At 45.6% G+C, this 70819-nt stretch overlaps 2 protein-coding genes and 1 pseudogene across 7 annotated transcripts in view; all 3 read right to left on the bottom strand.

Annotated features, from left to right (window-relative positions):
* Dnajb5 (DnaJ heat shock protein family (Hsp40) member B5) overlaps window positions 1–4554 on the bottom strand; it is a 12670-nt gene extending 8116 nt beyond the window's left edge. Inside the window, exons 1-3 of one of the 5 annotated variants that reach the window (XM_045141792.1) lie at window positions 4453–4548; window positions 3486–3630; window positions 935–1179 (exon numbers count right to left, since the gene is read on the bottom strand). In XM_045141792.1, coding sequence (XP_044997727.1) covers window positions 935–1179; window positions 3486–3553 — 313 coding nt within the window. In that variant the 5' untranslated portion in view covers window positions 3554–3630; window positions 4453–4548. Of the gene's footprint in view, window positions 1–934; window positions 1180–3485; window positions 4375–4452 lie in introns of those variants that run through there. The other 4 variants (XM_045141793.1, XM_012948768.2, XM_012948767.2 and 1 more) reach the window with 4 other exon arrangements.
* A 12442-nt stretch (window positions 4555–16996) lies between these two features.
* On the bottom strand, window positions 16997–47760 carry Phf24 (PHD finger protein 24). Of its 2 annotated transcripts, none has more exons than XM_045141680.1 (8): window positions 47672–47760; window positions 25115–25496; window positions 23715–23900; window positions 19551–19629; window positions 19041–19246; window positions 18553–18713; window positions 18156–18251; window positions 16997–17848 (listed from the first exon to the last, which is right to left on the bottom strand). In XM_045141680.1, the coding sequence occupies exons 2-8, from the start codon at window positions 25490–25492 to the stop codon at window positions 17752–17754; spliced, it is 1203 nt and encodes a 400-aa protein (XP_044997615.1). In that variant the 5' UTR covers window positions 25493–25496; window positions 47672–47760; the 3' UTR covers window positions 16997–17751. The 2 variants fall into 2 exon arrangements, with proteins under 2 accessions (XP_044997615.1, XP_004658409.1); XM_004658352.2 differs by lacking the exon at window positions 47672–47760 and adding an exon at window positions 41522–41676.
* Window positions 47761–68787: 21027 nt separating this feature from the next.
* LOC101613687 overlaps window positions 68788–70819 on the bottom strand; it is a 2972-nt pseudogene continuing 940 nt past the window's right edge.

Genomic DNA, 70819 nt, shown 5'->3' with positions numbered 1-70819 from the left:
GAGGAGAACGGAGCACAGAGCAAGGGAAGGAGGGAAGGAAATAACCCCTGCCAGAGCCTTTGCTTGGAATCAAGTACAGTATATGTCACCAACCTATTGCATTTGGAGGATGGGCTGGGGAGGGGGAAGAGGAGGAGAATGTAACAGAAAAGTGGATGTCGTTGGGAGGAAGGACAGCTCTTCCCAGGAAGGAGAGTCCTCAGCTGTGACAATGTCTCTTAATATAGCCTGACAGGTGCCTGTGGCTGGCGGGTGGCAGGCGGGCCCTGAGGGGCAGGCCCAGAATTAGCAGCTACATCATGCCCGTGGGATGTGCTGGGAGGGGCCACTCTCTTAGAGGCTTTATTTGGGCCTTTCCTGCCACCTGCCCTGTGCATGGCCACCAGTGGCCCTGGGGAGGGGCTAAGATGTCAGCACCAGTTCCCCTTCCACCCTTGGATCCTTGCCACTTCCTCCGGGAGGCAAAGTCCCACTTCTGTTCTGCTGGCCTGAAGTGGGCAGGGATGGGGGGAGGGCAGGGGACAACCATTTCTACTCAGAACTGTAGTAGTTAATTTTTCTGGCTGCTTAAGGGCCAGACTTTTGCTGATGAATGTAAATGCTCTGTCCTCCGAGAGCCACATTCTCCCTTTCCCCAACCTTTCCCATCAGCCAATGAAGCAGCAGGGACTTCAGGCAGGACTAATAAGGCTGAGAAGGAAAGAAGGGGAAGGCGTCTGGCTCAGAATCCTTCCAGGCCTCTAAGGCCTGAACTGGAGGAGAGAGGAGGGACAAGAGAGGCAAGGAGAACTTCAGTAAACTGAGGCTAGGTATCCAGTGGTCTACTCAAACTTGCTTCCCTTCCTTCTCAACATCATTGCTATGAGAACTGGTTTACCCAAGGCTCCAAACAGTCACAAAGGATCAAGATCAGGCTGTACTGCTGTCCTCTTACCTTCCTCTCCATACTGGTCATACAGACTCCGTTTCTTAGGGTCACTCAGCACGTCATAGGCCTCTGCAATCTCCTTAAACTTCTCCTCTGCATTGGGTTCTTTGTTCTTGTCTGGGTGGTACTTCAGAGCCATCTTCCGATAGGCTTTCTTGATCTCATCCTCATTGGCCCCTGACGGGATTCCAAGAATCTTGTAATAATCTTTTCCCATTACAGCCACTGGACCGGTGCTGGGCTCCTTGTTTCTGAAAGAGACCCAGGCCAAATTTTGGTGCTCCTATTCTCGACTGCTCAAGCCTGTTCCCAGTGTTCTTGCAATCCCTAAGTGACTCCCTGTGTGACCTTCAGCAGTTCATGCCTGCTCTGTGGGTCTCTCTCTCCATCTGTAAAATGAATTTTGGGCTAGACGATGTCTTCCAGTTCTGACATCCTAGGATTTTGTGATTCCTTCCTTAGCTTCTGGCTGAAGGTTGTGGCCCACTTCTTAGGTCTAAGCTGAGACCCAGGCCCCTGGGCCCCACTGAGGACCCCGGACAGGCCCTTCGGAGTGAGGTGACGCCGTGGACTGACAGACTCACATGCAGAAACTGGCGAAGGTCAGTGTACAGGGTGAGGTCACCTGAGCTTTGTGATCTCCTACGCCACACCTCAGGCATGGTGCCCGGACTGAGGACAGCTGGAGCAGTAGCCTAAGACTGGGAATAGTCCTGGATCTTTAGCCAACTGTCTTGGCATGCCAGGCTGAGTCAGGGTAGGAGTGCCTGGAGTCTTTTCTGCCATTGAAGACCCCAGGCCTTCATGTTCCTGGCCCCCCACCCCCCACTATGCTAAGTCTCACATGTGACTCAGATCACAGGGTGACTCACAGCCTTTGTAAACTGCTGTTTCTAATGCCCTCGTTAGCAAAGGGTGATACTGTCTTCCCCCCAACCAGGGCAACAGTTGCTTTCAGTCATTTTCCAGTATCTACATGCTAAAGTGTATGTGAATACTTTTCTGTGCTGTCTAAGCACCTGTTTAGTGAACAAAAGCATCTGGGGATAAGACCTTCTTAAACCTTAGTGCAAAGAGACAGTTGGACACCAATCACCATTTCCTAAATACCTTCCCTACAAGTCTCTCCCTCTACCTGATCCTGCAATTTAGGATGTGACTTAGTGGTACACCCACAATCCTGAAAACCCCTTTTAAGTGGGGCTCAGGGACATCTGTTACATGAAGGAAAAACACAGGACTCTGATCTTTCACTCTAATCTCCCCCCATCAACGCATCTGTGAAGGATACAGAGGGAAGGGGAGTTTCCTATATCTAGAGCTATTCAAAGCAATGGCCAGATGCCACCCTTTAGCCCTTCTGAGATGTCGCCAACCTTTGTCAAAGCAGGGGGAGTCAGAGTCTTTCTAGCAATGTCCTGGCAGCCACAGCTGAAGCCTACTTTTCTATCTGTGCTTCAAAGCACCGAGGTGTACATGGGGTCCTGGCAGGACTAAGGGCTGTGGCTTTTAAGGGGGAGGTCTCCGAGGCCTCAGGTGGGCAGGGAGATGGCCTTAGCTTCTGCCCCCACAGGGCCTGCTGCAGGTGGCTGGGTTGACTCACGATGCTGGGAGTTACCTCATTCTGACTAGGAGAAGGCACCATAAAGGCGGGTACTCCCCCATCTCCCCACACCAGTATGTCACGCCTGTGGGGGAGACTGGAATTGGGGGAGGCGGAGAAGAAAGAGCATCTGGGGGAGGGCAGCCATTTTCGGAAGCAGCAGTAAAAGCAGTCTGAGAGGGAATTGGGGTGGTCTGCCATCTCTGCCTCAGCCCACACTTTCTTTCCCCCAGAACTGGAAGGGACCCTGGCATACCAACAGGCTGCCCAGAGAGAGGAAGGACTCTAGCAGCTTCTAGGCCGAGGGCAAGCTGCAGAGCTCACTAGTCCACCCACTTTTTGCTGTCCCTACATTACCTCTTCACCAAGCCCGCTTCCTCCCCGGCACCCACTGGCTAGATATCCTAGACCCATAATTCTCTTGCCTCCACAAACGCAGGGAACGCTCTTTCAGGGCCTGCCTCCTTTTCAACCTTCTCCCTTCCACCCGCCTTTCCTCCCCCTTCCCACAAGCCACGTGGTGGAATGACAAAGGAGCCCCATGGCATGGCTCTGCCTTTGATGGAGAAGAATGAGGACAATGTTAGGGTAGAGGCAGGAATGAAAAAAATGGGGGGGGGGGATGGCAAGAGGGACTGTGGAAGTACAGAGTGGAGGGTTGACACTGATGGAGAGGGGAGATGAGAGATGACAGTGGAAATGACTGAAGTGAAAGACACCATACTGATGGGTGGAGAGGGAGAACTGCCCAGCCGAAGCACTGGAAATGCTTGTGGAGATGAGTTGATGAGGGGTGCAATTCATTCAAACGTCTGGGTGAGGTAAAGGGGGTTCTCGCATAGAACCGGGGATGACACGAGGACGAGGGGGAACAGGAGGCGATGCAGAGCATGGCAGATGCGGAGACTCTGACTTGGGATGGGTATATGAGTGCCCTTCTCAGGAGGGACTTACCGAAACTTTACAAACCCATTCAGCGTCCACGCTCGAAGTTTTAAGGGCTCCAGCTGAATTTTAAACATCAAGCTGGCTAAGAAGTCTTCTCCCCAGAAGTGTGGGAAGCTCCGGAAAGCTCCTCGAGCCTGTAGTGGGGGTTCTGCTGGGGGTGGGCAGGAGAGCACTGTGCGCTTAAACATGCCCAGCCAAGCCCCTCACCTCTGATCGCTCCACCGGAGCCTGCTTGGGACGCTGAAGCTCTGGAAGCCACCTCCTCAGATTCTCAGAGGTCCTTGCCCACCAGCAAGGCCTGTCCGGCGCCTGATCCCCGGGTGCGGAGAGGGAAGGGAGAGGGTCCAGCGGCCAGCTGCTCTCGGGCACAGCAGCGTCTGGCTGGCTGCGAGTGGCTGAATGGCAGCGCGGCAGTGTGTGCGTGCTTGTGAGCGAGTGGCAGCGTGTGTACCTGTGGCAGGTGTGCCAGCGAGGGCCCGAGAGGCAGGGAGCTCTACTCGCCTCTGTGTGGGGAGGACCCAGGCCCAATCCCGAAGAACCTACTCAATGAAGTCACTGACGGGGAGTCTCCTCCCCCGCAGATAGGCGGGGCACAGCCAAGCCTGGCCGGGACAAAAGGCGCGGCGGGGAAAGGCAGAGGAGGGGGGTCTGCGCAGGGGCGGAGGGGGGGTGTCGGTGATGTCACCCCGAGCTGGCTGGACAGCTCAGCAACGCCCCGGCCCCGGGGAAACCCAATCCGACGGGACCCAACCCGACCTGACAACCTCGCGGGGCTCGGACGCGGGCTGTCCTCTAAGACAGCCAGGCCCGGGTCGCGGACCCCGGGCTTCCCATCCCCGCATCCCTCCAGCAGATGAAAGCTATGCGCCCTCCGCATCCCAACCCCCGACCACGGCTAGGACCTGGCTTCGCGATGCCCACCCGCTCCATCCCTCCCTCCCGGCACCCTCGAGTCCTCGCTCAGCGCCCTCACCGGTGAGGAGCTGCGGGCGCCGCCGCGGTCCGTGACACAGCCGCTCCCCCTCCCCCGGCTCCGGGCTCCGCCGCCTCCACTCGGGACAGGAGTCGCCTGCCCGCCGGCCGCAGACAGCGGGGACCCGGAGCCCGCCCCCACGGCTCCACCTCTGCGCCGCCCATTGCGCCGGCTGCCCGTCACTCAGCTCACCCTCGGCTGTGATTGGACACCTCTCAACGAGCAGCGCGGTGATGGCCGTCCCTCTCCCACCCTCCCGCCCCCCCCCCCCACCGTCACCCGGCCACACGCGCACACATTCCGGGCAGTGATTGGTGTGGGTGTGATTGGTGCCCTCTGGGATCCATCTACCACACCTCTTCTCCATCTCGCCGTGTCATTGGTGAACACGACAGAGGGCGGCAACTCCACGCGCCCTTTGATTTTATTGGTTCGTCGCTTCGACTCCGACCCCGAGCCAGTAGGACAACTAGAATAGTCCAGTCTTCGGTTTGAGAAGGTGGGGTGTGCTGACCACCGCTTGAATCCCAGGAGAACCTTCTCAACCATGTCAAAGACAACCCAATGGTCAAGGACATCCCGTAGGTGGTCGTGACATGGGGCATGCTTTCCTTTCTCCATTAGGATAGGATATAGGATAGGATAAAATATAGGATAGGGGCTGGAGAGATGGCTTAGCGGTTAAGGCATTTGCCTACAAAGCCAAAGGATCCCGGTTTGACTCTCCAGGACCCACGTAACCCTGATGCATAAGGTGGCACATGCATCTGGAGTATGTTTGCAGTGGCTGGAGGCCCTGGTGTGCCCATTCTCTCCATCTTGCTCTCTCTCAAATAAATAAATAAAATATTAAGATAATAATTAATAAGAAATAAATAAAATATTAAAAAATAGGATAGGATAAAATAGGAAAGAGAATATTGCACTCTGGAAAGTGTAGTCCCTGGACGAGGGCAAAGGTCACCCTTTCTTAACTTGTCTACCAGACCTGATTTACCTTTACCATCCCTTAACCTGGGGTTGACCTGATATGGCCCTAACTGTGACTGTGGCCCTAACTGTGACTCAAAACAGACCCGGACAGACTTGAGAGAGTAAGTGCCCGCGTGACCTCTCATTTGCAGGAGATAACCTGGCAGCTCTCCCCAGGAGTGACAACTCGGTGATTCTCTTTAGTCACTTCCATCTTCTGTTCAGTCCCTGCACGCTGACTCCCTCACAGGCAGACCCTTCTCTGCAACTCCCACACTGCCTACTTCAGACCTCCTTATAGCCAACCTTTCATCTTCCTCTTTGAGTCTCTGCCCCAGCCAGCGGGGAGTTAAATAAGGACCCGAGGGGAAATTAACCTGGATGAGAGACAAGACAGACACAAAGAAGGAGACTAAGTCTAGAGTCTGATCAAGGCCTCAAATTTATTCAGGCAAGCACACACTTATATTACAGAAAATAAAACTTTCTCAAAACAGTGCTTTCTGAAGTCTGCTCCACCAAGGCCGTCAATGCCTCTGTGTCTGAAGTCAGCTTTACCAAGGCCGTAAGATAAGGCCTCTGTGCCCGGAGATCCAAGACCAGCTGCCGTTCCCACGGTCAAAGAGCAGCTACAGCTCCCGACAAATCTCTCTTCTTGTCCCTATGATCTCCCTCGCCCCTGCCATCTTCTATCTTGTCCTATTTCTTCTTACCTTTTTTTCCTTTCGTTTTATCCTATTTTTAATCATTTCTCTACATCTGTGGTCTGCTGTATCACAGTTAATGATTCCCCTTTTAACCCTTCGCCCTAGCTCCCCACAATCCCTTCTGAACACCCTTATATTCTCATCTCATTCCCCCCCCCCCCATTAAGTCATTAAATCTCAGCCCCAGTGTCCCTGATACTCAGAGCAGGCGGGGCTGCGGAGGCGGTCGCCAGCGGAAGCCGCCGCTCCAGCAGACATAGAGCTTGGCGCCCACATTACTGTCTCCCAGGCCCATCTGTGCTGGAGGGAGCGGGGGTGGGGATGGGGGTAATCTGGGGGTGAGAAGGGGGAGGGGGCTCTTGGAAGGCTTGGTGACAAAAAAAAAAAAAGGCCTGAGAAGATGCTCTCAATAAATAAACTCTTTCTTTGCCAGGTCCCAGAGATAGGATTTAGACACCCCCAGAGGTCATGCAAACTGGGCAGAGCTGGCTCGGAGCACCAGGCCATGGAGTAGAGCAGGTGAGGTGTCTAGGGGTGCTGGGGTCTTCCTATTCTTCATTACCTGCCTCTTTCCAGTGCTCACCATGGCACTCTTAAGTGTAAAGGGGTACGAGTTTAAAGAAAGGGAATTAGGGTGACAGAAGGATGAGGAGGGAGGGCATAGGGAGTGATCAGTATGGATGATGAGGGAGATGGGGTGGGAAATGGGGGACCGGAGAGGAGATACATGGGAGGCAAGGCTAAATGAAGAGGTGAGGGGAAGACGAGGTAAGCTGGGTGAGGAGATGGCAGGAGCAGCAAAACGATGGGACAGAGCAAGTGAGTGAGGAAGAATGAAGAGGAAGGGACAAGGAGAGCGGCTAGGGAATGGGATAGTGTCACTTGGGCATGGGCACGATAGCAGGAAAGAGACCTCTGATTTGAGGGCTCTCCTGCTCCTCCTAACTCACGGGGGTGCTGGTTGCTTCTTCCTGTGCCACCTCTGCCCCTCACCTCTTCTAGCCTTGCCAGTGCACAGGCAGTGTCTAGTGACCAGCCTTACCTAGCCCCTGCTAACGCTGAAATGTAGGCTTGGCCTTTTGGAGCTCCGTGGCTGTGTCCCTAGGAGAGCTGGCCCAAGCTCCACTGTCTGCCTCGATCACTGTAACTTGACCGCTTTCTGCCTCTGTCCTGGCCGCCCAGTGTGCGTGAAGAACTGGGATCCATGGAGCAGTATGCATTGTAAGAATGTGGATCCCAGAGTCACACCGTTGACCTTGTGAGGTCACTTGCCACATCTGTGTTTCATTTTGTTCTTTGGCACATGGGAGCAGCAGAGGACCTCACAGGGTTGTTGAGAGGGTTAATTAAGGTAACATATGCAGTATACTTAGCTCTGAGCATGGCCTGTGGATAACACCCAGGTTAACTCTTACTCTGTTCACAGATATCTGGGTGTGTGAGCACAATTGCAGCTGTGTGTCTGATTGGGGATGATTTTTACTGTTGTATTCATGATTCGGTTTGTGAGCGTGTAAATGTAGGATTATTTTCGTGTGGTAGTTTGCCTGATTCTGCGTTATTTGCTATAGGTAGGTGATTTTGTGTCAGGGTACAGGTGTGATCAAATAGCTGTGTAAAAAAGTGACATGATAAAGAATGAGCGAAGTATGTGGCAGTTGAAATGTTGGCACCATGTCTGCCAGCGTATGTACGTATCTGTGACCTTGTCAGCTCCAGACATCCCTGCTTGCCCTTCCTCCCCATGGAAACGTCATAGCCCAAGGTGTCCCTCATTTCCTTACCCTGAGGGAACCGGAAGCTGTGGGCAGGGGGACGGGGGTGGGTTCCAGTGAAGAGGTGTTTAGACAGGAGCACATGTTCCCTCCCAGACTGTGTATGGGAGGGGGGAGCCCACTATCTTGCACACATCCCAAAGCATACAGAGGAAGTGCTCCCGGTTCCTGTCTGTTCTCAGTTCCCTGTCTTGTCACCATGGCAGCAGTTGCCAGGGGCTCCCATGGTTGCTAAGGTTTGGGTGTGGGAGGCTGCCAGGCCCTGTTGCCAGTAGAAACAGGATCCTGGAGGCAAGGAAAACTACCCACACAGCTGCCCGCTCTGTGCAGTGATAGGACTGGCTCTTGGCTCCCTCCTTTCCCTAGATTGTATCTGTGGACTCTATGTGGCAGTACAATGTGCACGGGGCTCTAATGTGAAGCTGCGATACTTGCAACACGGAGACCCAATGTCTTAGGAGAAAGGGGGCCTCTTGGTCTCCCCATCACCATCTTTAAAGTTAGCAGTGCCTGAGAAGCTAGTGACTGCTCCATTCTGTCGCTCATTGCTCCTACTTGTCTCCTTGGCAGAATCCCTGCTTGGGTTCTGCAGTGACTGGGTGCTCATAACCTGATGCCTTCACTTGCACAGAGGGATGCTACATTGACCCATCGTTACCTTGAATGTAGACTGACTCCTCCGTGCAGTCAGACTCTTAACATCTCATCTGATACATCATGCTTACATATAAGCTTAGGGTTTGGCCACATACTAAGCCATACATGTCAAGTTTGGTTATCAGCTTGAGATACTGCTGTTGGTTATAATCCTGCCCCCCGCCAAAAAAATCCTGAATTTATCCTCAGCCTAAGTCCCTTTCCTAAACATAGTTGACCCCTAATTTTGACACAAGATACTTGAAATCATCCTCATATTCAGTCTGATCTTGACCACTGACTGAAAATTGACCAGGGATCTAACTCCCTGGTACTTGCTAGCATCTTGTTTCACCCCTTCTGAACCTACACTTGTGAGAACTATAAGCGGGTCATTTCTTGCTTTGGGATGAAGCAGTAGTTCTGAGGATGTCCAGCAGAGGGTGTGTAGCATCAAGTTTTAGAGGCAAATTCAGTGAGCCCTACCAGTGAACTGAAGAACTCCCCTACCTGCAATGTTTTTAAAATATATTTTATTTTTATTTATTTATTTGACAGCGAAAGAGGGAGATAAATAGAGATTGATAGAGAGAATGGGCACTCCAGGGCCTCCAGCCACTGCAAACAAACTCCAGATGGGTACACCCCTTGTGCATCTGGCTAACATGATCCTGGGGAATTGAACCTGGGTCCTTTGGCTTTGCAGTCAAACACCTTAACCTCTAAGCCATCCATCCACCTCCCCTTTTTTTGATGCCCAAACGTTAAGGTCCTGTGGTTGCTTGGCCTTACAGAGCTTCTTCCTACAGCTTAGTTTGGAATAAGGTCAGGAACATATTGACTGGCATTGAGGCCTCTACCTGGTAAGATATCTCACTCCCAAGCTCATATTTTTGTTATATGCTCAAATAGCTTTGCTGCCCTCTCTGGTATTCAGTTAGCCTTTCATTTTTTCAAAATATATTTTATTAATTTATTTGAAAGAGAGAAAGAGGGAGGGAGAGAGAGAGAGAGAGAGAGCAAGAGAGAGAGAGAGAATGAGAGGGAGAGAATGGGTGCGCCAGGGCCTCCAGCCACTGCAAATGAACTCCAGATGCATGTGCCCCCTTGTGCATCTGGCTTATGTGGGTCCTGGAGAATCAGACCGGGATCCTTTGGCTTTGGAGGCAGATGCCTTAACCACTAAGCCATCTCTCCAGCTTAACCTTTCATTTAAAAAATATTTTTATTTATTTATTTGAGGGGGGAGGGACATAGAGAAAGAGGCAGGCAGAATGAGTATAGGTGCACTATGGCTTCTCGCCACTGCAAACAAATCCCAGACACATGTGCCACTTAGTGCATCTGGCTCTATGTGGGAACTGGGGAATCAAAGCTGGACCATCACCCTTTGCAAGCAAATACCTTTAACTGCTGAGCCATCTTTCCAGCTCTATCTTTTCATTTTATTGAGCTTCCCGCAGCATCCACCCCTCATTTTAGCTCTGTCCTTGAGATTACATCAACTTCATGGACCCCATATTCCAGATGTCATGGTGCCCCACTCATTGACTTGTTCCTGGAGTGCTGATGCAGGTATGAACAAGCTGCCTGCCTTTGAACTTCGTTCCATGAAGCCTCATTACATCAATTCATTTTTTGGTAACTACCTCATAGAGCTCACTCATACCAAGTTGAGACTGCAAGTTTTCTTTTTTTGTTTTTTTTTTTCAGGTAGGAACTCCAGTCCAGGTTGACCTGCAATTCACTATGTAGTCTCAGGGTGGCCTTGAGCTCTTGGCGATCCTCCTACCTCTCTTTGCCTCGAGTGCTGGGATTAAAGGCGTGTGCCACCACACCCAGCTAAGACTGGAAGCTTTTTTTTTTTTTTTTTTTAATCCCTGAGCTATTGATTCAATCTCTTGTCCTGTTATAATTTTGAAAACCAAAGATACTTGAAATAAATAGAATTCTGGTGACATTTCCTGAATTTTAGGACAATCTTTGAACTTGGTAATCGCTGCAGTTGATGTTTTCTTAAAAGGGAAACAGAGGACTGATGGTCCCCAGCTGGCTTGGCTGTGACTTCAGCACTGTGGACAGAGGCCATGGATGGAACCTCCGGTGCGTGGGACTGGAAGAGAGTGGAAGATGACATTGTCGCAGCTTCAGAAGGAGCAGAAATCCTTGCTGCTCATTCAGTACCTTGTGGTGTATAAAGCTCTCCTGCGGTTGCAGAGATGGCTTAGTGGTTAAGGTGCATGCCTGCGAAGCCTAAGGACCCAGTTTTGATTCTCTAGGTCCCACATAAGCACACACGGTGGCACATGCGTGTGGGGTTTGCGGTGGCTAGAGGCCCAGGCTTGCCCATTCTCTCCCTAATAAATAAATCTTAAAAAAAAAAAGAATGCTCTCCCAGTCTCATTTTGTCTTCATTCATCTCTCTCAGGAGATGGACAGGAGAGAGACTGTTCTCCAGATCTTTTTGTTTTGACTTAGTGTCTCATTCTAGCCTAGGCTGACCCAGAACTCATTCTGTAGTCCCAATCTGGGCTCAAAGTCAGCGATCCTCCTACCTATATCTCCTAAATGCTGGGCTTAAAAGGCATACATGCAAGAGCTGGGCGTGGTGGCGCATGCCTTTAATCCCAGCACTCGGGAGGCAGAGGTAGGAGGATCGCCGTGAGTTCTAGACCACCCTGAGACTCCATAGTGAATTCCAGGTCAGCCTGGGCTAGAGTGAGACCCTACCTCGAAAAATTAAAGAAAAAAAAAGGCATACATGCAAGGAGAGAGGTCCATCGAGGTCAAACTCTAAAGAACTCTTGGAAAGGTGGAGTGGGAAAGAGAATGTTGATGGTCACTCCATGCTTAGCAAATTCAGCAGTCACTGTTTCCTTTGTGGAATGTACTGATTTGGAGACAAAGGGAATGAACTTGCACCAGAGTAAAGGGCATGGCAGTTTGTGTGGGGAGGTTCTAGCCAGGCCTGGGAGCAAGAGGCAGCCGGAACACTGGTCTAAGGAGGTCTAAGTCTCCAGCCAGAATCTCGGAACTGAGGGATGGGAAACCTTGTTCTGGTCCTTATAGATTCACTTTTCATGCTTCTTTTTCTGCCCCAATGTTCCACTTCACTCAGCCTAGAGACAAGAAGGGGCTCACGTGATGTCATGAGGCTGCCTCTGAGTGTGATGGAGACCCCACAGCCCATGGGAAACTCCAGGTGGTGAGACATCTGTGACATGGTTGCAGGCTTGGATCCCTGCCTGGGTCTATTTCTAGGCGTGGAGGAGAGGCGCTAGACTGCACTGCAGTATGCGCCTTCAGGTACACTGACAGGCAGCTCACACACAGAGGCTTAAAGCCAGGTGTGGTGGCGCACGCCTTTAATCCCAGCACTCGGGAGGCAGAGGTAGGAGGATCACTGTGAGTTCAAGGCCACCCTGAGACTAGAGTGAATTCCAGGTCAGCCTGAGCTAGAGTGAGACCCTACCTCAAAAAACTGAAATAAAAAAAAAAAGAGGCTTAAGAACATGGCCACTGAAGACAGATGACCTTAGCTGTTTCTCTCCCTTCCTGTATGACTATGTAACCTTGAGAAATATGACTTCTGTTCCTCACTTTTCTCACGTGCAATAGAAATCTCAGTAGTTTTTTTGTTTTTGTAGTGCTGGGGGTTGAGCCTGAGGCCTTGTGCAGGTCGGGCAATTGCTCTACCAGCAACCAGCAAACTACGTCCTCCACCACCAGCCCCTGTACAGAGTTGTTGGAGTTTGTGTCAGCATCTAATCTGTAGCCTAGAGTTTTCCCTCCTAATAGGAACTTGTTTTCTTCAGGCAAATGAACCTCCAACTTCCTTTCTAGACTTGAGTTTTCCCCAGCCCTATGACATCACAGTAAAATAATTTGTAAAAACCAAGAGGGAACTCTCACACCAGGAAGATGCCAGAAGAGAGCTAACCATTCTACTTTATGACCCAGCAGGAAGTGGACATCTCTACAAGTGACCTTTGGTGACGAGGAAGGTGGTAGTTAGCGTTATAGGCTGGGAGACCTCGTTACTTCTTCAGAGGGGTCTTCCCTTCAGGGCCTCCATTTCCCTCCCGTAGCTGGAGTGGATGTGGGATAGCTTTGTCTCTGTACTTGGAGGTGTGGGAATCCTCTACTACACTTATCGTTTGACTCTAGTAAAGGTCAGGGCCAGAAAAGCTCTAGAAAGAGGGCTGGAGAAATGGCTTAGTGGTTAAGGTGCTTGCCTGCAAAGCCTAATGACCCAGGTTCAATTCCCCAGTGCCCACAAACATGCACAAAGTGGCGCATGTATTTGGCGTTTGTTCACAGTGGCTAGAGGCCTGGTGTGCCCATTCTATCTCTCTCCTCTCTCCTTGCAAATAAGTAAATTAATTTAAAAATGTTCTAGAAAGAGCACTAAAGTGCGCTCTGCTCTTGGTGGCCACAATGTCCTGTCTTGTCCACAGATAGAGGAGTTGGTCACTGATGGGAAACCCTAGAGAAATAGGTGGTTCCCCAAACAACAGGAAGCAGAAACAGCATCACAATCTCTTTATTATGATTTTTGCGGTGCCCAGCCTCTGGGAGCTCCTTCTGGGAGTGCTGTGAAGGCTGAGTCACAGGGAGGAGCATGCAGCTATAGACAGACAGGAAGACAGGGTGGGGATGTTCCCCTCTGTTCACTGTCAAGTTACCTGCAGCAGAGAAGTGCATGGGAAAGGCATGAGGGACCAGAGGGCATTAGATCCTCCACCGCTAATCGAGTGCTCACAGAGACTCCCTCACAGCCTGTGTTTGGCTGGGAGACAGATCGGGGTCATACTTTCATGGCTGGAGGCTACACTTGAAGGCCTTGTTCACCATTGATAGGAAAAGGCCATCTCTTTTCCAGTCCAAACTGAAATGTGATTGGATTTCTTACTCATTGGACCAGATGACACCTGACCTACTTCTCCATGCTCTGGGTCATTGAGGCATGTGGCCCAGACGGAAGCAGCTTTTTCTCAAGTGTTGGCGTAATAGGAATTCTGTAACCTGTTCATATTCTTTTCCTTTTAAGGTTGCCAAAAATAGTGGCAGGAGGCAAGCATCGGCAGGAAGAATGCCCAGCCCCACCCTATTCGGGGCTGAGCTGTGCAAACAGGCATGATGCACCACCGATCCTGCCCACTCAAGGAGATCTCTGTTGTCTGGGCTCCAGTTAGGTGCCCAGAAAAACATTTCAAGAAAATTCAAACTAAGTGGCAAGACGAGAATAGCAATTTTATTCCACTGTAAATAGTGGGTTAAAAAGGGACTATATGGTTACAGGTGCTGCCAACATGCCCTGAAATTCTGACATCGTTTGTTACGCCTTTTAGTGCCAACAACAGAACAGTTATGTGCCACATAGGACATTTTGACCAACAACAATGCATCACATGTATGATGGTGGTCCTATAGAAGATTATATTGCCTAGTCACATCACAGCTGTCTTGGTTTGTGTACGCTATGAAGAAATTCCGTAATGGCAGTTCTTAGAATTTATCCCCAGTGTTAAGAAATACATGAGCGTCCACATTTGTCTTTCTTTGCTCCGCTGGTTTGAAGGGGACGTGCTTGCGGGAATGCTAGAGTGTGCTGTCAGTTCAATCTTTGTGCCTAGAGTTACTCTTGGCTCTGCAGTGGTCGTGGCGGCTCCAGGCCCTGACAGCAAACTTCCCACTCTTGCTGAAGCCGTGATACCTGTTGCAGTTGTGCTTTGAGTTGAAGCTTGGGCACGACTCTAGAGCTCACTCCCCATTGAAGTGCCCTCTTCCTAGGCAGTTTAATTCTGTGCTTCCCATACTGATGGTAGGAATGGGGGAGCCCCAAGACTTGGCCACTTAAATGAAGCCCATGTGACACCTCAGATGGGGCGCCAGGGCCAGAAAGGCAGGTGTCTGCCCTGCCAGCCCATTGCTTGGGCTGAGGGTAGAAAGAGGCAATTTATTCATGGCTTCTGCTGCTGACCTCAAAGGAAGGGCACTTGAGAGAGAGAGTGCTGGATCTGTATCTGGGCAGGAGTAAACTGCTTCATCCCCGGGGTACCAAAGGCTCAAATGTTCTGCTGGGGAAATGTGGCTTTGGGAGAGCTAAGGAGCAGACCCAGAGGGGTGATGTGGCTAAGCCACTCTCTCAGGGACTGTCCCTGAAGCCCTGCTTTGTCATCCAGATGCCTCTTATTTTAATGCGAGCATGGAGGAGAGGACTTCTAGGTGAAAGCCAGGCTTAGGTCAGTGGTCACTGGAGGAGCACGTGTTTAACCCAAGCCTCTCTTGGTTGGAGGTTAGGGTGGGTGGTGTTTGGGAAAAGCACTGAGCTCAATTTTTGGCAGCCAAGAGGAAAAGACTGAAACATTTTCTCATATCTCCATCAGAGCCAGCCACTAATTTGTAGACTTGGAAGAATTTCAGACAGTCACAGTGATGGAAAGGCTTGAAAAGGGAATGTGTCTCACTAAGTTGATGGAAGTGTGAATCTCTCTATACATACTGCAGAGGGCTCCAGTGATCAGCACATTGCAAAGGAAGGTTCTGGGCAGAGGAGTTGGGATGGGGCTTCTGCAACTCTATACTGGGGAGCAGTGGGCCCCCCCCCTTTGGTCCAAAGCCAGATGCTTATGAGAAGCTGTTGCTCCTCCTGTGTGATTTCTGCTTCCCAGGACTGTGGGACTGGAACCTCCATCCTTAGCTGAGGGTGGTATCCTCAGACCCTCTGCAGCAGCCATGCCTTGTCCCCCTACCCCCAAGGAAGCTTAAAGTCCTGGGACAGGGAGAGAGGTGATTCCAGTGGGCCTGCTCCCACTGTAGACAAACTGTGGGACTGGCGCTGAAGGCCTTGGGAACCAGCTGATCTGGTGTGACCCCTAATCTCTCACCACTCACCCACAGAGAGCAAGCAAGAGTAACTCCAAAGCAGTAGGCATCATCGTGTCTGTGAAGGATCAGGGAGCAAGAAGGTGAACTTCCAATCCCTGTGACTAATGAGGAGGCAGGAGGGGAAAACAAAACAAAACAAAACAAAACAAAACAAAACCACACAACTGTTCAGCTCTCAAAGCCCAGAGCTTATCTCTCTACTCGAAATGTCTTGTCTATGAAATTCAGCAGCCCATAGCCACTGGCATTGAGGGTGACTTGAGAAGAGAGGAAAAGCAAGAGCTCTTGTGTTTAATGCACTTTAATCTTCCTCCTCCCTGACTGGATTTAATAATGATACCTCTTATTGACCAGTCAGAAGTATGGCTGAGGAATTTGAAAAAGCCCTGGGTTTCAAAATGTTCAGTGCCATACATATGAACTTACTTTTTGTCTCTCCTATTTGCTTTATTTCATTTCTGAATAATCCATCTCAATGGTTCAGTGGTTAAAGACGCTTGCTTGCAAAGCCTGACAGCCCAGGACTGATTTCCTAGTATCCACATAAAGCCAGATGCACAAAGTAGCACATATGTTTGGAGTTTGTTTGTAGTGGCTAGAGGCCCTGATGTGCCCATACTCTCTGTCTCTGTTTTTCTCTTAAATAAATAAATAAATAAATATTACTAAAAATAATCCATCTGAAGCAGTTGACCACCCTGCTTGTAGGTCAGAGCATTCCTACAGGAAGAGCCTAGACAGGGCTCTTACCAAGCCCCACTTTCCTTTGAGAACTTTCATGCCGAGTGGTATGCTCTCTCTTTGGTAAGCATCCAATTTAATACAAGTGCCTCGAGCAAAGGAATAATACAAGCTTCTGCGTGGCTTAGCTCAACTCCTTCTCGAATAACTCTTGGTAGTTAGATCCGGCTACATCTAAACCATGTGGGTGGAAACAGAAATCTGGAACCTGGATCCCTAGGGCCAGGGCTGACCCTCTCCATGCACTGACTTCAGAACTTGATGAGAACTGGGTTGTGGGCTGGGGCAAGTCTTGCAAGCCAGGCTGGGTGCACTTGTGGCACTCTGTGCTTGGCCACGAAGTTCTCCCAGGCCACGCCCCGGCCTCAGCATGGAGGGGAACGCCACGCAGTAAACAGTTGAGAGAAGCAGCAATGGAGGCCACAGCTCAGCAACGAGCTTCGTGAGGCTTCACGGGGGGTCTCCGCTGAGAGTTGAGATACAAATCTTCCAAGCCTGTTTTTGTCCAGCCATTCTGTCAGGACGGCTGTAAGGAGTCCCTTTAGGGTTTCTGCAGAACCGTTCTCCCTTGTGCAGTGGAAGAGGCTGGTTCTGGTCTCCACATAATGGCACATTATTTTTTTTCAGGTCTACGGTTGAGTTGAGCTGGAAAACTGGAAACGCATGAGCCTTCTCCTCTCCTCTCATGCAGATGGTGTCCTTACTGATCTCTGTAGCAGCTGACTTGAAGCATCTAACAGACTCTTGTCAGTGTACTTGCTCTGCTCAGGTCCCTTGAGCTTTGGGCCATAAGCTGCAATTAGAAAAACAGGAGCCAGGAGGTTCATGTTGGTTTTGCTTTTTTTGTTAAAGACTTTTGGACTTATATGATCTGGTTGAGGTCCCCAGAATTCTGAGACTCTGGAAGAGGCTTCCTCCCCCCTTTCCAGGATTCCACAAGCTAGTTGCCTTGTGTGTCATGAAGAATTAGAGTTTAAGTATAAACTTCAGGGGTGATTTTCAACTGTTCTTACACCCCATCAAGGAATATAGACACTTCCTAGTAATAGTGGCCCACCACAGAAAGGGGTCTCAGTGTGGATAGAGGAGCCCCTCACTTCTCCTGGAGGGATGGGAGTCTGATATGCCCTCTTATTCCTACTGGAAATCAGAACTGACTGATAGAAGGAGTGAGTATAGACCCCCTCATCTATACTAGGGGTTTCACAAAGGGACTTAGGTTCTTTTTCAACTGAAAAAAGTACATGTTTGAAGGTATGGACATCTAGGCATGTATGTGAATGTGTGTGTGCACGTACACACATGTATGCATGTGGTGGCAAGGTACAGTTTTATGATGTGAGGGCAGGAGGTGGGTTCAGTCATGGATGATGCCACAGCTCCCTGGGTTTCTCCTTGTGGCAATGCCTCTGTTGTGAGGGGAATGGTGATTTCAGTGCCATAAAACTTAATGACAAATTAAGATGCTGGCAGTGCCCCATTCCCATGAGTCTCAGTGCCAGAGGTTGGTAGAGGAAAGAAAAAGGAAAAGAAGGAGAGGATGCCACCATCCCCGAACCGAGCTTCTCTGCCCCACACTATCCTGGGGGTTTTAGGTGAATGGCTGCGCTGTTTGGGCGAGCGGCCAAGATATAGATGACATTCTCTCTCAGGAAGGTGGGCCAGTCCACAGATCTGCAGAGGGGAAAAAAAAACAACAGAGCCTGAACATCCATGAAACCCAATCCTAGAGGCAGTATGGCTTGGGCTGGATGACACTCAGGGAAGCTTGGCCTGTGCCTGACATGGGTACAGCTAGCTATGCCAGCAAGCTAGCAGATCAGCTGGCTAGCCCTGGAGTCCAGGTCAAATGTGCCCTCTTGGTTTTTAGGGTGGACACTTTTGCTATTTTGGAGTGGTAGTGATGACACCTCCCCTCGCTTGTATGTCTGTGCTGCGACAGTGGTGGATACAGACAGTCGGATGAGGAAGTTCGGCTCACCTGGACTCCTGTTCCGCAGGTGGCAGGGCCTTATCCTGACTCTTGCTGCGGCTGCTGTCTGGGCTGCTGTCTGCTATGGGGCCCACGTGGCTGATGCTGCTGGGCACAGGGACAGGTGGTTAGGAATGGTGCAGTGAGAGGCCTGTCCCCTCTCCAACTCTGGGGAACCCATGGCTTTGGACATGTCTGTCCAGACTTTCCTGCCAGGGGGCAGCACAGAGTTGAGGGCAGGGGTGGGCCTATGTGCTGTCCGCAGAGTCGCTGTCCTCTACCTAAGGCACAGGGGGACCTTCCGGATGCTGGCAGGAGAAAGAAGGAAGCAGTGGCAACACCAAGGGCTCCCAGCGTGCAGAATGGAGGAGGGGGCCAGGTGGGGCAGGGGCAGGGAGGAGCGGACCTGACGCTGCAGGAAGAGGCCTCTGCTAGCTGTTTGCAGAACCAGGAGTGTTGGGCACGGTGGCACTCCGCCTCACTGATGGTGCTCCCACTGCCCCGTGCCAAGAAGGTGGCGCGGGCTCGTTCCCGCTCCTTGACTGTCAGAAGCCTCAGCAGAGAATTCTGGAGAAGAAGAGGTAAGTTAAGTCTTGATGGTGAAAAAGTCTTGTGAACTCTCGAAGTATAGAGGCTTCTGCTTCTATTACACAACCTCTGCCACCTCCCTTCGAAGTTCCCGGAGCCTTTCTCATAGCCCACCATTTATTTTCAAGGGAGGCCAGTGCCAACCAACTTTCACCGGGCAGCTTCCCCTGCCTGGGTACTCATCTCCTGTCAGTGAACGGAGCTGGAACTCCTGATAGTACCCCGTGCTGACCCGACCTTCCCAGCATGCTTCTTGGGCCTCTGTCACCCCGTATCCCATGGTCATTCAGCCCAGCTACCCCTTACCTGGGGACGCAACTGCTGCAGAAGTAGGAGGGACTCATGGGACAAGAAGTCAGGCCACTCTATGTGGCCTCGGTGTTCAGGGTCCAGAGCTGCAAACTGGCGGGCTGCCCGCTCTTCTTGCTCATCACTCAGGGCCCTGTTACTGTCCCCCCGCTTTGCTGCTTGGTGGCGGTAGCGCAGAAAGTCTTCCAGTGTCAGGGAGCAATCTGTGGGAGGCACCCCTTGTTGGCCATGTCCACCCTTCCTCAGCCTTGGGTACCTTCCAGGCCACCCTTTGCCTCCACAGCCCGAGGCTTGTCAAGCCTTTGCCTCTTATGGCCAGAAATGCCTAGGGGAGCTGTGGTGGGGGCGGGGGCTTCTGCTGGTTACCAGCTCAGGACAAGTATCAAGTATCCATTTACCCCCCAACTTCCCAAATTCCAAAATATTTCCTTAACAGTCCATTCCTAGAAAGGATGGAAGGGGAGTCTGCTGACCCCTCTTCCCCCCAGCTGCACTGGCCAGCCTTACCAGGAATGACTTTGCACTGCTGAAAGTTCTCCGTGAGGCTGTACATCTCCTCTTCGGTAAGCAGCAAGTTGAGGTTGTCCTGAAAAAGGTGAGAAGTCGAGTCAGTGGCCACACACACTACTCACAAAGAAAAGCCAGGGCGCTGGAAGGATGGAGGCAGCGTTTCAACTGGAAGGAGACATCAACAAGCCTCCCACCCTCAGTCAAGGGGTACTAAGGCATGAGAAGGGAGAATGACTTGCTCACAGCTTAGCCTGCTTCTTTCTCAATCTCTTTGTTAAATTATTATTGGGTTTCAAATTATCCTTTCAGTTGACCTAAGGAGTCACTATGTAGTTTCAGGGTGGCCTCGAACTCTCGGCAATCCTCCTACTTCTGCCTCCTGAGTGCTGTGATCAAAGGTGTGCACCACCATGCCCAGAGATTTTTATTTTTAATAGCATTTTAATTATAGCTCTGCATCTAGTGGGTTATACCACTTTAAATGTGCCCAGAATAGTTTTGAGAGATGTCACCATAACAAGGTTTCTAAAACCAAATGACTTTTTCTGTGATGCCACAGAAGTTTTAATTACAAAAAAGCATTGATATCTTGTTTTGTTAGTAGTGCTATGCAGTCTTTATACTAGCAAATATTCTATGTAATAGTTGGTTCACTTTCCCCCTAAAATACCAGCAAAGAGCAGAAGTTATATTTCATGACAATTCACTTCACAAAGAACTCAAACTATTCTTTCATGAAACATGGGCCGCACAACCAGCAGGCGCTGAGCACAATGGTGCGCGCCCAGCACTGAGACCCTCAGTGTGACGGCTGCGTGTGAGTGTGGGCGTAGGAAGAAGAGTGAGATCAGGCATCATGAAGCTCCTGAAATGCCCGTGATTGAATCCCTTAACTTAGACCTTTATGCTAAGAGAAAAGGGGAGGCATAGAAAGGTCTTTAAATAGAGGGTGCTGGAGTCAGATATCTAACTGTGGCCGAAAAATGGATTACAGAGTCTGGAAGCATGGAGAAAAGTGAGCTGGCTGTTACAGAGAAGCAAAAAAAAATGAGTGGTGAAACTCATGAGAAAAGGGGAGCGTGGAGGGATGTGAAAGATATCAGAGACATGCACACGGCTGAGTGACTTAAAGTATGTGAGAGATGAGGATGAGGAAAGAGCTGGGACTGGGAAACTGGGGGATGATCATACTATTCACAGAGATAAGGAATGGAGGAAGAGAAGGTGTAAGGAGAAAGGTGACTTCATTCAGGGACTTTCTGATGAGCATGAAGTGCCAGCGAGACATCAAGATGGATAAGCGTACGAGATAGGAAATTTAAGCCTGGAAACATAGATGCAGGAGTCATTAGGGTTTTGATGGTGGGTATAGGATGGAATCACTCGAAGAAAGAAAGAATGCACTGTGACAAAAAGTGTTAGCCACAGAACCCTAGGAATACCAGGGTTTAGAAGGGAGACCCCCAAAAAGAGCATTTGGACTGAGGATCTAGTTTAGTGGATAGAGTGCTTCCCTAGCACGCAAAGCCTCCTTTCAGTTCTCAGAACTGCATAAAACCTGGGGTGGTGGTACTGGGGAGGTGGAGGCAAGAAGATCAGAAGTTCAAAGTCAGCCTCAGCTACATAGTAAGTTCAAGGCCAGCCTGGGCTACATGATACCCTGCCTCTAAAAACAAACAAACAAACTTAACCTAAGGACATTGAAAAATCAAAGTGGGGCATGGTGACTCACACCTTTAATCCCAGTACTTGGGGGGGGGGCAGAGGTAGGAGGCTTGCCACAAGTTTGAGGCCACCCTGAGATTACATGGTGAATTCCAGGTCAGCCTAGGCTGCAGCAAGACTTAGGCTTGAAAAACAAAAAAAACAAAAACAAAGAGACACTGAAAAACGGAGAAAGAATAGTCAGAAAGAAGGCTGTAAGAAAATCACTAGAAAAGAGGGTGCTGGGTACCAAGAAGAGGCTGATGCACAATGTGTGCTCCCAGTGGCCATGCAAGTGTGGTGGGATTTTATTTCTCCAGTTTTCATATTTCGTAATAAATTCCATAAATACTCAAATTCTAAGAAAAAGGGGAGAATGTAAAGAAGTGCTAGGCACTTTATTTAGAAAGGTTAAATAAGAAGGTGCCTGGGAAAAGGTCACTGAACTTGATAATTCCATCATTGGTGACTTTAGTAAGAGGCAGTTTACAGGGACGATGACTCCAGAAGTCAGACTATAGGTGATTGACAAGCCCTAAGGAAGCGATGGAATTCTTTTGGTGAGTCTCATGGTGAAAGGAAGGAAGAGAAAGGAATGAAGCTTTTGTGAAAAGCCTGGTGGAGGGTGGTGGTAATGGTGGTAGAACCGCCAGGAAGCAGGAAGCTGGGCATTCCTAGAAGATGGGAAAGAGACACCTGCAACCTGGTCCCATGCTGGCAGCACACAGGTGACAAGAGCTGCTGTAAGTGAAAAGGGTGACAGCTCTGCAGTGGTGCTAACGTGTATGTGTATGGGACCGTGTGTGTGTGTGTGTGTGTGTGTGTGTGTGTGCGCGTGCGTGCGCACGTGCACACGTGTCTACCTTGTACTAGAGAAGATCACAGAGCAGGGTAACTGATACACTCTGGGGGAAGGCATTTAAGTAGCTAAAAATGACTGTCCTATACTCCATTTTATGGATGAGCCACAGAGTTGGAAAGCGACAGTAGGAAGAAGAGGCCAGTCATCTGATACACTTTACGCTGAAGTCAGAGACAGCAGAGGAGCAAAGATCTCAGTTTTGTTTAGGTATGGTGATAAATGGCTATGAATCTGGCTTTCAGTGGAAACTTTTAGATTCTTCCTTTCATGAAAAGTCAGAAAGAATTTATATATGATTTGCAAAGTTTGTTTAAAATGTTTTATTTTATTTATGAGAGAGAGAACAAGTGAGTGAGAGCAATTAGAATGAATATGGACATACCAGGGCCTCTTGACACTGCAATGAACTCCAGATGCATGTGGGGAACTGAACTTTGGCCCAAAGACTTTACAAGCAATTGCCTTTATACTGAGCCATGTCCCCAGACCAAATTTGCAAAGTTCTGTACCAATACAGGGTTGCTATTACGGTCACATAATGATCACTTCTGAGATGAATAAATGCTTCTACTAGTCAGACAGCAGGTCGCAGGAGGATCAGAGAACTAAGTAGTTTTTCTGTGATGGAATCCACTTCAACTTGAGGTAAGGTAATTAGGATCTCTAGATAAGTATAATGAATGATAACTACAAACTCTTACAGAAAGCACTGCTCTAAGCAGAATTACTTTAGAAATTATTTATTTGCATGCAGAGAGAGAGAGGAGAGAGACAGACAGAGAGAATGGGCACACTTGGGCCTCCAGCCACTGTAAACAAATTCCAGATGCAAGCACCTCTTTGTACATCTGGCTTTATGTGGGTACTGGGGAATTGAACCTGGGCTGTCAAGCTTTTCAGGCAAGCACCTTAACTGCTGAGCTATCTCTCCAGCATCAGAATTACTTTTTATCAACATTTCTTTTGGTTTATTTTTATTTATTTATTTGAGAGTGACAGAGAGAGAGAGAATGGGTGCATCAGGGCCTCCAGCCACTGCAAATGAACTCCAGATGCATGTGCCACCTTGTGCATCTGGCTTACGTGGGTACTGGGGAATCGAGCCTTGAACCAGGGTCCTTAGGCTTCACAGGCTAGTGCTTAACTGTTAAGCCATCTCTCCAGCCCCAGAATTACTTTTTTTAAAAAAATATTTTTATTCATTTGAGAGACAGAGGCAGATTATATATATATGGGGGGGGGGGAGAGAATGGGCACACCAGGGCCTTCAACTACTGCAAACGAACTCCAGATGCATGTACCACTTTGTGCATCTGACTTATGTGGGTCCTGGGAAATCAAACCTGGATCCTTTGGCTTTGCAGGCAAGCACCTTAACCACTAAGCCATCTCTACAGCCCCCAGAATTAGTTTTATTTTTGTTATTTTAGGCATGGTTTCATTCTAACCCAAGCTGACCTGGAACTTACTTTGTAGCACAGGCTAGCCTTAAACTCATGGCAATCTTCCTCCCTCAGCCTCTTGAGTGCGGGATTTCAGAAACAATGTTGTTTTCTACTGAGCAGCAATTCCCTGACCATGCCGTCCAGACTCACACAGTAGTGGCAGCTCCAGCCTGTCTCTGTGTGGGCTGTCTCGGTCACCTCTGCTGCACTATCCCCTTGAAGGTAGCCCATGCGGCGCAGGCAGCCATCATGGAAAACCCTGGTGCAGACTCTGCATGGGAAGAGGCTCTCAGCTGTCCACACCTCACAGATATCACACATCTCATCGTTGACAACCTGGTGAAAGATTGCAGGATTGAACAAGGATTTGAAAGTACCAACAGCAAAATTTTATGGCTCCCGTATGGGACCGGGTATCTCACAAGCCTATGACAAAGGTTCCAGAGCTTGCTTTCTGGTGGGTGAGAACCAGCTGTCTCTTCTAGGTACTCAAGCCTTTGTGACTACTTTCTGAGAAGGGTACTGCTAGCATTTTAATAGAGGAGCATCTGTTGTTGAAGGATTGTCCCAAGCACTGTATGATATTTAACATTCCTGGTTTCTTGGCACAAGTATTAGTAGGAATCACGAATAATTGTGATTTTCCTCAAGTCCCTCTCCCCAAATTTCCTAATGCTTCCTTACAGGAGTCAACACTATCCATGGTTGAGAACCCACAGGTGAGAGGGTCAGTGCAAGGCCAACCATGGTATCATTTCTTATCACTCACTAGGCCAAGTCTTTCATTATGGCTAACTCAAGATACAGCTTATATTAAAAAAAAAAAAAAAACAACCAAAAAAAAACACAATACTTTTTTTAAGCCAGGTATGGTGGCACACGTCTTTAATCCCAGCACTTGGGAGGCAGAGGTAAGGGGATTGCCGTGAGTTTGAGGCCACCCTGAGACTCCATAGTGAATTCCAGGTCAGCCTGGGCTAGAGTGAGACCCTACCTTGAAAAAACAAATCCTAAAAACTCCTCGCCCCAAAAAAACTTAAAAAAAAATTTATTTGAGGGAGGAAGGGAGAGAGAGAAAGACAGAGAGAGAGAGAATGAATGAATGAATATGGGCACACCAGGGCCTTAAGCCATTGCAAATGAACTCCAGACGCATGTGCCACCTTGTACATCTGGCTTATGTGGGTCCTGGGAAATTGAACCTGGGTCCTTTGGCTTTGCAGGCAAATGCCTTATCCACTAAGCAATCCCTCTAGCCCCCACAAGTTATATTTTTATTCTTGAAGGAATTTTTCCTTTTGTGGTGCTGGGAATGGAACACAGGGCCTTGCTCATGCTAGCCAAGCATTCTACCACTGAGACACACACTCTAGTCCTCTGTGGAGAAAAAAGCAAAAACAAACAACAAAATCAAGACCTCTTCTGGACTCAATTCTATCTTCCTGGTTCCGAGTCTCATCTCAAGGTCTACTCAAGACCTACTCAGGTCTTCCTGTCCCACTCCTTGCGTCTTAGAAAGGCTGGGGCTCCTGCTCCGATGGCACACTCACGGTTTCTCGGGGATCCAGGCAGATATCTGGAGGTTTGTCATCATCTAGCTTCCTGGTGGGGCGGATGAAGGCAGGGGGCGTGAACCGACTGGTCCTGTCAAACTCCTCGGGCTCCACGCCGCGGCCATCTCGGAGCCGCTCCCAGGCTGCGCGGTGGACACTGCTGTCTTCCTGCACCACTGGGGTGCCCGACTCGGCTTCTTTCTCCTCCTGCACCTCCTGCACCGAGCCCTCCACGGTGCCACGGCGGGACCCCGGCAGGTCACCTGAGCGTCGGATGGAGGGTCTGTCTCGCAGCCCGTCCTTGAAGGCAGACACAGCCAGGCTCACCTTCTGCACCTGCTCTACTGTCTGCCGCTTGGACATCAACACCCCCATGGCTCTGTAGACAAAATCAGTTTCAGCCATTCACGGAAGAGGCAAGCACTATGAAACAGCCCCCTTCTAGAACTCAGGGGTGTAGCATAGCCACGCCAAGTAATATGCTACGGAGTCAGAAGACCTTGGTTCTGCTTCTGAAATAGGCCATGTGACTTTGGTTTTCCCATCTGTGGGATGAGGGATACCCACTCAGCCTATTTCCCCAGGATGGCATGAGAACGGCATAAGAAAATGAGCTTGGGCTGGGGAGACATTTCAGTAGTAGAGAGCTTTTTCGGTGCATATAGAGCTCTACATCTGATTTCTCTCTCTCTTACACACGCACACACACATGCACGCACGCACGCATACACCCCTTATGTAGGAAAGAAAAGAAACAGGGCTTGCCAGTGAAAGTGGAAGGCACTCTGCCTATGTCAAATGGTGTGTTTGTCTTCCTTACTGTCCTAAAGATAACTTGGTCCAGGAGCCCCAGGTCTCTGTTACTTTGAGGTCCTGGGACTTTGGACCTCCCGATTTCCTCTCCTCTACAAGAAGATTCAGCATGTTTCAGCCTCCTGGTTGAAGTGAGAATCTTCGATACAATACATGTACAGTCTACCCAAGGCTAATCCTCATCAAATGCTGGCTAATTGCTAAGCCAGTGTGAATGAACCATTTCTAGGCAATCCCCGAATCAGGTAGTCAAGAAACCCTGAATTCTTGTGTAGGTAGTAAAGGTCACAAACACCCCCCCCCCACCGCCCCCCGCATGCCTCTTTCTGGGTCTTTTGTCACAGAAGGCTGGCCTTTTACGAGCTCTGTGGTAAGTACTTTTGAGTCTTTTACAACTTTGGCAAAGTCACTCCTACATTTTTCAGCTTTGGTTTTCTGCACAGTTCCAGAAAGGTCCCACATAGGTTAAAAAAGAAACGTTACCCTTGTCTTTCTCTGTAGGACCACAGAACAGCACTGGAAAGTATGGACATGACGCGACACATCACAAAGCTGGTCTGCTACTTCCTAGTCTGAGGAACCTTCCGGGAAGTTATCTGAAGAATGCTTGTTCTAAGCAGAGCACAACCCATTTTAACCTTGTCCAAATCCATTCTGATCAAGGGGTACTGAACAGTATCATGTGCAAAGCACTACCTACCCATCACAGGAAACAGAAGACAGAATAGCACCTGATCACTCAAGTTTTCAAATCTTAGCATTCCAAGAAATCAAACAAAAGCCAAGAACTACCTAAAGGAGGACAAGACTGGGTAAACAAATGTCACTTGTAGAATATTCTCTACCACAAAAGTGAAGAACTGGGCTGGAGAGATGGCTTAGTGGTTAAGGTGCTTGCCTGTGAAGCCCAAGGACCCATGTTTGACTCTCCAGGTCCCATGTAAGCCAGATGCCCAGGGACGCAAGTGAACAATGCTGCCGGTGCTCATAAGGGGGTGCACGTGTCTGGAGTTTGACTGCAGTGGTTGGAGGCCCCAGCACGCCAATTCTCTCTCTCTTTCTCTCTCTCTCTCTCTCTCTGTGCCTCTCATAAAAAAGGCTAGACTGTTGGGCTTACCTAAAAAAAAAGCAAAGAGCTTATATATGCTTTACAGGGATGTCTTGAAAGGAGATATTCATGTAAGAGCACAAGTTCTATGACTCCAGTTATGTGAAATGTTCAGCATAAGCACATGTAGGGACAGAAACGGATGGCTGCTTCCCTAGGGCAAGGGAAGGCTGTAATGAAGTGTGCCTGGTAATGGGCAGAGGTTTTATTTGACTGGTGATGAGGTGTTCTAATATCAGAATTGCGGTGATGGTTGTACAATGTTAAGTCATTTTCTTCTACACTTCAAATGGGCAAATTTTATGTTACTTATACAGAATGAGGGCTGGATGTGGAGGCATAGGCTTTTAGTCCCAGCACTCAGGAGGCAGAGGTAGGAGGATCACAGTGAATTTGAGGCCACTCTGAGACTACAGAGTAAATTCCAGGTGAGCGTGGGCTAGGGTGAGACCCTACCTCAACATACCCCTCCCCCCAAAAGCAAGAGACCATACTACTGGGCACAGTGGATCTTAAGGGATGGGTGTGAAGCTATATTCAGTTGGCTGGGGCGGGGGTGGAAAGGTGACAGTAGATAAAGGGAAAGACAGAGACAAATGGAAGGCTATTGCAATAGCGCAGGCAAAAAAGTAGAAGCTTTAAAAAAGAAGGTATTTAAAAACATTAAAAAAAAATTTTATTAACAACTTCCATGATTGTAAAAAATACCCCATGGTGATACCCTTCCTCCCCTCACTTACCCTTTTGAAACTCCACTCTCCATCATATCCTTTCTCCATCTCAATCAGTCTGCACAAAATGATACATGCATCTGGAGTTTGTTTGCAGCAGTTGGAGTCCCTGGAACACCTATTCTGTCTGTCTTCTCTCAATCTCTCTGCTTGCAAATAAATTAAAAAAATACCTTTTTATAAAGAGAGAGACTGATTGAGATGTGCATCTATTTCAGCATCGTATTTCAACTGGATTTATTTATTTATCTATTTTGGTTTTCTGAGGTAGGGACTCACTCTGGCCTAGGCTGACCTGGAATTCACTAAGTAGTCTCAGGGTGGCCTTGAACTCATGGTGATCCTCCTATCGCTGCCTCCCAAGTGCTAGGATTAAAGGCGTGCGCTACCACACCTGGTTTTCAACTGGAAGTTTTTTCAATGGCTTCATACAACTTTTTGGAAGCTGCAAGCCTCCACACCTGTCCCTTTAACCAGAGCCTACAAGACTTTGTATAGTCTGACCTCCCTTTTTGTCCCCGTGTTCTGACTTCATTAGCTCTGCTTCAGTCTTTTTTTTTTTTTTAAAGGAATTTTTTTTTTAAATTTTCATTTATTTATTTATTTGAGAGCGACAGACACAGAGAGAAAGACAGATAGAGGGAGAGAGAGAGAATGGGCGCGCCAGGGCTTCCAGCCTCTGCAAACGAACTCCAGACGCGTGCGACCCCTTGTGCATCTGGCTAACGTGGGACCTGGGGAACCGAGCCTCGAACCGGGGTCCTTAGGCTTCACAGGCAAGCGCTTAACTGCTAAGCCATCTCTCCAGCCCTGCTTCAGTCTTTTCTTAAAAAAAAACTATTTTATTATTTATTTATTTGACAGAGAGAAAGGAGGAGGGGAAGGGCCTCCAGCCGCTGCAAATGAACTCCAGACACATGTGCCACCTTATACAGCTGGCTTACATGGGTCCTGGGGAACTGAACCTGGGTCCTTTGGCTTTGCAGGCAAATGCCTTAACCGCCGAGCCATCTCTCCAGCCCCCTGATTCAGTTTTTATTTGGCATGCTCCCTCTAGTTCCCATTAGTGGCTATTCATCTTTCCGGAGTGCTCACGTATTGCTTTCTTGGGGAAGTCACTGCTGACTTCAGTCCAGAATGGAGTGCTTACAGAATCATGCTCTTTGGAGACCTCATCTTCCTCATCATATATTCAACAGGGTGATTATCTGATCAATGTCACCTCCCTCTGCTTGTTTTGCCTCTCACAACATCTACCTCTAGCTTAGCAAGTTGTATGGAACAGAATGGATACTTAATATTTTTAAGGCCATACATGGTGGCTCATACTTGTAACTGCTGTTGAGTTCAAGGCCCCCATGTATTGCATACTAAGCTTTAGGCCAGTGTGGGCTATAAAAGACAACTTGTCAAAAAAACCCCAAAACAAAACACTTTTCAATTACTTGTCAAGAAGCCATGCTTTTTCAAAAAAGCCCAAAACTTTAATATATATCACATTTGATATGAGCCACATATTCTTTTCAGAAATATTGCTTGTATGTACCACAGTGGTACATATTTCTACCCTGCCATGTATGATTACCAAGGAACCCCATCTTCTTGATAAAAAGGAAGCTGGTAAGGAAAGACATGCCTCTTCCATTTTTAAATTTGTTTTGAAATTGAAATATAAATCTAAGGAACATTTCCTTTAATCAGTAACTTTTTTACAGGGTTTTAGAAAAGGTTTATTGAGATGATTTAGGAAATCATGCTTCAGTGAATAATTAAAATAAATTGTGATTTAAAAATCCCTTTGCCAGGCATGGTGGTGCACACCTTTAATCCCAGCACTCAGAAGGCAGAGGTAGGAGGATCACTATGTCAGTCTGAAGCTACCCTGAGATGGCAATAGTGAATTCTAGGTCAGCCTGGGTTAGAGCAAAACCCTACCTTGAAAAAAATAAAAAAAATCCTTTCTCCTCTCAATTAGAAATAAATTTGGATAGTGTGGGAATAGTTAAGTGGTAAAACAAGGGAAGATTAAGTATATAACATTGAGTTGTAATAATATATATATGGCTGGAGAGGTGGCTTAGTGATTAAGGTGTGTGCCTGCAAAGCCAAAGGACCTCAGTTCAACTCTCCAGGGCCCACATTAGCCAGATGCACAAGGTGGCACATGCATCTGGAGTTCGTTTGCAGTGATTGGAGGCCCTGGTGCACCCATTCTCTCTCTCCTTCAAATAAGTAAATAAATAAAATTAAAAGAAAAAATATAATTCCAGGTCAGCTTGGGCTATATCAAGACCCTACCTAGAAAAAAACAAAACACACACACACACACACACACACACACATATTTGTTTTTCAAGAAGACAGGGAGAGAATGAGAGAGAAGATATGGGAGGACAGGACCTCTTGCAAACAAACTCCAGATACATGCACCTCTTTGTGTATATGGCTCCATGCAGGTACTGGGGAATTTAACCCAGGTTACCTGCTGAGCCATCTTTCCAACCCACATTGGGTTATAATTATTGATGTGGAAAGATGTTCAAAATATGCACACATACTAATGAAAAAAGCAAGCTATAAATATGTCGTCATGATGTAAATTTTATTTTTATTTTAAAGAGAGAATGGGTGGGCTAGGACCTTCAGCCTGCTACGAATGAACTCAAGACGCGTGCGCCCACTTGTGGCACATATGCGACATTGCGTGCTTGCATCACTGTGTCTGGGTACTTGGGGGCCTAGAGATTTTGCTATAAATTCTTAGGCTTCGCAGGCAGGCACCTTAACCGCTAAGCCATCTCTCCAGCCCTTTATCTTTATTTATTCATTTATTTGACAGAGAAAGAGGGAGAGTGAGACAGAGAGAATGGGCGCGCCAGGGCCTCCAACCACTGCAAACGAACTCTAGACGCATGTACCCCCTTGTGCATCTGGCTAACGTGGGTCCTGGGGAATCCAAACTGGGTCTTTTGGCTTTGCAGGCAAATGCCTTAAACGCTAAGCCATCCCTGCAGCTCAGCCCTTTATTTTTATTTAAATATTTCTATTTATTTATTTCAACACAGGGATAGACCTAAGAGCAGCTTGTGGGAAAAAGGTTTATTTTGACTTACAGACTTGAAGGGAAGCGCCACGATGGCAGGGTAAACAAGGCCATGAGCAGAAGGTGGACATCAGTCAATGGCCCACATAAGGTGGACAACAGGAACAAGACTGTGTGCCAAACACTGGCAAGGGGAAGCTGGCTATAATACTCATAAGCCTGCCCCCAACAACACACAGCCTCCAGGAGGCATTAATTCCCAAATCTCCATCAGCTGGGAACCTAGCAGTCAGAACGCCTAACTTTAATGGGGGTCACCTGAATCAAACCACCACAGTATATATGTGAAAGCAGGGGAAAAATCCAGTGTGTTTGGATAATGGGGGCTGGAGATTTAGCTTAGGGAAGAGTGGGTGTCTAGCAAGCTCAAAGCCTGGGTTTGGTTCTCAGCATAGAAAAATAACAAAATCACAAAATCATGTGATTGGATAATAGTGCATGTTTAATTCAATGTACAGTTGGCCTTTCGTGAGTTTTGCATTTGAAAACTCAATCAAATATCACCTGATTTTTTTAATTTGTTTTTGGTTTTTCGAGGTAGGGTCTCACTCTAGCCCAGGCTGACCTGGAATTCACTCTGTAGTCTCAGGGTGGCCTCAAACGCACAGCGATCCTCCTACCTCTGCTTCCCAAGTGCTGGGATTAAAGGCGTGCACCATCGCGCCCTGCTGACCTGATTTTTAAAAAATACATATACGGGTTGGAGAGATGTCTCAGTGGTTAAGGCACTTGCTGGTAAGGCCTAAGGACCTGAGTTTGATTCACTAGTACCCATGTAAAGCCAGATGCACAAGACAGTGCATGCACCTGGAGTTCACTTGCAGCATCTAGAGGCCCTGGAATGCTCATCATCTTCTTCTTCTCTCTCTCTTTCTTAAATAAAATGTAAAAAATATTTAAAATCTTTTGCTACTCTGTATTTTCTAGTTTTTCTATGTTGCAAATTGAATCACACACACACACACACTCTCTCTCTCTCTCCTAGAGACTGGCAACTTGGTGACTTCAGTTTAGAATCTGCAGTTCTGTGACACAGAACATTATATTTTATCCCTTTGGGATTCTGGTTCCCATCTGTTAAAGGCTGTGTTTAAAGCATATGTCCGTATGCATTTAGAATGCTTGTGCTATTCTATAAGTCAAAGTGACCTAATGAGGACCTGGAGCCAGGGTTAGAAAGGGAGTGTAGAGGACAGTGTAGGCTAAAGGTTTTGCTGAGGGGTTGCACTGTGGGGTTCTGGGAGCAGTTGAGCCTATAATCCCCAGACACTGCCTAGATGCTTCATGGGCACAGCTGTGCTCTACGATTAGCCAGGAAAGTGAGTTCCCCCAGGGTTGGACCAAGAGGGAGAATGCAAAACTGACACACAACCCTTAATTAAATATTTTCATTATGAGTGATTATTTTTCCAAACCACTAGGTTTTCATCAGATATCTTAAATGGGATGTTTCTCATTTTTTTTTTTTTTTTTGTACTATAGCCCATAGTAAGAAGTGTATTTTGTCTGGGAGTGGTGGCGTACGCCTTTAATCCTAGCACTCGGGAGGCAGAAGTAAGAGGATCGCCGAGAGTTCGAGGCCACCCTGAGACTTCATAGTGAATTCCAGGTCAGCCTGGACCAGAGTGAGAGCATACCTCGAAAAACCAAAAAAAAAAAAAGTGTATTTTATGAGATGATCCTGTTTATATATGCATTTAGGGACCTGTCACTGAACCTAAAGTTTCAGAGTAATTCTTTCATTATAAGTGATGCCTCCTGATATTTCCTCTTATTTAAAACTTTCCTGGCGACTCCGTCATAATTTGGGGAACTACTGATTATTTTTCATTTATGGATAAACCGTACTTTGATCACACATTCTCTCATTACCCTTTCTTGTCTCCCTCCCATTGGTCCCTTTCCTTTTCACACATTGTCCCCTTCTACTTTCAGAGTCTTTAAAAAACATTATTTATTTATTTATTATTTGCTGAGAGAGAGAGAATATGAATAGCTGTACCAGGGCCTCCTGCCACTGAAAACAAACCCGAGAGGCATGCACCACTTTGTGCATCTGGCTTTCTGTGGGTATTGGAGAATCAAACTCCAGTCATTAGGCTTTGCAAGCAAACACCTTAATTGTGGAGCCATCTCTCGAGCCCAGAGTTTTCTTTTCTAAAATCTAGATTCTGCATATGAGAGAAAACATGCAATATTTGTCTATACTGTTTTGCTTTACTTGATAATTCCCTAGTTCCATCCATTTTCCTGCAAATGACTCTGTGTTCCTTTTTATGGATGAATTAAGATTCCATTGCAGGGCTGGGGAGACGACTCAACAGTTAAAGGTGCTTGTTTGTAAAGCCTGCCAGCCTGAGTTTCATTCCCCAGTGCCCATGTAAAGTTAGATACACAAAGCGGCACATGCATCTGGAGTTGGTTTGCAGTGGCAAGAGACCCTGATGTGCCCATACTCTCTCTTGTAAATAAATGTGATAAAATACATTAAAAATCCATTATATAGTATACTTTTTATACATTCATTTTTTTGATGGGTACCTAAGCTGATTCTACAACTTGGCTATTGTGAATAGTACCACAATAAACACAGGTGTGCAGGTATTTTTTTGTACTGAGGCAAGATTTCCGTGTAGTCCCTGCTGGCCTGAGACTCACTATAAAAGGCTCGCCTTGCACTTGCAACCCTTTTGCCCCAGCGTCCTGAGTGCTTGGATTAGTGGCACATCCCACGATGCCTGGCTCACATGTAGCTACTGCATTTGGGTTTAGGTTCCTTCAGGAGTGCATAGCTGGATATGGTAGTTCTAATTTTAGTTTTCTGAGGCACCTCTGTACTGATTTTCATAGTGACTGGGCTAATTACGTTCATACCAGTGTATGAGGGTTATCAGTCCTCCACCCCTGAATCTTTGCTAGCATTTGATGATAAGTGATTTTTGAGGCAGGGTCTCATTCTAGCCCAGGCTGACCTGTAGCTCACTCTGTAGCCCACAAGGTGTGATATACCACAACCAGCTCTGCTGCTTGTTTTCTTTTCTTTAAAAAGAAAATTATTGGGCTGGAGAGATGGCTCAGTGGTTAAGCGCTTGCCTGTGAAGCCTAAGGACCCCGGTTTGAGGCTCGACTCCCCAGGACGCACGTCAGCCAGATGCACAAGGTGGTGCATGCATCGGAGTTCATTTGCAGTGGCTGGAGGCCCTGGCATGCCCATTCTCTCTCTCTGTATGCCTCTGCCTCTTTCTCTGTCTGTCACTCTCAAATAAATAAATAAAAATAAGCAAAAAAAAAAAAAAAGAAAATTATTTACTTATGAGAGAGAGAGAGAGAGAATGAATGAGAATAGGTACGCCAGGGCCTTCAGCTGCTGCAAACCTGAACTTCAGACACATGCACCATCCTGTACATCTGACTTATGTGGGACCTAGAGAATCGAACTTGGGTGCTTTGGCATTGCAGACAAGTGCCTTAACCATTAAGCCATCTCTCTTGATGACAGGTATTCTGACTGGGCTGAGATGAATCTCAATGTAGTTTTGATTTGTATTTTTCTGATGATTAAAGATGGTGGATAGTTTTTTTTTTTCCATGCATTTATTGGTCATTTAAACTTTTCTTTCTTTTTGTTTTTTGAGGTAGGGTTTCACTCTAGTCCAGGATGACCTGACCTGAAGTTCACTATACAGTCTCAGGGTGACCTCCAACTCATGGCAATCCTCCTACCTCTACCTTCCGAGTGCTGGGATTAAAGGCGTGTGCCACCACACACAACTTCATTTGAACTTTTTTGAGAACTGTATGTTCATTAATTAAATAATCTACTTTTAGGCTGGAGAGATGGCTCAGCAGTTAAACGTGCTTGCTTGCAAAGCCTGACGGCCTGAGTTTAATTACCCATTTACCCATGTAAAGTCAGATGCATAAAGTGGCACATGTGTCTAGTTTGAAGTGGTAGGGGTCCCTGGAGTGCCCATATTTACTCTCTCTCTCAAATAAATAATTTTTTTCAAAACAAGGAATCTTTTTTTTTTTGTTTGTTTGTTTTTTCAAGGTAGGGTCTCACTCTGGCCCACGCTGACCTGGAATTCACTATGGAGTCTCTGGGTGACCTCGAGCTCACAGTGATCCTTCAACCTCTGCCTCCCAAGTGTTGGGATTAAAGGCGTGCGCCACCACACCCAGCTAGGAATCTCTTTTTTTTTGGAGAAAGAATATGAATGAATGAATATTGGTACACTAGGGCCTCTAGCCACGCAAGCGAACTCCAGATGCATGTGTCATCTTGTGCATCTGGCTTATGTAGGTACTAAGGAATCGAACTTGGGTCCTCGGGCTTCATGGGCAAGTGCCTTAACTATTAGGCCATCTCTTCAGCCTAGGAATCTCCTTTTGAAGCAGGACTAGCAAAAAAAAAAAAAGAGGCTCAGTGGAAGGGGCTGGGGTGGGGAGATGGAATGAAACAAAGCACCGGGAGGGGGTTTATGATCAAAATATACCATGTACATGTATGAAAATTGTCAATAAGAGTTTTCTTAAAGGGCTGGAGAGATGGCTCAGCAGTTAAATGTACTTCCTGCACAAGTATGAGGGCCTGAGTTGATCTGAGTTTAAATTTCCAGAACCCAGGTAAATAGTTGGGTATGGCCACATGCACCTGTAACCCGAGTTCTGTGGGGAGCAGAGACTGGAGAATCACAGGGGTTAACAGTATGCTCCAGATTCAGTAATAGACTCTGTTGCAAAGAAAAAAAAATAGTTGGATGAGTAATGTGGGAAAATACATCTCCTCTGACTGCAGCAGACGAGCTCACAGGGTGCCACACCAACACATATACAACACATGTACACATGCCACACAAACTAACACACCACACATACTATACACACACACACAAATATACCCTGGGCATACTAAAGGCACTCTATAGCACTTTTTCTTTTTAAAAATATTTTTTTATATTTTTTATTTTTATTATTAACAACTTCCATGATTGTAAACAATATCCCATGGTAATGCCCTCCCTCCCCCCACTTTCCCCTTTGTAACTCCATTCTCCATCATATTCCCTCCCCCTCTCAATCAGTCTCTCTTTAAAAAGTATTTTATTTATTTATTTGAGAGTGAAAGAGGCAGGGGCAGAAGCAGAGGTGGAAGGGGGAGACAGAGAGAGAGAAATGGGCGCGCCAGGGCCTCCAGCCACTGCAAATGAACTCCAGACACATGCACCACCTTGTGCATCTGGCTTATGTGGGTACTTGGTAAGCAAAACTGGGTCCTTAGGCTTTGCAGGGAAGCACCTTAACTGCCAAGCCATCGCTCCAGCTCCTATAGGACTTTTACTGTTGACTTAAAGGTGCTTAGCTATGAACACAGAGATGTGAAGAAACCTCTACCTTGGACTAGTGTGAAAGATGAACAGCTACTCAAGTGTGTCTTATAGTCTGTTTACCCACTTAGTTTCTGGGGATATACAGAACATATTAGCTCTCCAAATAGGCAGGAGCAGCCTCTTAGAAGCTGTGTCAGAAGTTTTAGGGAACAGCCATAAGACTTTTTTTTTTTTTTTTTTTTTTTGGTTGGGTGTGTAATTGTTGTATGTGTGTATGGTGAATGCATGTATTTGTGCCCATTTGGTGGTCCATGGGCTTGGCCATGCAGAGTGCACTCGCCTGCAGTGTCAGGAGCAGAACATCAGGTGTTCCGTTCCTTCACTCTTCCTTTCTTATTTGAACAGAAGTCTCTTGCTGATCCTGGAACTTGCCATTGTTTTTGAATATTCATTTATTTATTTGCAAGCACACAGAGAAACAGAGGGAGCGGGAGGGGGAGACAGACAGACACAGAGAGAGAATGGACACATCAGGCCCTCTTGCCACTGCAAATGAATCCCAGATGTATGTGTCACTTTGTGCATCTGGCTCATGTGGGTACTGGGGTATCAAACCCAGGCTTTGCAAGCAAGTGCCCTAACTGCTGAGCCATCTCTTCAGCCCAAAGCCTGCCATATTTTTTGATGAGCTAATTCTCAGGTCTCTGCTCCCCGATGGGACTGGGTTTACAGAAATGTGGCCATGCTTAGCTGTTTATGTGGGTGCTAAGGATCCAACTTGAGCTTTCTCAGGCCCTCATGCCTGCACAGGAAGTGATCCTAAACTCTAAGCCACATCTCCAGCCCATACCTCTTATGTTTAACAGAAAGAAGACAAGGGTTGAAAACAAAGTTCAGAAACACTTATTTGGAGATCTGGAATCAACATAGTAAACTCACCTTTCCAAGAAGACTCTCTGGAATAAAAGCAATAGTATGTTGTTTTGTTTTTCGAGGTAGGGTCTCACTGTAGCCCAGGCTGACCTGGAATTCACTATGGAGTCTCAGAGTGGCCTTGAACTCATGGTGATCCTCCTACCTCTACCTCTCCAGTACTGGGATGATTAAAGGCATGTGCCACCATGCCCAGCTTTTTTTTTTTTTTTTTTGGTTTGAAAAATTTTTAGTTTTTAAAATGTTATTTATTATTTGCAAAGAGAGAGGGGGAAGGGGAGGGGAGGGGAGGGGAGAAGAGAGGAGAGGAGGGGAGGGGAGAGGAGAAGAGAGACAGAGAAAATGGGTGTGCCAGGTCCTCCAGCTGCTGCAAGCGAACTTCAGTTGCATGCACTACTATACACATCTGGCTTTATGTGAGTATTGGGGAACTGAACCCAGGTGGTTAGGCTTTGCAGGCAAGTGCCTTAACTACTGAGCAAACTCTCCAGCCCTATTTTTTTAAAATTTTTTTATTTTTATTTTTAATTTATTTATTTGAGAGCGACAGACACAGAGAGAAAGACAGATAGAGGGAGAGAGAGAGAATGGGCGCGCCAGGGCTTCCAGCCTCTGCAAACGAACTCCAGACGCATGCGCCCCTTGTGCATCTGGCTAACGTGGGACCTGGGGAACTGAGCCTTGAACCGGGGTCCTTAGGCTTCACAGGCAGGCGCTTAACCACTAAGCCATCTCTCCAGCCCATCCAGCCCTATTTTTTTTTAAGAGACAGACAGAGAGAGAGAGAATGAGAATGAGTGTGCCAGGACCTCCAGCCACTGCAAACTCCAGATGCATGGGCCATTTTGTGCATCTGGCTTATGTGGATCCTGGGGAATTGAATCTGGGTCTTTTGGCTTTGCAGGCAAGTGTCTTGACCATTAAGCACTCTCCAGCCCTTTTGTTTTTGGCTTTTTCAGATGATGTAATACGAGATATCACAAAGTTCATCCACTTAGAAGGGTTACTCTATTAAGTGAACTGACTCATTAGCAGTATGTAACATGATCCACAGATGCTTCCCAGCACACTTCAGTTCTATTCCCTCCAACCATCACTCACTTTAAGGATAAGACTTATTCTCTGTAAAGATACCAAGAATTACAATTAAGCTAGCTCAATTGTTAGTGATGTCATTGCAACACTTTTGGAAGTTTATTCTTTTTTTGAGGCAAGCCCAACAGACTGGCCTTAAAATTTTTTTTTTTTTTAATAAGAGAGAGAATGAGAGTGAGTGAGAGAGAGGAAATTGGCATGCCAGGGCCTCCAGTCACTGAAATAGAACTCCAGATGTGTTCATCCCCTTGCGCACATGTGTGACCTTGTACGCCTGTGTCACTTTGTATATCTGGCTTACATGGGTCTTGGGGAATTGAACCTGGGTCCTTAGGCTTTGTAGGCAAGTACCTTAACTGTTAAGCCATCTCTCTAGCCCAGGAAGTTTATTCTTAATTTTTTTTTCTGAGGTAGGGTCTTACTCTACCTCAGGCTGACCTAGAATTCACTCTGTATACTCAGGGTGGCCTTGAACTCAGGGTGATCCTCCTACCTCTGCCTCCCAAGTGCTGGGATTAAAGGTGTGCACAACCATGCCCACCTCTTAAAGTATTTTTTTTTTTTAATGAAGATGGACGGTGACATCCACTAGCAAAACAAATAAACGTAAAAAATAAACAAAAAACACTTTTTAGTACTCTCCAAGGCTCTTTGAGTACTGATATTCCTTTTGCTTGAGATGGTTCAACTTTCTAGACTACTTTATGCCTCCAAGGGCAGAAAATGTAGAGTGGAACCATTAAAAAGAAACTATCAAAAATCCAAACAAGCCCCCATGTCATCTTTTTTTTTTTTGTTATCTCCATTATTTGAAATGACATGGTGACTTGACCATAACCTGAGGACAAAACAGAATTAAGCCTTAAGAATAGGGCTAAATATATATATATATTCATTTTTCAAGGTAGGGTCTCACTCTAGCCTAAACTGACCTGGAATTTACTGTCTCAGGCTAGCCTTGAACTCACAGCAATCCTCCTACCTCTGCCTCCCGAGTGCTGGGATTAAAGGCGTGCACCACCACGCCCAGCAAGAATAAGGCTAAATCTTTTAATGCTTAATGAAGAGGACTGAATCTGTACAGAAGAGATACCTTGATTAAAAGTGAGTGCGTTGAAGTAGCACAGATGTACACCTGTGGTGTCTGAGAAATTAACACAATCAGCTCTAATTTCTAGAGAAACAAGTGGTACTGATTAATGATGGGTAAAAACAAATGCCTGGTGAGAAAATGTTGGCCTCTCTTGTGCTAGAAGAAGTCCTTCCAAGAAGAACAAGTTAGAAGGAAATTAAGTTGCAAAGATCCCACAAATTATTCTTGATGACTACTTCTAAGCCTGGAGATAGAACTCGGCTATTTTCCCTCCCATCAAAAAAGCAAAGGTGATAAAAGGATGTCTCAAGAATGATGTGATTATCAAGAATTTGTGGTATATAGGGAAGGCTTGAAAAAAAAATCCTTTAGAATAGAAGCGGGTGGTGGAAAATAATAGTGAGACAACTATAGCCACCTGACTATATGAACTGGAAAAAATGAAAATGGCAACCAGCATCCATCCATCCATCTATCTATCTCCTTCCCCCCACTTCCTTCCTTCTGAGAGAAGGCTGTTTAGATGTGTTTGTCAGGCAGTAAGACATATGTGGGCAGCTTAGAATGTGTGTGTGTGTGTGTGTGTGTGCGCGCGCGTGCGCGCGTGCACATGCACTTTCAGAAGACACACCCATATTCTGCAGAGCACCTGCTTAGAATGCAATAGGATTATTTATAAGGGCAAAGTAGTGGGAGTCAGAAGGAGGTTTGGCTCCACAGCAGGAGCTGGCAGAGAAGTAAAGAAGAGGAAGGCAGCTAGGGAACCTGTCTTCCCAGGTACTCTCTACAAAGATTCTTGGCTGTGGAGAGCCTGAGGAGTGACCTCCTAATAGAAACGAGTTTCCTCGTTCACTATGCTACATGTAAAATACGTTTGCTCACTTGAATCTGACTCTCGATGGGAATGACAGCTCAAAAGCAACTAAAAGGGATTTTCTGGAGGTTATGAAGATTTTACTAGACAGGAATAAGACAAAGAAAACCTCTAAGTGGGAAAAAGGAGACAGGAGAATGGAAACTAATTGATTAATTGGGAGGAGAATGGGTTGAAGGCATGTGCTGCGGCGTACAGCTTATCACCCCAGGCCTTGGGAGGCAGAAGCAGGAGGAACACTGTGAGATCAAAGCCAGTCTGGACTTCATAGTAAATTCCTGGCCAGCCTGTGCTACAGAGTAAGCGCTTCCCTTAATAAAACTAAAAATAAAAAAAAAAAAAATGGGTTGAGTTTGTGGAGAAGAGAACAATAGGAAGAAATGTGTAGGTACCTTCCACAGAGCTTATGTCCCAGAAATCTGCTAGGTGAACATCACAAAGACGACTAAGCAAAACAAGAAGTTCAAGATCACTCTATCAGTACCTGTTCTCTTCATCAAATTTGGTCTGGTAATGTAGGCCTGTAGTTTCTGCTACTTGGAAGGCTAGGGCAAGAGGGCTAAAGAGTTCAAGGCTAGTCTGGGATGTTTTGAAAGAGGATATCTCAAAATAAAAATTGAAATGAGGTCTAGGGAGGTCAGTGGCAGAGCACTCTATCCTACATAAGGTCCTAGGTTTAATCACTAGCACCATAAAAACACAGCAAAATTTTTAATAAAGTAAAGTTGGCCAATGACTTGATAAAATCAAGTCTTTGGAACTCAATTCTAGAAATTCTGCAGTCAGCAATTCTGCCTCCCGAGAGGTGGAGCCTGAATGGTGAACCAGGGCTCCCAAGTACCAAGCAGTAATTACGGATGATTTCTCTGACTGCAAAGGGTAGTAACTAATAATATCTCTACGGATAAGAGACATGAAGTTTTTTTTTAATTTAGCCAGATTTTTTTTTTTTTCACAAGCACAATGATAAGACAAGAGATACCAACATCACCAAAGTCTTCTGTAGTTATGCTATGTACCTGCAGATCACACCTGGCCCACAGGAGGGTAGCTTGCCCTAAGGGCAAAAGCAGGAAGCTTAGAAATGCATCTTCTCTATCCTGGGTTTGACCTGGAGAAATTTAGCAAGAATAGTACCTGTGCGTACATGTGAATGAAAAATTTTAAAGTGGTCAACAACTTGCTCCTGGAAGTGGGTATCTGAAGGATTGCCTTAAGAGCCTTAGGTAAAGCCACACACTTAACATAGAACCCTGAATTCAATATGCCTATCAGGAACAACCTGGAGACTTTAAAGAAAAACCATCAAAAAGAGTTCCCTTACCCTCTGTGGATCTTTGAAGAAACTCAAGCCCCAAGTGGGCCAGATGTTCTCCACAGACTGACTGCTGCTGCTCAAATCCAGTGCTTCATTCACCACAGTGCTCCTGGAGCCTGTTTCCCAATAGCCATTCTGTTGCCTGGCAGAAAACTGTGGAGGTCTATCTCCCCTTCTCCTTCCATGCACTTCTGCTGACCTAGGAAGGCAGTCACCCTAAGCTGCCGAAGGATTTTCTGGAGTTTGCAAGAGGCAGATAGGCTAAAGCTTGAGTAAAACTGTCTGCTGGCCTCAAGACTATGAGGCATGAAAGATGTTTTGTTGCTGTTTAATATTTACTGAAAGCTCACCAAGCTCTAATGTGCATGAGAACAAAACTGTGGCATGATCTTTAGCCTCTGGGGGCCTGGGCTGAGTCTTCATTAAAAGCTACAGGGCTGACTTCCCACAGAGGCAGGGCCACAGTTGAGGAAGATCACGCTACCAGTGATTGGACGGTGCGACTGCACTTAGCAAGCAATGTTTTCAGCAAGATGGAGAGGCACTCCCTGTTTTCTGCCCCTAGGTCTCCAAAGCACAGATTCAGCTCCGTTTATGCAGTTATTTCACTTTAATTATCACAATTTCCTCATTTGCTGATTGTATAAACAGTTTCTGGGTGCAGCCTACTATGTATTAGGTACAAATAAGGTGCTAATAATTGTTGGTGGGGTGAACAAATGGACTCTCACTCAGCCTGTGAGAATTCAGTGAGTATGTGCATGTGTAGGGGGCATAAATGTAGGATTTGAAAAAAAAAAGTGTTGCTTGAGCTAAATTTTGAATAGGAGTGGGAGTTAACCCAGTGGATAAGAGAAAAAAAAAAAAAAAAAAAGCATTCCAGGAAGAGGTAGAAACCCATGCCAACCATGGAGCTATATGGGGACTCCACCATGACTTAGAGGATACAAAGGCAGCCTGGGTGCTAGATAGAAATAGGCGAGGAAATCTGCCCTTACATATGAATTAGCATCAGCCCAAAGAACTAGTTTGAGGTAGTATGCTTAAAATATTGTTTAAAAAGGAATATTCATTTGAATTGTAAGGAGGAATAATAATAAAAAAAAGACCCTCAGAGAGTTAGCTTTTTTTCTGAGGTTAAGAAGAGGGACAGTTCCAATAAGGCCCAGTGCTGGCCAGTGAGTGTAGTGAATCATTGGGGCTTTGTTTATCAGAGACTGGTGATCTGCAAGAGGAAACATACAAACACAAAAAGAGGATGGGGGCCTGGAGAGATGGCATAGCGGTTAAGCACTTGCCTGTGAAGCCTAAGGACCCCAGTTTGAGGCTCGATTCCCCAGGACCCGCGTTAGCCAGATGCACAAGGGGGCGCACGCATCTGGAGTTTGTTTGCAGTGGCTGGAAGCCCTGGCGCGCCCATCCTCTCTCTCTCTCTCTGCCTCTTTCTCTGTCACTCTCAAATAAATAAATAAAAATAAAAATAAAATTAAAAAAGAGAGGATGGGGGCTGGGAGATGTGTCAGTTGGTAAAGTCCTTGTGATGCAAGTGTGTGGGCTGGAGTTTGAAAAGCTGGGTGTGGTGGTGTGCACCTGTCATCTAAACTGGGGGAAAGTAGAGACAGGGGGATCTCAAAGGCTTGCTGGCCAGCTGGTCTAGCTCAATTGGTGAGCTGCATGTTTAGTAAGAGACCCTGTCTCAGAAAACAAATGCAGAACAACTGAGGAAGGCACTCACCCTCAACCTCTGGCTGCCACATGCAGGCGCACCCCCACACATATGAACATGCATACATGCATGCACATACATTCCACATAGATACAGATGTAAAAAATCTTCCTGCTCATTTACTTAATGCTCTTTTGGTGTGAATACCATAGTGATGTGAAACATTTTTCAAAAACCTAATAGAGATGATATATATGAAAGGGCTTTGGAACCTGTAATTTGCTATCCAAATACATAACTGTATTATTATCACAAGAAAGCACATTCATTCACAGCGTTTGGGCAAAAGTAACTTGGATTAGTGGAGCTAGAATGTGGCTACCTGAAGAGGCAGAGTAGCAGCTAGCAGTTACGCCCGAGAAAAGGCATACTCTACAATGACTGCTGTAAATACTCACTAACCTATTTTTCCCATTACTTCTCCGGCCCTTTATAGTAAATAAGTAGAGAAATGCACACTACTTCTCTATGAACTCTTCAAGGTCAATAATGCTCATATCACACAGCATATTCTGGCAAGTAAGTAGCACTTAGTATGGAAGTGGGTCTCCGAGGGTATTGCTGGAAGGTGGGTGGAGGACGTGTAGAGACACCCAATCGGGTCTCCAGCTGGATACTGACAGTCTACGTTTCTAGGTCCAAAGCTGGTAGGAAATTCTGGTCAGACCTTGGTCATTAAGATTGAAGGGTGGAGTATATAATGATATTCCCATCAGAAATGAAGAAATAAATTCACAAAATCAAGCAGCATTGCTGGAGACAAGCATGTGACTCTGAAAGATAATATGTTCTGTAGCTAAAGAGATGGGGTATTATCTGTAGGAAAAGGTATACTGGGAAAAAGGCAAGGGCTTTAGGAAATGGGCCTGGGAAGGTTTTGATGTCCATGTTCCAGAAAAAGGAAACACTTAGAAATTTTTTTTTTTGTTAATTTTTGTTTATTTGAGAGCGCCACAGAGAGAAAGAGGCAGAGAGAGATGGAGGAAGGGAGAATGGGTGCGCCAGGGCTTCCATCCACTGAGAATGAACTCCAGATGCGTGCACCCCCTTGTGCATCTGGCTAACGTGAGTCCTGGGGGAATGAGCCTTGAACTGGCGTCCTTAGGCTTCTCAGGCAAGCGCTTAACCACTAAGTCCTCTCTCCAGCCCCATTTCAACACCTTTAAAAATATGGTGAGGGGCTGGAGAGAAGGCTTAGCAGTCAAGTGCTTGAAGCCTAAGGACCCTGGTTTGAAGTTCGATTCCCCAGGACCCATGTAAGCTAGAGGCACAAGGTGGCACATGCATCTGGAGTTCGTGTGCTGTGGCTGGAGGCCCTGGTGCACCCATTCTCTCTCCATCCCCCCCACCCCCCGCCTTTCTTTCTCTGTTGCTCTCAAATAAATAAAATAAACAATTTTTTAAAAAAAAGTTTGGCGAATTTTGGAAGAATATCATAAGGACATGGTCAGAGAATAGACTGAAGGTCAAAGGCTGAGAAGTCCATGAATATTAATACATATGCAAATAAAACCAAGTGAGCCATCCTCCTCTTCCTTTGGAGAAACACATTTTTTGAGAACATTAAGGTCACCTGGTAACATCCATTACACACATTCTGGAATGATTTGATTTTCATATTCCAGTTTTGATTACAGGAGAGTTAAGCACTGTTTTTAGGAGTTTTGAAAATTTAATATTTATCCAGTGTGGAAGATGGTACCCAATGTTCAAAGATTTGGGGAGCACTAGGATCAATAAGGTATTTTTTCCCCAGAGTTACCAAAGGGGGTACAATACAAAGGATCCCTGATTAAAAGAATAATTTAGGAAGAAAACGCTAATGAGAAATCCCTGAGTTACAGCAAAGCTCTGTCATCTTTGCAGGCTTGAGTCCTGGTTTTCTTTAAAACCAATATAGACCTCTGTTTACTTTGTTCTGTTGAACTGATGAGAGGTATTTGAATTGAAAAGAGATGATAAATAGCTCTATAATGAGGAGGTACTAACCAAGATGAACCTCTGTCAGAATTTATTTCCTCAAGCTGTGCATGAGGTACCACACCCACCCTTCAAGGGGCCATCACACCCACCCTTCAAGGAGCCGCCTAGAACAAACTCACCTAACGACTGGTCAACTAGGTTCTTCTGTTTCCTCACTAGCTTGGTCTTGCTATGTAATCTCAGAAGTCCTCCCCCCAAAAAGCATGTTTAAATATGTATTTGTTTACTTACTTATTTAGTTATGGATAGGGTTTTAATGTGGCATAGGCTGGTCTAGAATGTGCCACGTAACAGAAAGCCAGGGTTTTCTTTCTCTTTAGACAAGAGTCTCACTTTGTAGCACAGGCTGGCCTTGAATTTGCAGAGATCTCCCTGCCTCAAGTTCTCACGTGCTGGGATTCCGGGTGTGAGAAGTTAGTTTTATAAAAGGTGGATGGTATTAGGTTTGGCAGTGCTAAAAAAGGGAGAAAGGTGAGTAGGAAAACTTTTCCAGAATGGCCCTGTGGTAACTCCCATTGCTTGGCCCGCTCACCAATCGTTTTTGGACAAGAAACCAGAGTTTATCTTTGAGCCCAAAGTTTAAACCCTTAGAATTCGGCTGGGGTGAAAGTGCTGAGGGTGGAACAAGGGGCATCACTACATAGGTGCACACGCTTTCCTCTCCCCAGCCAATAATAAACCTCTCTCAGCTCTCCTGGCCCACCTTCCCCCGCCTTTCATGAAGAGGAACTGTTGGGCAGTGTCCCCAGTAGAATTCAGGGACCAGCATGCAGAGGGCGACAGGGACAGTGTGGGTGATACTTTCTGAACGGTGATAGTGCCTCTCCTTTCTTGCCCTCAAAGGTTCTGCAGCAGGTCGGATGGCCTCAGGGGAGCCCATCTTTGGAAGGGTCCCTCTGGTTTCCCCAAGCAAGCCCTGTCAAAGACTACTATACCAGAGGCCTCTTCCGTATTCAGTAAGGCCTTGAGCCACCCCCAGGCATCGCTGCAATGGACTCCCAGTGAAGCTGCTACACACTGACAAGTGGGGAGGCAAGGGTGGGTCCCTACAGTCTCGTGTCCGCTCAAACTGTCCTCGTCCGTTGGTTGAAGCATCCCATTCACCGCACACAGACTACCGCAAAACCCCATGCTTGACACTTGAGTGCACCTTATTAGCAAATGTCCATTCTATCCTCTGTCTCTCCTTGATACCTTGATAAAATCAAAGAAAAGAGACGGGCATGGTGGCGCATGCCTTTCATCCAAGCACTTGGGAGGCAGAGGTAGGAGGATCACTGTGAGTTTGAGGCCACCCTGAGACGACATAGTGAAATTCCAGCTCAGCCTGGGCTAGGGTGAGACCCTACCTCGTAAAACCAACCCCCCCCCCCCAAAAAAAAAAGCGAAGAGTAAGAGTTCATCATTCTAAGGTTTGGGATCTTAGGCAGATCATTAAACCTGAATCTCAAGTACCTAATATTTAAGAGGGTAATTTTCTGAGCTGTTGAAATGCTTATGTAAGATGTTTAAACATACCTAGCACAGTGCCTGGCACATTAGTGCTCAAAAATCCTTTATTTCTCTTATTCTTTCCTCTAAAGGATTTTCTCTTCAGGGCATGCCAAAGTCAGTCACTCCACTTGATCTTACTGCTTCTGTACAGTCAAGGCCAGGGGCTCAGATCGGTGAATCACAGGCCTCACTGATCCTCCTCTCCCTTGGGCCCTGTGTTCTTAGGAGCTGTTTCTGCCACCCCTCAAGTCCAGTTTGAAGCCAACTGGGCCGTCAAGCAGAAGAGAAATTGTTAAGGAGGGGAGGTGGGAGTAGGAAATGAACAAAGGCACAGCCCCCCCAAGTCCTCACTGCTCTCTACCACGTAGTAAGGGGGATGGCAAGTGGGGACACACAGCGCTGCAGGAGGTCAAGGCCAGAGTCCTTGAATCTATGGTGCCTCTCTCAGACTTCATTTCTCCAGTGAAGAGGGGGAGGGGTTCATTTTGGGCAGCACAGGCTAAGGAGGTCCTCTTGAGGGTCCACCATCACCACCGGGAAGGGTCCCCAAGGCTCTCCCGTGTTCCCGAATGGTCTTCCCTAGAGCCAACTCCAGCGACCACACTCTGCAGCTCGCTCGCTTGCTCTAGTTACCCTGAAGGCCTCCGCAGGGACGGCGCCCTCCGCACGGGACTCCGCATGACACCCGGTGCAGGGCGCCCTGGGGCGGCTCCCGTCACGCGGGGCTCTCCCTGGGTGGGGCGTGGGGGCGCAGCTCCCTGCACGGTCCCCAGGACCGTCCTGCGGGGTTAGACGGACACACCGGCGCTCGGGATGCCTCGGCTCACGGGGGACCCGCGCGCGTGTCTCCCACAAGCAGCGCCCCAGAGTCCCGAGGACCGTCCAGGACTGCAGCCCCGCTCCGTACGGCGACGGCCAGGTCCCACCGCCCCAAGCACGCCTGCCCTGCTTACCGGGACAGTCCGCGTGCGGGGCGCGGGTCGGAGGCTGGCGGACTCTTCACAGCGCGGGCCCGCGCAGCCCACGGCCGCTCGGGAGCCGACGTGCAGGGCCGAGCGCGGGGAGGGAGCGGGCGGCACTGCGAGGCGGCGGCGGCGGCGGCGCGCGCGCCCCGAGCACGCCCACCCGCAGCGCGCGGCAGCAGCGCGTGCGCCCGTCCCGCCCCGCCCCGCCCCTCCGGCCCCGCCCCGCCGAGCCTCGGGCGCGGCGCTGCGCTGCTCAGCGGACCCCGGGCGCGGGGCGCGGGTCGCGGGGCGCGGGGCGCGGGAGGGCGGCGCGCGTGGCACTGCGGCGCGGGGCAAGGTCAGCGCCCGGCGGCCCCGCAGCGCGGCCGGTGCGGGCTCTCCAGCCCTGGCCGCGGGGTTGGCAGAAAGGACTCCCCTAGCCGACCTGCCAGCCGTCCAGGCCAGCTCTCCAGGCTCACGAGCCTGGCACCGGGACACCCTTCGGTTCACCCTTCCCGCCCGAGTGTCCACGCGAACCTTCACAAAGACCCGGGCCGTTCCCGGCCGTGCCCGGACGCGCGCTGCGGGCGCAGCTGTCCCGTGCGGCCCCCCGCTAGCGCTGCGGCAGCCGCTGCCCCCCCCACTAGCCGGGCGGCCAGCAGCTCCAGGACTGCATGGAACGTGCTTACCCCGAACCCCATGCTTTCAGGAGGCGAGAAAGGGACTGTCGTGAGGCGTGTGGCAATTATGTGTACATATGCACAGGCCCCCTTTACCCTTTTCTCGAAAACGTTCTCAAATACCGCGAGTTTCTTGTGATACAGATATATCTCACAACTGTTACATATACATACACAAATCACGTAGTTCACATCATGTTCTTTTTGAACATCTAGTATTTTTTAAAACACCATCCCAGATACTGAAGGCTACAAAAAGAAACTCGTTTTGTCCTTTATGTACAATTTAGGCAAATATGATAGATAGTACATCTTGCTATCACTCTAAAACAGGAAGCGCAGCATATATATTATTTTAAACACCTTAAATGCCACTCGTTTCTGTACCCCAGGTTGGCCTAGAACTTACAACAATCCTTCTTGCCCTCAGCCCCCACCCCATACCCGACAGAGCTGAGATTACGGAGGCGAACCGCCCTGCCTGGCTGCCACTCGTTTCCCTTAAGGAACTACAGTGAGGCACAGAGAGGTTAAGCAAGTTGCTTAAAGTCACATCACTACTATGTGCTGGAGGCCAGATTGAGATCCAGGTATTCTGACTTCAGAATTCAAAACATTTTACTTACCCTCATTGAGAACGGAGAGGTTGCTAACCATTAACACATGGGGTTTTAAAGTTAGTACTTATTTTTCAGGAAAAAAATATATGCACATAAATATACATATATATGTGTATTATCTGTGAAAATAATACTAAAGAACAGACTGGGCTTCCCATAGAGTCTGGGGCACGAACCTTTAGAATTACATCAGACCAACAATTTCAGATAGAGGTATCTGAACTGTTTTTAGTGTTCTATTTTTAGCTCTTTGACAGGCATATATAGAGGAGAATTGTGTTGGTTAATTCATTCCATCGTTAAAAAATGTGCATTGTGCATTTGTAATATGCCAGTTCTTGTGCAAACAAGAAATAATAAGGAATAGTACTTTCCCTCAAGGAGCTATAATATCAGTCGTAGCGGGTTTCAACCTAATAACCTTAGCGGATCTTAATCACATCCCAAACCTCCACCTCCACCTCCAAACACTCTACTCAGGTTGAAGCGGGAAAGAAAGATGGAGGAAAATTTGAGGACATGAGGAGGGAAGGCCCCATCCTCCAGCAGGAGGAATTTAAAAGAAATTATTTATTTATTTATTTGACAGAGAAAGGGGGGAAGGGAGAGAGAGAGAGAGAGAGAGAGAGAGAGAGGGAGAGAGGGAGGGATAGAATGGGCACATCAGGGCTTCAAGCCACTGCAAGCGAACTCCAGACATGTGTACCCTCTTGTGCATCTCGTTAACGTGGGTCCTGGGGAACAGAACCTGGGTCCTTTGGCTTTGCAGGCAAATGCCTTAGCTACTAAGCCATCTCTCCAGCCCAGGAGGATTTTTTTTAAATTTTATATAATATAACAGGTTATACTCCTTTTAAAAAATTTTTAGAGAGTGACACACACGCGCACACACACACACACACACACACACACACACACACACACACACACACAGAGAGAGAGAGAGAGAGACGGGGGGGGGGGGGGGGGGGGGGGGCAGAAGAATTGGCAAGCCAGAGTCTCAGCCACTAAAATCAAACTTCAGATGCTTGTGCCACCTAGTGGGCATGTGTGACCTTGCGCTTGTTTCACCTTTATGCATCTGGCTTATGTGGGATCTGGAGAGTCGAATATGGTCCTTAGGCTTTGCAGGCAAGTGCCTTAAATGCTAAGCCATCGCTCCAGCCCAGGTTACACTCTTTTATGTCTTCACTCCTGCTCCCATTTCCTTGGGGTTATGGTATTCACTGTGGGGTCATGAAAGCCTCAGTCAGTCCTTGTGGGTAGTGGTTGGGGGTGGGGAACCATACCTCAGGGTATTCCTACCCACTCTTATGGCTCTTACACTCTTTCCACCCTTTCTCCCACAGTGTGCCTTGAGCCATGGCAGGTCTGTTGGCAGTCTGATGTAGTGTTGAGTTCTCTGTAGCCTCCGGATTTCTGCTTTGATGATTCTGATTGACCACTGTGTCTGTCGCCATCTCCCTGGAGCTGGTTGTCAGGCTAGCAGTCACCCTTTCCTCAGCAGTTTCTCCTGGGCCCTGACAGATGTGGTAGAGGTGGCTCATCTAGTGGTGGCCATTCAGCTACGTTCTTGTCATACCGAAGATCTCGGTTCTCCTCTTTTTTCTGCCATCTGTAAAATAATAGATTCTCCAACTAAGAGTAAGAGCAGCTTGGGTTAAAGGGAGTATGCATGGTGATTTGAGAAGCTTTTTGGTGTGCAAGCCCACTCTTCTCCAGAGAGCAGTCGGGGTTTCTCTCAGAAGCCTATGAGGTTCCTGACCATGGGATTCTGACTTGGTTCTCTGACTCCCAAGTACTGGGATTAAAGGCATGCGCCTCCGTGCCTGGATCAGAGCTTGTATTTTTAAAAAAATATTTTGATCCTATTTACTCCCTTTACCTTTTATTGTCCCCCTACCAGTCCCACTGAATGTCTCGTCACAATTAGTCCTCCTTCTATTTTAATGTGTTTGTATATATGGAGGGAGAATGGGTTTAATCAGGTTTTCCTTCAAGAGCATGGGTTGGGGATTATTTACCAGAGCATGGACAGTTTACCAGTGACTACACTACAGAAGAAAACATCTCCCACTCCCCCAGCAACCATTAATTGTCCTCAGGAAGTGGTGTTGGGGGGACTCATGTTTGTCTCTCTCTCTTTCTCTTTGTTAAATCTAGATTCTGCACATGAAAGAAAATGTATACTATTTGTCTTGCTGAAGCTGGTTTATTTCATTTGTCATCATGAATTATATAGTTCTACCCATTCAGGGTTTTTTGTGGTGAAATGAAGTTCTTCTATGTATATTTATCACATTTTATTTATCCATTCATCTGTTCCTGGGCTCCTAGGCTGATTCCATATCTTTGCTATTGTAAACAGAGCCACATGGGTATTCAGGATGCAGCAATTCTTTTATACCTATTTGCCAAAGAAACAGAAGCTCTGGTCTTTGTTATTAGGGTGGGAATTTTAAAAATTAAAAAAACAATTATTTATGTATTTATTTGAAGAGACAGAAGAGGGGTATTAAGTGTGGGCTACTACGGCCTACTGCTACTGCAAGCAAACTGCAAACACTTGTAACCTGAGCTGTCAGGCTTTACAAGCAAGCACCTCTAACCACTGAATAACCTCCCCAGCCCCGAAAATTTATCTATTTATTTTAAAATATTTTATTTCATTTATTTGAGAGAGAGAAAGAGGCATATAGAAAGAGAAAGTGAGAGAGAGAGTGAGAGAGAGAGAGAAAGAGAGAGAGAGAGAGAGAGAGAGAATGGGCACGCCAGGGCCTTTAGCTTCTGTAGATGAACTCCAGACGCATGTGCTAACTTGTGCAACTGGCTTATGTGGGTCTTGGAGATTTGAACTTGGGTCCTTTGGCTTTGCAGGCAAGTGCCTTAACCACTAAGCAATTTCTCCATCCCCCCCCCAATTTTTTTTTTTTTTAAATTTTTATTAACATTTTCCATGATTATAAAATATATCCCATGGTAATTCCCTCCCTCCCCACCCCCACACTTTCCCGTTTGAAATTACATTCTCAATCATATTACCTCCCCATTACAATCATTGTAATTACATATATACAATATCAACCTATTAAGTATCCTCCTCCCTTCCTTTCTCCACCCTTTATGTCTCCTTTTCAACTTACTGGCCTCTGCTACTAAGTATTTTCATTCTCACACAGAAGCCCAGTCATCTGTAGCTAGGATCCCCATATGAGGGAGAACATGTGGCGCTTGGCTTTCTGGGCCTGGGTTACCTGACTTAGTATAATACTTTCCAGGTCCATCCATTTTTCTGCAAATTTCATAACTTCATTTTTCTTTACCGCTGAGTAGAACTCCATTGTATAACTGTGCCACATCTTCATTATCCACTCATCTGTTGAGGGACATCTAGGCTGGTTCCATTTCCCAGCTATTATAAATTGAGCAGCAATAAACATGGTTGAGCATGTACTTCTAAGGAAATGAGATGAGTCCTTTGGATATATGCCTAGGAGTGCTATAGCTGGGTCATATGGTAGATCAATCTCTAGCTGCTTTAGGAACCTCCACACTGTTTTCCACAATGGCTGGACCAGATTGCATTCCCACCAGCAGTGCAGAAGGGTTCCTTTTTTTCCACATCCCCGCCAACATTTATGATCATTTGTTTTCATGATGGTGGCCAATCTGACAGGAGTGAGATGGAATCTCAATGTAGTTTTAATCTGCATTTCCCTGATGACTAGTGACGTAGAACATTTTTTTAGGTGCTTATATGCCATTCGTATTTCTTCCTTTGAGAACTCTCTATTTAGCTCCTTAGCCCATTTTTTGATTGGCCTGTTTGATTCCTTATTAGTTAACTTTTTGAGTTCTTTGTATATCCTAGATATTAATCCTCTATCAGATATATAGCTGGCGAAGATTTTTTCCCATTCTGTAGGTTGCCTCTTTGCTTTTTTCACTGTGTCCTTTGCGGTGCAAAATCTTTGTAATTTCATTAGGTCCCAGTGGTTAATCTGTGGTTTTATTGCCTGAGCAATTGGGGTTGTATTCAGAAAGTCTTTGCCAAGACCAATATGTTGAAGGGTTTCCCCTACTTTTTCCTCTAGCAGTTTCAAAGTTTCCGGTCTGATGTTAAGGTCTTTAATCCATTTGGACTTAATTCTTGTGCATGGCAAGAGAGAAGAATCTATTTTCATCCTTCTGCAGATATTTATCCAGTTTTCAAAACACCATTTGCTGAAGAGGCTGTCTCTTCTCCAATGAGTATTTTTGGCATTTTTATCGAATATCAGGTGGCTATAGCTACTTGGGCTTACATCTGGGTCCTCTATTCTGTTCCACTGATCTACATGTCTGTTTTTGTGCCAGTACCATGCTGTTTTTGTTACTATGGCTCTGTAGTATAGGTTAAAATCAGGTATGGTGATACCACCAGCCTCTTTTTTGTTGCTCAGTATTATTTTAGATATTCGAGGTTTTTTATGATTCCAAATGAATTTTTGGATTGTTTTTTCTATTTCCATGAAGAAAGCCTTTGGAATTTTGATAGGGATTGCATTAAATGTGTAGATTGCTTTAGGTAAGATAGCCATTTTCACGATATTGATTCTTCCAAGCCAGGAACAAGGGATGTTTCTCCACTTTCTAGTGTCTTCTGCAATTTCTCGCTTGAGTGTTTTAAAGTTCTCATTGTATAGATTCTTTACTTCCTTGGTTAGGTTTATTCCAAGGTATTTTATTTTTTTTTTGATGCAATTGTGAATGGGAGTGTTTCTCTGATTTCATCCTCTGTGTGTTTGTTGTTAGCATATACAAAGGCTACTGATTTCTGTGTATTTATTTTGTATCCTGCTACATTGCTGTAGGTTTTGATCAGCTCTAACAGCTTGCTAGTAGAGTCTTTAGGGTCCTTTATGTATAGAATCATGTCATCTGCAAATAATGATAACTTGATTTCTTCCTTTCCAATTTGTATCCCTTTTATGTGTGTCTCTTGCCTTATTGCTATGGCTAAGACTTCCAAAACTATATTAAATAGAAGTGGAGACAGTGGACACCCTTGTCTTGTTCCTGATTTTAGTGGAAAAGCTTCCAGTTTTTCCCCATTTAGTAATATGTTGGCTGTAGGCTTGTCATAAATAGCCTTTATTATATTGAGATATGTTCCTTCTATTCCCAGTCTCTGTAGGACTTTTGTCATGAAGGGATGTTGGATTTTGTCAAATGCTTTCTCTGCATCTAATGAGATGATCATGTGATTTTTGTCCTTCAACCCATTTATGTAATGTATTACATTTATAGATTTGCGTATGTTGAACCATCCCTGCATCTCTGGGATAAAGCCTACTTGGTCAGGGTGAATGATCTTTTTGATATACTCTTGTATTCTGTTTGCCTATATTTTGTTGAGAATTTTTGCATCTATGTTCATGAGGGAGATTGGTCTGTAATTTTCTTTTTTTGTTCTAGCTTTGCCTGGTTTTGGTATCAGGGTGATGCTGGCCTCATCGAAGGAGTTTGGTAGAATTCCTTCTTTTTCTATTTCCTGGAAAAGCTTCAGAAGCAATGGTGTTAGCTCTTCCTTAAAAGTCTGGTAAAATTCAGCTGTGAATCCGTCCGGGCCTGGGCTTTTTTTAGTTGGGAGATTATTGATAAATAGACCTATAACAAACATGGAGATCCGAACAGTTAAGTGATTAATCTCATTTTGATTTAATTTAGGTAGGTCATATAGATCAAGGAAATCATCCATTTCTTTCAGATTTTCATACTTTGTGGAGTATATGCTTTTATAGTATGTCCCTATAATTTTTTGAATTTCTCTGGAATCTGTTGTGATGTTACCTTGTTCATCTCTGATTTTATTAATTTGTGTCTCTTCTCTCTTTCTTTTGGTCAGATTTGCTAAGGGTTTATCAATCTTGTTTATCCTTTCAAAGAACCAACTCTTTGTTTCATTAATTCTTTGGATTGTTCTTTTTGTTTCTATTTCATTAATTTCTGCCCTAATCTTTATTATTTCTTCCCGTCTACTACTTTTTGGTTTGCCTTGTTCTTCTTTTTCCAAGGCTTTAAGGCGAAGCATTAGGTCGTTTACTTGCGACCTTTCTAATTTCTTAATATAGGCACTTAAGGCTATAAATTTACCTCTTAGAACTGCCTTCATTGTGTCCCAGAGATTTTGGTATGTTGTGTTCTCATTATCATTTGACTTTATAAATTTTTTGATTTCCTTTTTGATTTCTTCATTGACCCACTCATCATTTAGTAGTGTATTGTTTAGTTTCCATGATTTTGTGTATGCTCTATAGCCTTTCTTGCTACTGATTTGTAGTTTAATTCCATTGTGGTCAGATAGAATGCAAGGAATTATTTCAATTTTCCTGAATTTGTTAAGATTTGCTTTGTGTCGTAATATATGGTCTATTTTAGAGAATGTTCCATGTGCTGCTGAAAAGAATTTATATTCTGCAGCCTTTGGATGAAATGTCCTGTATATATCTGTTAGGTCCATTCCTTCTATGACCTCATTTAGTCCAGATGCCTCTCTGTTTATTCTTTCCCTGGATGACCTGTCAATTGATGAGAGTGGGGTGTTAAAGTCACCCACCACCACTGTGTTTGGTGTTATCTGTGCCCTTAGTTCTAATAGTGTTTGTTTGACGAATTTGGGAGCCCCCATGTTAGGTGCATATATGTTTAGGATTGTAATGTCCTCCTGTTGGAGTGTGCCCTTAATCAATATAAAGTGACCTTCCTTATCTTTTTTGACTAACTTCGGACTAAAGTCCACCCTGTCTGATATTAGGATAGCAACCCCTGCTTGTTTTCTAGGCCCATTTGCTTGAAACACCGTCTTCCAACCTTTCACCCTAAGATAATGTCTATCCTTTGTAGAAAGGTGAGTTTCTTGGAGACAACAAATTGTAGGATCCTGCTTTTTAACCCAGTCTGCAAATCTATGTCTTTTCGTTGGGGCATTGAGACCGTTGATATTAAGAGATATTATTGAAAGGTGTGTATTTATGTTTGCCATTTGTGTGTGTGTGTGTGTGTGTTACTTGTTCTACCTGTGCTCTCTTCTGTTAACTGGTATTTGAGTATAGCTGGTTTTTTCTAGGTTCCTTATATGTGTGCTTTTCCTTTTGTTCAGCATGGAGGATTCTATCAAGTATTTTCTGTAGAGCTGGTTTTGTCTTCAGATACTCCTTTAACCTGCTTTTGTCATGGAATGTCTTTATTTCTCCATCTATTTGGATGGATAACTTTGCAGGATAAAGTAACCTTGGTTGACAGTTGTTATCTTTCAGAACTTGGAATATATCACTCCAAGCCCTTCTGGCTTTAAAAGTTTGTGTTGAATAATCTGCTGTAATCCTGATGGGCTTGCTTTTGTAGGTAACTTGATTTTTCTCTCTAACTGCTTTCAATATTTTTTCTTTGGTTTGTGTGTTTGGAAGTTTGAGTATAATGTGGCGAGGAGAGTTTCTTTCTGGGTTTTGTCTGGCTGGGGTTCTAAAGGCTTCCTGTATCTGTATTGGCACCTCTTTCCCAATTTGGGGAAAATTTTCCTCTATGATTTTGTTGAAGATGCCAACTATGCCTCTGGAGTGGAGTTCTTCTCCTTCTACTATGCCCTGAATTCTTATATTGGATCTTTTCATAGTGTCCCGAATATCTTGAAATTCCCACTCATACTTTTCTATAAGTTTGTCTTTCTCTTTGTTGGACTGCATTAGGTCTGCCACCTGATCTTCTAGCTTAGATATTCTGTCCTCTCCCTCATCCATCCTACTAGTGAGATTTTCTACAGAGTTTTTTATTTCATTAACTGTGTTCTTCATTGCTAGTAATTCTGACTGGTTTTTCTTTATTATTTCTATTTCTCTATTTATGTCTTGTATTGCCTTCTTTATTTCATTAAATTGGTGTCCTGCCTCTTCTTTGATTCCTTTGATTTCCTCTTTGATTTCTTCTTTGATTGTTTTCATGTGTTCTTTGACCTCTTTGAACATATTTATAATTATTCTTTTGAACTCTTTCTCAGGCATTTCCTCTAACTCTTTCTCACTGGAGGACATTTCTGATGCATTAATACTTTTAGGTGGATTTATATCGTCTTGCTTTTTAGTGTTTCTTGTGTTATAATGTATATATTTTTGCATCTTGGATTAAGTTAATGCTTGGATTTTCTAGCTAGCTGTGTATTCTTAGCTGTATCAATTGATTTGATGTAATATATTTTCAGGGTAGGACCTTAAGGTATTAGGTGTGGCTCTTAAGACTCTAAGAGTATCTACAAAGATGTTCTTAGGGGTTGAGTTTCCCTGCTATAGGAGTATTCAGGCCGGCTGAGTGGAATAAAATACTGGTAGATTCTAAAATTTAACTAAACCCTGTAGACATTCAATCAAAAACAGCCCCGAGTATGTATGCAAGAGTAGTTATTGACCAGATCCTCTATCAACAAAGAGGTTTAGATTTCTGGTCTGTTGAGGGATCCAAGTCAGCTTGTGACCAAGTGAGACCCTTCCCTGGTGCAATCCCAGTTACCTTGGGTGATTGTGGTCTCAGTCAAGTTGCTGCCTGGGTCGTCGGGCTGCTGTTCTGATTTCTGGAGCTGGGCACTTGCTTTTCCTACGGGGCAAACTGAGCCGCTGCTGCCCCCTCTGCTGCTGTTGTAGCTGCCACCCCCGGAGCCCCCACCGCTGCTGAAGCTGCCGTTGCCGTGTCCACCGCTGCTGCTCACCCCGAAGCCGTTGCTGCGGGATCTGCCGCGCTGCCGCTCCTGGGTCCGCTGCTGCTGGGGCCGCTGGTACCGGTGCTGGAGCTGCTGAAGTTGCTGCCGAATTCTGCTCCTGCTTGGGTCCCGCCGTCAGCCCAAGTTGGCGAGGCCGGTCCCGGGCCGCTGCTGTGTTCGCTGGAGCTGGGTTCAGGCGGCGGGGGAGGGGAGGGAGCCGCGGCTGCTCTGGTTGTATCGCTTCTCCACGTGTGCTTTTACCTCGCGGTCTGCTCCTCCCTCCGTTGCTCGCTGCCGCTCTCCCCTCACGTTTCCCGAGTTGCGGAGAGCGCGGTGTGAGGGGAAAATCCCGCACCTGGCTTGTCCTGCGGCTCGAGCCGAGAGTCCGGCGGCTTCTGCCGCTCCGCGGCTGCGGCGGGTGGCCGAGCCGCCCCGGAGCCGCTGTTCCCGCCTGTGCAGGCTCTGGATGCTCTATAACTCTTCCACTTCTCCGCTGCCGCCTCAATTTCCTATACACCTCACTTTTTAGTAAAAGTGTGTATTTTGCTGAGTTATTTTGGTCTTTTTCCCCCCTAGGCTGCTTTGGCGTGGGTCCTACGCCGCCATCTTAACCGGAAGTCTCCCCCCAAATTTTTATATAAGACTGGCATGGCAAAAAGTAAGGAATCAGCTTTCATTAAAGCATTCATGATTTTTCATTTGAAAATCTTTGCCCTATTAAAAGGTAAGAGGGCTTATCTATATCCATCCCCCCTCTTTTCCTTTCCTCCAGTCTCAAGACTGAGATAAAACTTCTTGTGTAGATTGTTATCTCACCCATCTGTGCCTTTGACTGTGTTGCCCCCCCCCCCCCCGCCTCACTTTGTTTTTGCTTAATCTGTCATTCTCAATCCCAACTTTCTTCCTTACTGGCATTTTTCTTTCAGCCTATAAATAAGATCAATAAGAAACTTTGCTATTGACTGGTTCTCCTGTTCCAACTACTATCCATTATGGTTTGAATGTGTCCTAAATTTATATGTTGATTTTTTTTTTTTTTTTTGAGGTAGGGTCTCACTCTAGCTCAGGCTGACCTGGAATTCACTCTGTAGTCTCAGGGTGGCCTCTAACTCATGGCGATCCTCCTACCTCTGCCTCCCGAGTACTGGGATTAAGGGCGAGTGCTACCATGTCCGGTTATGTGTTGAAATTTTAATCTGCAGTGCAATAATGCTGGGCAGTGAGGTGTAATAAGTGGTGACTTGGTCAGCAGGGCTCTGGCTCCCTACATAGATTAATGTTATTGCCATGAGTGGGTTAGTTACAAAAGCAAGTCCAGCCTCCTCTCTCTCTTTCCCTTCTGCTTCTGTCACGGGATGACACTGCAACAGGGCCTTACCAGCTACTGGTGCCATGCTATTGGGCTTCCCACTTTCCAGAACCATACCCAGTCAACTTCCGTTCATTATAAACTATCTAGTCTGCGGTAGTCAACACAGCATGAAATGGGTAAATACATGACCTGATTCCTTTTATACTTAGAAAACCTCACTTTATTGCTTAGAGTAGTTTTAGATTTCCAAAAAGAAATCACTTTGTTCAAGACTTCCTTCATTGAGTTGCCTCTGTTCTTTTGTTGGGATTCAGTTATTGTCAGAATTTGCATTTCTCTAAGCCCATCAAGTTGTACCAACTAGGTGTATGAAGTTTTTTTTTTTATATCAATGATATCTCAGTACAAATAAAGCAGTTAAATATAATTTGTGTATTTTGGGTGGATATGTATATGTGTATGTATGTATGTACATATGTATATGTGTATGATTCTATGTACCTATGTATGTATGTTTGGTATCAAACTCAAAGCCTCACATGTGATAGGCAAATAATCTACCAGTGAGTCACATCCTCCCCCATTATTTAGTTTTTTTGTTTTCCTTTTTCAATGAGGGCCTCACTCCAGCCAAGGCTGATCTGGAATATACATTATGTAGTCTAAGGGTGGCCATGAACTCATGGCTTTCTACCTCTGCCTCCTGAGTGCTAGGATTTAAGGTGTGTGCCACCATGCCTGGCTAGTTTTTGACCATGGTTCCTGGTCTATAACTCCATGCCCAAAAGTGAATTATAGAAACTCTGATATCCCCCTTGCTTGTAGCTGGCTTTGCAGAAATTCATCTACCTTGTCTGAGAGTAAGCCATAATATCTTCCTCATGCCAAAGAGATCCTGCCCCCTACACTGGAGGGTGGGGTGCTACACAGAAGACTAAGAAGAATCTAGACAGACCTTCTTGGGGTTCCCCATTCAGTCCATTGGCAATCATGCCTATGAAATAAAACCTCTATAAATAATTTCTTTCTTTTTACTATTTTTGGTTTTTTTCAAGATAGAGTCTTACTCTCATCCAGGCTGTCCTGGAATTTACTATGTTTTCTCAGGATGGCCTCAAATTCATGGAGATCCTCCTACCTCTGCCTCCTGAGTGCTGGGATTAAAGGTGTATGCCACCATGCCCAGCAATAATTTCTTTTTAAAATTTATTTATTTATTTAGTTATGAGAGAGGGAGAGAGACAAAGAATAGGTGTGCCAGGGCCTTTAGCCCCTGCAAACAAACTCCATACACATATGCCACCATGTGCATCTGTCTTATGTGGGTTCTGGGGAATCAAACCTGGGTCCTTAGGCTTTGCAGGCAAGTGCCTTAACTGCAAAGCCATCCCTCCAGTCTCATTTTACTAAAGGAAAGAATTTGAGGGTTTTTTTAAAAAAATATTTTTTGTCATTTTTTATTTATTTATTTGAGAGCAACAGACACAGGGAGAAAGACAGATAGAGGGAGAGAGAGAGAATGGGCGCCCCAGGGCTTCCAGCCACTGCAAACGAACTCCAGACACGTGCGCCCCCTATGCATCTGGCTAACGTGGGACCTGGGGATCCGAGCCTCGAACTGGGGTCCTTAGGCTTCACAGGCAAGCGCTTAACCACTAAGCCATCTCTCCAGCCCAATTTGAGGGTTTTTAGAAGCTGAATATGTGGAGGCTTGCAGGGAGATGAACATAGATCCTTCCACATGGTGGGGGTAAGGTGGTTAACCCAACTCCACAGGATCAGAAGCTTCTGTGTTTGAGACAGATCAAGACCCATGTATCTTTTCATCTGGCTGCTCCTTATGGTATTCTTTAAATATCCTTTATAAATGGGTGAGAGGATAGTGTTTCTCTGAATTCTGTGAGCCACTCTAGCATGGACCCATAAGAACACCAATCTCAAATCCTTCAGTTGGTAAGGAGTTCTGGACTTGCAGCTAGATCTGCAATGGGGGATGTCTTGGGGACTGAGTCCTCAACCTATGATATCCGATGCTACCTTTAGGTAGAGGGGAGTTAAGAAAATGGGGCCTGGGAAGATGGCTCACCATTTAAAGGTATTTGCTTGTAAAGCCTGTTGGTCCAGGGCTCAATTTCCAAGGCTTCCATATAAGCTGGATGTAAAAAGTGGCACAAGCATCTGGTGTCCATTTGTAGGGGCAAGAGGCCCTGGCACACCCAAATACACACACACACACACACACACACACACACACACACACACACAATTTTTTTCACGTTAAAAAATAGTAGGTGATTTTTTTTCTCTTTGTCTGCCTTTGTCCCTCTCTTTCTTTCTTTCTTTTTTTTGTGGCAGTAGAGTTTGAGCCCAGGAAGGGCCTTCTACAAGCTAGGCAAGTGCTTATCTATTGAGCTGCATCCTCATGATAGTGTCAGAATTGAAAAGGATTAGAGAACATCCAGCTGATGTCTGCTGTAAAATTGCTGCTTACCTGCTGGTGGGCAGAAATTCATTCCTACACCATTTTGAGGTCACAGAATCTTCTGTTCTGATTGTGGTGCAAGAACAGGAAATAACAGACATTTTGTTTTTCTCAAAAAAAAAAAAAAAGGATGCTATTCTGCTTTCTTTCTTTAAAAAAAAAAAAACACAAATATTTATTTATTTATTTATATATTTGAGAGAGAGAAAGGAGAAAAAGAGGCAGACAGAATAAGCACACCAGGGCCTCCTCCACCCACTGTAAATGAACTCCAGATGCATGTGCCACATTGTGCATCAGGCTTTATGTGGGTATTGGGGAACTGAATTTGGGTCCTTTGGTTTTGCAGGCAAGCACCTTAGCCACTAAGCCATCTCTTCAGCCTTAATTTGCTTTCTTAATCAATGTTTGTATTTTTCATCCATCATCCATTATTGGCTTCATTAGTACAGCGTTTTTATTGTCTTAAAAATCACATGATGTGCTGGTGCACGCCTTTAATCCCAGCATTTGGGAGACAGAGGCAGGAGGATCATTATGAGTTCAAGGCCACCCTGAGACTACATAGTAAATTCCAGGTCAGCTGGACAAGAGTGAAACCCTACCTTGAAAAACCAAAACAAACAAATATATACATATATATAATGAGGTGAGCTGGGCATGGTGGTGCACACCCAACACTTGGGAGTTCAGAGGTAGGAAGATTGTCATGAGTTTGAGGCTACCCTGAGATTATATAGTGAATTTCAGGTCAGCCTGAGCTAAAGTGAGACCCTACCTCAAAAAAACAAAATGAAACAAAATTATGTGATTTGGAGCTGAAGATAGGGCTCAGCAGTTGTGGTGGTTTGAATGTGAATGTGTGTCTCCCAGAGACTCAGGCCTTTTATAAGCTTGTAACTTGGGTCTCCAGTGGCCTGACTGGAGGAGGTGTCACTGGTGGTGGATCCAGAGATCCAGACTAACGGTGTGTTTGGGGTGGAGCTATTCCAACTCAAAGGTATGTAGAGAGGTCTGAGCTCTGGGAATCTTGCTTGTTGCCAGTTCGTTGCTTGCTGCTGTTTTGGTGTTTGCTGGCTGTGGTGGTTTCTCTCTCTCACCTTGGATTTATGAATGGGAAGCAGCTTGAAATAAACCCCTTCCTCCCATAAACGGTATCTGGTTTGGATGTTCATCCCAGCAACGTGGAGCTGTCTACATAGCAGCTAAAGGTGCTTGCTTGTAAAGCCTGTGGCAGACCATACACATACACCCAGATAAATAAGTACTTTCTTAAAATTACATGATGTGTGCATCCTCTCTGTTTTTATTTTTGGCATTTCAATTCCTGTCTTTCCATACAACATTTTTTTATTTTGGGGGCTAAGTCTCACTCTAGCACAGGCTGACCTAGAATTCACTATGTAGTCTCAGGGTGGTCTCGAATTCATGGCAGTCCTCCTACCTGTGCCTCCCGAGTGCTGGGATCAAAGGCGTGCACCACTTCGCCCAGCTATTCCATACAAATTTTAAAACCAGCTTGTTGGTTGTATGAAAAACACTTTAGAATTTTAATTGGAATTATGTCAAATCTTTAAAAAATATTTCTTTAATTATTTGAGTGGGTGGAAAAGAGAGAGAGAGAGAGAAAAAATATGCATGCCAGTGCCTCTAGCCACTGCAAATGAACTCCAGATGTATGCACCACCTTGTGCATCTGGCTTACATGGGTACTGGGGAATCAAACCTAGGTCCTTAGACTTTGCAGACAAATGTCTTAACTGCTAAGCCATCTGTCCAGCCCAATGTTAAACCTTTAGATTAGTCTGGGGAAAAAAAAAATTATCTTAACATCGACTCAATTCTTACACATGGCATCTCTCTATTTAGGTCTCAACTGACTTTTTCTATTATTTTATAGTTTTCATTATGTAAATCCTGCAACATTTTGTTATATTTACATATAAATATTCCGTGTTTTGTAACTTTTATGATAGCAATTTCCTATTGTTCATTGATAGTATATAAATATACATTTGATTTTATTTTTTTGGTCCTGGGGATTGAATCCAAGGCCTTGTGCATGCTAAGCACATACTCTACTATTGAGTTACATCAGCAGCCCATAAAACTGATTTTTGCATTCACTTGAATTCTGTGACATATTAGTTACAAGAGATTTCACTGTAGATTCTTGGGGATTTTTTATGTAGAAAATTGTGTTTCTGAAGAAAGGCAATCTCATTATGGTTCTTGCTAGCTTTCCCCTGCCATGACAAATACTAGAGATAAAAGGAGGAAGTAATGGGTCTCATCATTGCATCTTTTTACATGTGTGTCATTATTTCTTTTTTCTCCTTTATTTTCTTCTCTCCCATTACTCCACCACCTTCTTTCCAGTTGGTTCCCTCTTCTCCCCAGTTGGGACCAATTTCTGCTTTCTAATTACATTACCATGCTGTTTTTGCCACTATAACTCTGTATTGTAATTTGAGATTGGGTATTGTGATTCCTCAAGTGCAGCTCTTTCTGTTTAAGGATTGCTTTGGCTATTCAAGGTTTATTTTTTTGCTTGCAAATGAATTTTTAAGATTTTTTGTTCTTAGCTTTGTGAAGAGTGTCACAGGAATTTGAGTGGAGGTTGCATTAAATATGTAGATTGTCTTTGGCAATATAGCCACTTTCACAATATTAATTTTGTAATGTATGAGCTCAGGAGGTATGGCCAATCTTCTAGTGCCTTCTTCAATTTTTTTCTTTTTTCTTTTTTTGAGGTAGGGTTTTGCTCTAGTCCAGGCTGACCTGGAATTCACTATGTAGTTTTAGGGTGGCCTTAAACTCATGGCGATCCTCCTACCTCTGCCTCTTGAGTGCTGGGATTAAAGGCATGCGCCACCACGCCTGGCCCCGACATATTTTTAATGAGAGAAGGAAAGAGAAAGAAGGAGAGACAGAATTGGCACACCAGGGCCTCCCACCACTGTAACTGAACTCCAGACGCGTGTGCCATCTTGGGGGCATGTGCGACCTTGAGCATTTGTGTCACCTTGTGCACCTGGCTTACATGGGATATGGTGAGTTGAACATGTGCCCTTAGGCTCCACAGGCAAGTGCCTTAACCATTAAGCCATCTCTCCAGCTCCCAAAACTTTTTTTTTTTTTTTTTTTTTTTTTGAGGTAGGGTCTTGCTCTAGCCCAGGCTGACCTGGAATTCACTATGTAGTCTCAGGGTGGCCTTGAACTCATGGTGACCCTCCATCCTCTGCCTCCCAAGTGCTGGGATTAAAGGCGTGCACCACCACGCCTGGCCTTTCTTCAAGTTTTTTTCAGTGTCTTGTTTTCTTTGTAGAGGTCTTTCATTTCCCTGCTAAGGCTTATTTCTAGATATTTTATGGATATATTTGAAGTTACTGTGAATGTGAATGAGGTTTTCCTCTGATTTCTTTCTTTTGTATGCAGTATGGCATGTGTGGGTATGGTGTGGTTTATATGGTGTACACGTGTGTATGTGTCCTTGCAGCGCCTCATACACTCACCTATGCGGTGGGATGCTCACCTGTGGTGGCCTGAGTAGAATGTACAGTGTCCTCCGCCACCACTTTTTTTGCCTGTTCTCTGAGCCAGAAGCCCGTACTGGAGCTTGCTTTCTGTTTTTTTTTTTTTTTTTGTGATTCCAGTCAATTGCCTAGTCTCTGCTCCTCTTTGTGGGACTGGGGTACAAGTGTGTGTGCCTTATGTGTGTTCTGGAAAAATTGGATGGTTTCAGGCCCCTTCAGAATCCTTCATGTTCTTGTGCATGTGCTGGAAGAGCACTTAACTAAGGAGCCATCTTTCCAATTATATTGTATACATATATACAAATATATAGATATACATATGAATAAAAGAATTTAATAATTATATAGGTAGAATGGGTAGGACTTGACAATTGATGAGACAGAGAACCCTGTGATACTTTTAATAATTATGGCTTTAGAGAATTTTCTTAATTTTAAAAATTATTTTTATTATTCTGAACAGATTTCATATTGGTCATATTCCCATTGGGTGGTACTCTTCTATCCCCTCTCCGTTGCCCCCATTCCACTGCTTAGTGGTGTTGGTGGTATTCACCATGGGGTCATGAATGCGCCAGCCAGTCTCAGATGGGGAGACAATGTCTCAGGATGTATATTCCCACCCTGTGGCTCTTACAATCTTTTAGCCCTGTTTTATGCAGTGTTCTCTGAGCTTTTGTGGGCATGTTATAAGTCTCCTTTAGAATTAGGTCCTTTGAGTCCTCTGAATTTCTGCTTCATGAATTTTGAGTCTCTTTAGTGAAAAAGCTATATTTTAAATATGTTGATTTTGTATCTGTCTACTTTCCTGGAAGTGTTTATCAGTTCTAAGAATTTTCTGGTGGAGTCTTTAGGGTCTTTTAAGAATAGAATCAAATAGGTCAAGGTAGCACATGCCTTTAATCCCAGCACTTGGGAGGTAGGGATAGGGAGATCATTGTGAGTTTGAGGCTAGCCTGAGACTACAGAGTGAATGTCAGGTCAGCCTGTGCTAGAGTGAGACCTTACCTTGAAAAACAAAGAAAAGAATAAGACTTCTTCCTTCCCTGTTTGTAACCCTTTTATTTCTGTTATTGCTCTAGCTAAGCTTCTATTTTATTTTTAAAAATAGTTTTTTTTATTTGCAAGGAAAGATACATAGAGCGATAGATAGAGAGAAAGAGAGAAAATGGGCATGACAAAGCCTCTAACTGCTGCAAATGAACTGTAGATGAATGTACCACTTTCTGCATCTGTCTTTACATAGGTACTAGGGAATTGAATCTCAGCCTTTAACCTTTGCAGGCAAGCGCCTTAATGGCTGAGTCATTGCTCCAGCCTTCTAGCTAACATTTTGAGTGCTATCTTGAATAAGAGTGGAGAGAATTGGCACCCTTGTCTCAATCCAGATTTTATAGGAAATGCTCTAGGATTTTCCTCAGCATAGTTTTGGGAATAGGTTATCATATATATCCTTTGTTATGTTGCAGTATATACTTTCTATTCTTAATTTCTTTAGGGATTTTATCATGAAGGGAAGTTGAAATTTATCAAAGGTCTTTTATCAATTAAGATGATCATATGATTTATGTGCTATATTACACTTGTTGGCTTGCATATGCTGAACCAACCTTGCATCCCTAGAATGAAACAAACTTGGTCATGGTATCTAATTCTCTTAGTACACACTAAGAATTCAATGAATTCAATGTTCAAGAATTTTATTGAAAATATTTGATTCTGTGTTGTCAGGGTAATTGGTCTATAGTTTCTTTCTTTTTTTTATTTTTTATTTTATTTTATCTTAATTTTTATTTGTTTGAGAGTGACAGACAGAGAAAGAGGCAGATAGAGAGAGAGTGAGAATGGGCATGCCAGTGCCTCCAGCCACTGTAAATGAACTCCAGATGTGTGTGCCCCTGTGCACTGGCTAACGTGGGTCCTGGGGGATGGAGCCTCGAACCGGGGTCCTTAGGCTTCACAGGCAAGCGCTTAACCACTAAGCCATCTCTCCAGCCCTAGTTTCTTTCTTTGTTGTGTCCTTGCTCAGTTTTGGTGTCAGGGTAATGTGGGCTTTGAGAAATAGTTTGGCAGCACTCCTTCCCTTTCTACTTTATAGAACCGTCAGGGGAGTAGTAGTGTCACCTCTCCTTTAAAGGCTCAGTAATAGTCAGCAGTGAACCCACCCAGTGACCTGCAACCTAAGCATGTGGAGCCTTCAGCAATAGGGCCTTACCATATAGTTCCAGTGGACAACCAAGAGCATTGGCAATAACCTGTAATGCATTGGGGACATCAGGGTCCTCTCTGGCCAACAACTCACTGGAAGATATGCTACCCTTGGCTGGTACTAAATTTTTAAAAAATATTTTTATTTTTATTTATTTATTTGACAGAGAAAGGTGGGCGCGGGGGGGGGGGGGAGAGAATGGGCACACCAGGGCCTCCAGCCATTGCAAACGAACTCCAGACACGTGCGCTCCCTTCTGCATCTGGCTAACGTGGGTCCTGGAGAACTGAACCTGGGTCCTTTGGCTTTCCAGGCAAATGCCTTAACTGCTAAGGCATCCCTCCAGCCTCTAAAATTTTTTAAAAATAATAATAATCTATAGCTTTTAGGCACAATATCCACCTGTACGAAATACTTCTGCCCACACTCTTTTTTAACACATATCTTATTAGCTAGTGAAGAAGTAAGTTTCCATATGGGTTATTCATAAATCTTAAATTTTGATTAACCTTCTTCCAACCCCACCCTCTCCTCCATCCTCTCCTCATAGACTATCCCCATCAGACAGAGAGGAAGAGGCATATAGAGAGAATGTGCTCTCAGGGACTCCAGCCATTGCAAATGAACTCCACACACATGCACTGCCTTGTGTATCTGGCTTACATGGGTCCTGGGGAATCGAACATGGGTCCTTAGGCTTTGTGGACAAGCACCTTAGCCACTAAGCCATCTCTCCAGCCTTCTTTTAATCCTTTTAATTCCTCAAAAGTTGGCAGTAAGTATCCCCTTTAATTCCTAGTTCAGTAATTATTTTTTCAGAGATGAATCTTGTTGAGTTTTTATTTCAGTGATGAAAAGAATGCAGTTAATGGAATTTGTAATCATTAACATCAGACATGCACCTCTACCTGAAACCCCTCTTTTTGACTGGCCTAAATCTTGATGATTTTTTTAGGCACATCTGTGAATGTTTTGTATTCTGATACATCAAGTAAGTTAACATGTTTCATGGCAGTCTGGTAATGAGAATTATGTTCATGGACTAGATTCCTTTATAATAAAGGCCTCTATATTTTTGGGCTGCCTGTTCAACATTGAGACCATATTTTAAAATACGTAGTTAAGTAAATCATAGTGTCGGGAAGGGAGATAACCTGGAAAGCTGAACTCCAGCACTGATAGTCAAACAATAGATAAGATGGTCCACAGTTAAATGGCAAGTTATTCTCCTATTGCTACCTTTTCTGACACAAAGATCTTCCTAAAAATGTGAAGTTGGCTTATACAAATAGATTTATCTATGTGGTCCCACTATCAAATTACAGAAAGCAATTCCACTATCAAAATTATACAAAGCAGTTAAGGGGACCTTGAGAAAAGCATAGCCCCACATGCATCTCAGAGTTTTCCATTCATCTTTCAATTATTTTCCCATGATTAGCATTAAAAACACAACCAAATACACATATGACCCTCAACCCCCTACACAAAACTGGTCTTTGTTCATTCTCAGATGATAAGACGTCCAAGAATGACAAGAGTCGGGAACCATCCCCCATAGCCATTTCTTCAACCTTCCATCAACAGCTTTTCATTTCTTGAGCTACTTTTCCAAAGAGGTAATGCTGAGATCAGTCAGAAAGGCTCTCTGAGAAGACTGGTTTGGATTTCTGGGTCTGTTCCAGTTGATTCAAGATGAATTGGCTCGTATCAATGAAGGCCTCAATGCAGTTTACAAAAAAGGCCTCAGCATTTTGGCCCAGGCTTGTCCATGCACTTCTCCCAGCAAAGTTCTGTCGTCTGGTGCACCAGCTGCTGGAAGGGCGGCTTCTGCCTCTCCACCTCGATGAAATGCTGCAGCTGGGGACAGAGCCCAAACCCTCCAGGGAGGAGGATGAAGAGGTAGGCGTGACCACATGTGCCTTTTTTTTTTTTGGTCTTACTCTGGCCCAGGCTGAAATTAACTATGTAGTCTCAGGGTGGCCTCAAACTCATGGCGCTCCTCCTACCTCTGCCTCCCCAGTGCTGGGAATATGTAATATTTATTTATTTAAGAAAGAGGCAGGCAGAGAGAGTGAATATGGGCATTTCAGGGCTTCCTGCCACTGTAAATGAACTTCCAGAGGTATGTGCCACTTTGTGTATATGGTTTTATGTGGGTTGTGGGGAAATGAATCCAGGCCACCAGGTTTTACAAGCAAGTGCCTTTAACCACTGGGCCATCTCTCCAGCCCCATTGCTCAGTAATTTTTGTCTTGAGTCTAGATAAAAATCTGTTGGTTATCTCTTTTTTTTTTAAAATTTTTTTATTTATTTTTATTTGAGAGCAACAGACACAGAGAGAAAGACAGATAGAGGGAAAGAGAGAGAATGGGCGCGCCAGGGGTTCCAGCCTCTGCAAACGAACTCCAGATGCGTGCGCCCCCTTGTGCATCTGGCTAACGTGGGTACTGGGGAACCAAGCCTCGAACTGGGGTCCTTAGGCTTCACAGGCAAATGCTTAACCACTAAGCCATCTCTCCAGCCCGGTTATCTCTTTTTTAAACCTACTTTTGATTTTATGGGTTTGATTAGTTGTTTTCCATGTTGTATTTAATTGATTACTACACAGTTCTTTGTCATTGCTTGCTTATTCATCTTTAAACAATTATTTAAATTTAAAGCTTAGATTATTGATTTGGGATAATTCTCTTCTAATACAGGTATTTATCTGTATGGCTTTTAAAAAATTTTTGTTTTATAAGGCAAATCTCTCTGGCCTGTGGTTTGAAGGTTTTAGGGTAGATGCCCAGTAAGGGAATAACTGGGACTTTTGGTAACTTTATAGTCAGCTTTTTCAGGAGTCTCCATATTGCTTTCCAAAGTGGTTGTACCATCCTACATTCCCACCCACAGTGGATGAATGTTCCTACTCCTCCACATCCTTGCCAGCATTTATTTTCATTTGATTTTTTGATGTTTGCTATCCTTATTGGGGTAAGGTGAAATCTCATAGTTGTTTTAATTTGCATTTCTCTGATGATTAGGGATAATGAACATTTTCTTAAGTGTGTGTTTGCCATTTGTGTTTCTTCCTCTGTGAATTGCCTTTCAGCTCTTTGCCTCATTTTGTGAGTGGGGTGTTTGACTTCTTACTGTTTAGATTTTTTTTTTTTCGAGGTAGGGTCTCACTCTGGTCCAGGCTGACCTGGAATTAACCCTGTCATCTCAGGGTGGCCTTGAACTCATGGCAATCCTCCTACTTCTGCCTCCCGAGTGCTGGGATTAAAGGCGTGCGCCACCACGCCCGGCCTGTTTAGATTTTTGAGTTCTTTGTAGATTCTAGAGATCAGGCCTCTATCAGTTGAATAACACGCAAATATTTTCTCCCATTCTGTGGGTAATCTATTGGCTTTGCTTATTGCATGTTTGTCTGTAAAGAAACTCTTCAGCTTCATGTGATCCCATTGGTTGAGTGACTGTTTAAGATCGTGAACTACTGGGGTTTTGTTCAGGAAGTCTTTTTCCATTCCTATATCATAGAAAGTACACAGCAGTAAGAAAAAATGACACAAAGAAATTTGAGGAAAAATGGGTGAACCTAGAACAGA

This window comes from Jaculus jaculus, chromosome 1 (assembly GCF_020740685.1).
Source record: "Jaculus jaculus isolate mJacJac1 chromosome 1, mJacJac1.mat.Y.cur, whole genome shotgun sequence".
NCBI classification, from domain to species: Eukaryota; Metazoa; Chordata; class Mammalia; order Rodentia; family Dipodidae; genus Jaculus; species Jaculus jaculus.
This window is presented reverse-complemented; position numbering and strand designations above follow the sequence as displayed.

What these genes read in the sequence shown, in the direction of transcription:
- Phf24 (XM_045141680.1), bottom strand. Translation starts at nt 25,492, where the DNA reads ATGGGGGTGTTGATGTCCAAGCGGCAGACAGTAGAGCAGGTGCAGAAG. An exon ending in GCTGGAGCTGCCACTACTGT is followed by an intron (nt 19,630 to 23,714) that starts GTGAGTCTGGAC and finishes CACCTTTTTCAG; the next exon opens with GACAACCTCAACTTGCTGCT. An exon ending in GCAGTGCAAAGTCATTCCTG is followed by an intron (nt 19,247 to 19,550) that starts GTAAGGCTGGCC and finishes TGCCTCCCACAG; the next exon opens with ATTGCTCCCTGACACTGGAA.